The 62201-nt window shown below is 42.3% G+C and overlaps 1 protein-coding gene across 1 annotated transcript; it reads left to right on the top strand.

Annotated features, from left to right (window-relative positions):
• Positions 1–9046: 9046 nt before the first annotated feature.
• c9orf72 (C9orf72-SMCR8 complex subunit) lies at positions 9047–39814 on the top strand. Its single transcript, XM_038804012.1, has 6 exons — positions 9047–9115; positions 24712–24828; positions 28267–28502; positions 34906–34963; positions 35258–35367; positions 39405–39814. The coding sequence occupies exons 2-6, from the start codon at positions 24712–24714 to the stop codon at positions 39589–39591; spliced, it is 708 nt and encodes a 235-aa protein (XP_038659940.1). The 5' UTR covers positions 9047–9115; the 3' UTR covers positions 39592–39814.
• Positions 39815–62201: the final 22387 nt, after the last annotated feature.

Genomic DNA, 62201 nt, shown 5'->3' with positions numbered 1-62201 from the left:
ATTAGTCTCCTGGAGTCTCTTTTTCTCACTGGAATGTATCTTTGATCATCATTATGAAAGAACTCTTTAAATGCCTGTCACCGTATTTCTGCTGACCTACCCCTTAACCAATTTTCCCAGTTCACTTTAGCTAGCTCTGTCTTCATATCCTGTCTTTATTCTCCATCAAGGGCCATTGCTTTTAAATAATAGTCTTAGACCTACTCTTCCTCAAACTGAATGCAAAATTCAGCCATGTTATGATCACTGCTATCTAGAGACTCCTTTACTGTGAGGTTATTAATTAACCCTGCTACATTTCACACTACCAGGTCTAGAATAGCCTCTAGAACGTGTTGCTCTAACAAACTGTCCCTAAAACACACTATGAACTAATCATTAAGGCTACCTTTGCTGATCTGATTTGGCTAATCTATATGATTAAATTCACCCATGATAATTGCAGTGACTTTCTTAGAAGCCCCCATTATTTGTTTATTTTATTTATTTTATTATTTTTGGTCTGTGGACCCATAATTGGAATGTGCCTTTAAACAGTGAAATTAATCTGAGGCAGCCTGCTCTTCAGGACAGTGTGTTCCAGAGGATTTATTTTTTGTTTTTGGAGAGGAGAAAACAAACTCGTTGGTGCCGAATCAGCTTTGGAGAAAGTTGGTTCAATTGGCTGGCTGGCAAGTCTGTTGGCCAGGGACAATGTTCTGGCTGACAACAGTCAGTGATTGGTTCTTGCATGTTGCTACTGAGAGAACTGGGCAGAATGAAGGAAGAGAAACAACTCTCTGTCTCACTGCTGAAGGAAGGAAAACCTCTGTGGGTATGTGTGTGCGTACGCGAGCGTGTGTAAAACGAGGCGGAAGAAGTAGTAATAGGACACAAAGGAATGACGGAGGAACAGAATAGTTATTTTAAACCAAATAGCTGAGGAGATTGAGGAATCATTGGTGGTGATCTTTCAGGAATCACTAGAGGCAGGGAGGGTCTCAGAGGATTGGAAAATGGTTAATGTAACAGTCTTGTCTAAGAAGGAAGTGGGGGAGGCGGAAGACAGAAATTATAGACCGGTTAACCTGACTTCGGTCATTGGTAAGATTTTAAAGTCCATTATTAAAGATGAGAGTTCATGATAACATAGGATTGAGTCAGCATGGCTTCGTCAAGGGGAGGTCTGACAAATCTGTTAGAATTCTTATCATAGAATCCCTACAGTGCAGAAGGAGGCAATTCGGTCCATCGAGCCTGCTCCATCCCCATAACCCCGTTAACCTGCATATCCCTGAACTCTAAGGGGCAATTTAGCATGGCAAATTCACCTAGCCTGCACATCTTTGGACTGTGGGAGGAAACCGGAGCACCCAGAGGAAACCCATATCGACACGGGGAGAATGTACAAACTCCACACAGACAGTGACCCAAGGCCGGAATTGAACCCGGGTCCCTGGCGCGGTAAGGTAACAGTGCCAACCACTAAGCTACCGTGCCACCCTCCTCCTTTCAGGAGGTAACAAGGAAGTTAGACAAAGGAGAACCAGTGGATGTGGACTATTTAGATTTCCAGAAGGCCTTTGACAAGGTGCCGTATTGGAGGCTGTTAAATAATGTTTAGAGCCCATGGTAAAAAGCGTAAGATATTGGCATGGATAGAGGATTGGCTGACTGGCAGAGGGCAGAGAGTGGTGATAAAGGGGCCTTTTTCAGGATGGCAGCCAGTGACTAGGGGTATGCCTCAGAGGTCGGTGTTGGGACCACAGCATTTCACAATATACATTATGGATCTGAAAGAAGGAACTGGGGACACTGTTGCTAAGTTTGCAGATGATACAAAGATATGCAGAGGGACAGGTAGTATTGAGGAAGCAAGATGCTGCAGAAGGACTTGGACAGGCTAGGAGAGTGGGCAATGAAGTGGCAGATGGAATACGATGTGGAAATGTGTGAGGTTATGCGCTTTGGTAGGAAGAATGGAGGCATTGACTAATTTCTAATTGGGAACGTCTTCAGAAATCAGAAGCACAAAGAGACCTAGGGGTCATAGTTCAAGATTCACTTAAGGTTAACGTGCGGGTTCAGTCGGCAGTTAGGAAGCCAAATGCAGTGTTTACATTCATGTCGAGAGAGCTAGAATACAAGAGCAGGGATGTACTTCTGAGGCTGTATAAGGCTCTGGTCAGACCCCATTTGGAGTATTGTGAGCAGTTTTGAGCCCTGTATCTAAGGAAGGATGTGCAGGCCTTGGAAAGGGTCGAGAGGAGGTTCACAAGAATGATCCCTGGGATGGAGAGCTTGTCGTATGAGGAGCAGTTGAGGACTCTGGGTCTGTACTTGTTTCAGTTTAGAAGGATGAGGGGGGGATCTTATTTAAACTTACAGGATACTGAAAGGCCCGGATAGAGTGGACGTGGAGAGGATGTTCCACTTGTAGAAAAAACTAGAGGCAGAGGGCACAGCCTCAAACTGAAATGAGGAATTTCTTCAATTAGAGGGTGGTGAATCTGTAGGACTCACTGACGCAGAAGACTGTGGAGGCCAAATCACTGAGTGTCTTTAAGACAGAGATAGATAGGTTCTTGATTAATAAGGGGATCAGGGTTATGGGGAGATGGCAGGAGAATGGGGATGAGAAACATATCAGCCATGATTGAATGGCGGAGCAGAATCGATGGGCAGAATGGCCTAATTCTGGTCCTATCATGTGGTCATGTAGTTGAGGTGATTGAGGTGTACAAAATTATGAGGGGTATGATGGGGTTGATTGGAAGGAACTTTTTCCCTGAGTAGGGGCAGCAGGGTAGCATGGTGGTTAGCATAAATGCTTCACAGCTCCAGGGTCCCAGGTTCAATTCCCGGCTGGGTCACTGTCTGTGTGGAGTCTGCACGTCCTCCCCCTGTGTGCGTGGGTTTCCTCCGGGTGCTCCGGTTTCCTCCCACAGTCCAAAGATGTGCAGGTTAGGTGGATTGGCCATGCTAAATTGCCCGTAGTGTCCTAATAAAAGTAAGGTTAGGGGGGGGGGTTGGGTTATGGGTATAGGGTGGATACGTGGGTTTGAGTAGGGTGATCATGGCTCGGCACAACATTGAGGGCCGAAGGGCCTGTTCTGTGCTGTACTGTTCTATGTTCTAGAGTGGTCAATAATCAGGGGGCATAGATTTAAGGTCAAGGCAGGAGATTATGAGTGGATTTGAGGAAGAACCCAGAGGGTGGGTAAGAATTTTAAACTCACTGCCTGAGAGGGTGGTAGAGGCGGAAACCCTCAACATTTAAGAAATATTTGGATGAACACTTGAAATGCGGACCAAGTGCTGGAAAATAGGATTAGAATAGATAGGTGTTTGATGGCCAGCGCAGACATGATGGACCGAAGGGCCTCTCTCCGTGCTGTAAAATTCTATGACTATGACACATATGAGTGCATGATAAAACAATGTGCCAAAATATAAAAGAATAAAAGTTCTTTGTTGGATTCCTGGGCACATTACAAATTGACCTAGATACCCAGGCCAGCAAAAAAACACTTTAGGATGTGAGGAGCAATGGTTCAGCAACATTCTCCTGCCCTTGACCTGAAATCTATGCCCCCTGATTATTGACCACTCTACTCAGGGAAATGATGCTGAAACAATTCTATAGTTAGAATCAGAAAATTGAGAAGGATCCCATTAATCCCAATAGTTCTTGCAGTTGAAAGTATGTGCAGACCTGCTGTGAACCCTCTGTCAATACTATTATTCGTTCAGTTGCCAGAAGTAGAAGATAATACTTTTGGCTCTGTCCCTTCTCCTATGCCTGTCTCTAAGCTACAAACTGTACTCAGCTCCACCCCATAGAGGGTTGACTAAGACTGGAAACTCACAAGAACGAGGAGGGTGCACAAAGTGCCCTCCATTTTGTTAATATTGAATTGTACTTTTCTCATAACTGCTTTATAGAGTCATAGATATTTACAGCATGGAAACAGGCCCTTCGGCCCAGCTTGTCCATGCTGCCCAGTTTCTATCAACTAAGCTAGTCCCACTTCCAGCATTTGGCCCATATCCCTCTATATCCACCCTGCCCATGTAACTGTCTAACTGCTTTTTAAAAGGCAAAATTGTACCCACCTCTACCACTGCATCTGGCAGCTCGTTCCAGATGCTCATCACCCTCTATATGAAGAAATTTCCCCTCTGGTCTCTTTTGTATCTCTCCTCTCTCACCTTAAACCTATGCCCTGTAGTTCCAGACTCCTCTATCTTTGGGAAAAGATGTCGACTATCTATAAGCTCCTCATTACTTTATAGACCTCCAGGTTGCCCTTAGTGTTCAAAAAGGTTGGGTGGGGTTAATGGGTTATGGGGATAGTATGGAGGTGTAATCCTACTTGGGATGCTCTTTATAAGGCGGTGCAGACGCGATGGGACGAATGGCCTCCTTCTGCATTGTAAATTCTATGATTCTATATAAGATCACCCCTAAGCCTCCTATGCTCCAGGGGAAAGTCCCAGCCTCTCCTTATAACTCAGACCATCAAGTCCTGGTAGCATCCTCGTAAATCTCTTCTGCACTCTTTCTAGTTTAACAATATACTTCCTATAATAGGGTGACCAGAACTGAACACAGTGTTCCATGTGTGGTCTTACCAATGTCTTGTATAATTTCCACAAGACGTCCCAACTCTTATATTCGGTATTCTGACCAATAAAACCCAGCATGCTGAATGCTTTCTTCACCACCCTGTCCACCTGCCACTCCACCTTCAAGGAGCTATGAACCTGTACTCCTAGATCTCTTTGTTCTGTAACTCTTCCCAACTCCCTACCATTAACTGACTAGGTCATGCCCTGATTTGATCGACCAAAATGCACCACATCACATTTATCCAAATTAAACTCCATCTGCCATTCATCGGCCCACTGGTCCAATTGGTCAAGATACTGATGCAATCTTCTATAACCTTCTTCACTGTCCACTATGCCACCAATCTTGGTGTCATTTACAAACTTATGAACCATGCCTCTTACATTCTCATCCAAATGTGTGTGTGTGTGTGTGTGTGTAACAAATAACTGTGGACCCAGCACCGATCCCTGAGGCACACTAGTTTGAAAAACAACCCTCCACAACCACCCTTCGGCTTCGGTCGCCAAGCCAATTTTGTATCCAATTGGCTACGTCACCCTGGATTCCGTGAGATTGAACTTTTTGCAATAACCTACCATGCGGTACCTTGTCAAAGGCCTTGCTAAAGTCCATGTAGTCAACGTCAACCGCACTGCCCTCATCTACCTTCAAAAAGCTCAATCTAATTCGTGAGACATGACTTTCCCCTTACAAAGCCATGCTGACTTTCCCTAATTTGCCCTTGCCTGTAGACCCTGTCCCACAGAATACCCTCTAACAACTTATCCACTATAGATGTAAGGCTCATCGGTCTGTAGTTCCCAGGCTTATGCCTACAGCTCCTCTTAAACAAGAGCAGAACATTTGCTACCCTCCAATCTTCAGGCCCCTCTCCTGTGGCTGTCGATGATTCAAATACCTCAGCTAGAGGGCCGGCAATTTCCTCCCTAGCTTCCCACAACGTCCTGGGGTATGTTTCATCAGGCCCCGGGTTATCTATCTTAATGCGCTTTAATAACTCCAGTACCTCCTTCTCTGTAATATGTACACTCCTCAAGACATCACTTTTTATTTCCCTAACATTCGTAAATACTGATGAGAAGTATTCATTTAGGACCTCTTCCATCCCTTGTGGATCTGCATATAGATGACCTTGTTTATCCTTAAGAGGCCCTACCCTCTCCCTGATCATTCTGTTGCCCTTTATGTATCTGTAAAAGCTCTTTGGATTTTTCCTTTGCCTTATCTGCCAAGACAATCTCATGTCCCCTTTTTGGCCTCCTGATTTCTCTCTTAACTCTACTCCAACCAGCGCTATACTCTCCAAGGGATCCACTTGATCCCAGCTGCCTATGCATATCATATGCTACCTCTTTCGTTTTGACCATGGCCTCAATATCCCGAGTCATCCAGGGTTCGCTACTTACTACCAGCCTTACCTGCACTCTAAGAGGAATATGCTCACCCTGAATCCTAGTTAACACCCTTTTGAAAGACTCCCACTTTCCAGCTGTCCCCTTGCCTGTAAACAGGCTCCCTCGATCAACTTTTGAAAGTTCCCACCTGATAACCTCAAAATTGGCCTTGCCCCAATTTAGAATTTTAACTTTTGGCCCAGAACTATCATTCTCCATAGCTATCTTAAAACTAATGGAATATAAAATATTTAACATTGAACTATCAAATATTTTACAGCAGTTTTATTACCCTCATGTTTAAAATCTGCCCACCCCCGCCCCGCCAGAACATTCCGAAAATCCTGGATTCCTTGTGCAAGGTCAGTGGTCCCAAAGTGATCCCTCACTAACACTTCTGTCACCTGCCCTTCCTTATTCCCCAAGAGGAGGTCCGGTTTTGCTCCCTCGCCAGTCGGGCCATTCACGTATTGAATGAGGAATTCTTCCTGAATACACTTGACAAATGTTTCTCCATCCAAACCCCTATGCTAAGGCTTTCTCAGTGATGTTGGGAAAGTTAAAGTCCCCTACTATTACCACCCTATTTTTCTGGCAGCTATCTGTAATCTCCTTACATATTTGCTTCTCGATTTCCTGCTGGCTATTTGAGGGCTGATACTACAGTCCTATCAAAGTGATCTGACCCTTCTTATTTTTGTTTTGTCTTTTGTATGTTTTTCTTTGCTATTTATGTACGGCTTATGCACTTTCTCAGGATTTGATTTGCTGTACTACAAATTTCAAAATATATCCAGGCTGATCTAGTGAAGATGAGCTGTATTTCAGCAATGTACACATTAGAGAAAAGGTACATGGTGACAATCTTTTCCAGTCCATTTGATATGTCCCTTACACTAGCACCTGGGAGGTATCAAAGTATCTGGGTCTGGGGTCCAAAAGGCCAACCAGCCCATTCTAGCTATATTGCTAATCTGACACAAGATGGTATGGCAACATTATTATTTATTTTTGGCCCTGCCAAAGCCATCCTTTTTCATTAGGAAAATTGAATTTTAAGTCTGTTTTAGAGCATAACTTGCTCCTGTTCTTTTTCTTTTTCTCTTTTTTTATAAATTTGGAGTACCCAATTCATTTTTTCTAATTAAGGGGCAATTTAGAGTGGCCAATCTACCTAGCCTACACATCTTTGGGTTGTGGGGGCAAGACCCACGCAAACACGGGGAGAATGAGCAAACTCCACACGGATAGTGACCCAGAGCCGGGATCGAACCTTGGACCTCGGCGCCGTGAGGCAGCAGGGCTAATCCACTGCGCCACCGTGCTGCCCTAATTGCTCCTGTTCTTTACTTTCCTTCTTTATGTTCCCTGCCTTTTGGATAGTTATCCAAAGCACCACGTGCTTCATATCTTTCATTGGTATGACTATTCTCTCAAACTCTTGCTCCAAAAACTATGGACCCCGTCTGGAGTGTTGATGTTTTTCATTTGGATGCCATTTAGCATGGTTATTTTACCTGGTGGCTCAATGTTACAGCTAGAGGTTAAATGTCTATTATTTTAAACAACAAAGCAGCACATGGACTTGGGCTAAACTCAGTGAATTTATAAATTGGGCGTGTGTTGCGAAGGTGAAGGTGACCCGCTATTGGGTAGTGGCAGACTATTCTGGGCACCGTCAACTCCGGGGTTTCCTGTTGTTTGCCATCGGTGGGACCAGAAGATCCGGCTGGTGGGAATGGCTGGAAAATCCCACCCATTGATTGCAGTGGACAGTTTCTCTAAACAGAAATCTGCAGTTGCTATTGTGTTATACACTATATTTAAAAAATAATCATTGTGATTGAGATGCTTTAGGTAATCCTGTGGCAGATTTTCCATTCTCAGGTCACAGGTTTATGTTGCCACGTAAATTGGTCTGAAGACACTGCAGAATTGCAGGGCTCTTATGATGGAGACTGTTTTGTGATTTTTGGAAAGTTTATGGGGATCACATGAGTAATGAATGATGCATGGTGATCCAGTTGCATAAATTTCAAATTTAATAGCACGGCTGCCCTCAGCGCCGAGGCCCCAGGTTCGATCCCGACTCTGGGTCACTGTCTGTGTGGAGTTCGCTCATTCTCCCCGTGTTTGCGTGGGTTTCGCCCCCACAATCCAAAGATGTGCAGGGTAGGTGGATTAGCCACGCTAAATTACCCCTTAATTGGAAAACATGAATTGGGTACTCTAAATTTTAAAAAAATGTCAAATGTAATTGTTGGAATACTTTGGGCGCGATTCTCCGCTCCCCACGCCGGGTGGGAGAATTGCAGGAGGGCCGGGCGAATCATAACACGCCGCCCTGGCACCCCCAGCAATTCTCTCTCCCCCCCCCCCCCCCCCCCCGGCTGGTCGCTGCCGGCGTGAACATAGCGCGAAAGGTAAGTTTGGGGCCTGTGGGGGTGGAGAGGGGATTGAGCACCACAGCTGTGCTCGGGAGGGGACTGGCTCGCAATCGGTGCCCACCGACCGTTGGGCCAGCGTCTCCAAGAGACGCACTCTTTCCCCTCCGCCACCCCTCAAGATCAAGCCGCCACATCTTGCGGGGCAGCGGAGGGGAAGACGGCAACCGCGCATGCGCGGGTTGGACCCAGCCAACCTGCGCATGTGCGACTGACGTCACTTAGGCGCCGCCGTCGCATCATTCTCGGCGTGCCGCTTTGACGCAAGTGTCAAGGCCCGGTGATCGAGTTTCTCACAACGCCGCTCCTAGCCCCCTGTGGGGGGGGGGGGTCAATAGTGTGCGAGGAGCGGACTCCGACGCCGTCGTGAAACTCGGCTGAGTTCACGACGGCCTTCCCGATGCGGCGCGGGAGCGGAGAATCGCGCCCTTTGTGTTAAATTGGAATATGATTTTCTTGAAGTAAGAATTTTCCAAGTTGGAGGATGAATTCTAAAATATTTCACCCACTTTTCATGTCAAGCTCAGCATTAAATCCTGTGGAAAACGTATTCCCTTCCAATAATGGGAACATTCTGTTTGATTTGCAGGGCTATTAGTTCTCACCTGCAGACATGTGGATGTTCTGTTGTTGTAGGAAGCAATCCAGATAAAGTAAACAAGGTATTTCTTTCTTCTCGAATGCAGACCTGGTTTAACAATCTTGTATTGCGTTAATGGATTTTTGTTCTGTAAAATGGACTTTTTCTTGTCTGTTTTTTTCTCCTGATGAACAGTATATTTTGAGTTGAAAGCAAATTTCTATGGATGCTGGAATCTGAAACAGAAAATGCTTGACAATCTCAGCACATCTGCCAGCATTTGTGGGGAGAGAACGGAGCTAACATTTCAAGTTTGTTAATCCTTGTCAAAGCTAGAGAAAACTGGCAGTAGGATCAAACTTATTGTGGGGGTGGCGGGAGCAGTGGGACTGGATAGAAGGGCCAGCGATTGGTGGAGACTGACAAAGATGTTGTGGACAAAGTGAATATAAATGTCCACCATCCACCACCCTTCCCTCGTCAATCATTTTTGTCACCTCCTCAAAAAATTAAATCAAATTAGTTAGACATGACCTCCCTCGTACAAAACCATGCTGCCTGTCGCTAATAAGACCATTCACTTCCAAATGTGCATAGATCCTATCTCTGAGAATCTTTTCCAATAATTTCACCATCACTGAAGTCAAGCTCACTGGCCTATAATTACCAGGATTATCCTTGAAACCCTGCTTAAATAACAGTGCAACATTGGTTATCATCCAATCCTCTGGGATCTCACCTGTGGCCAACGAGGACACAAAAATTTCTGTTGGAGGCCCAGTGATTTAATCTCTCGTCTCCCTCATTAATCTGGGACAGATATCACCTGGCTTTGGGGATTTTTCCCCCATTAATGCTTTTTAACACACCTAACATAAGAACTAGGAGCAGGAGTAGGCCATCTGGCCCCTCGAGCCTGCTCCGCCCAAACACCATAATCCTTTATTCTTCAAAAAACTATCTTTGTCTTGAAAACATTTAATGAAGGAGCCTCAACTGCTTCACTGGCCAGGGAATTCCATAGATTCACAACCCTTTGGGGTGAAGAGGTTCCTCCTAAACTCAGTCCTAATCTACTTCCCCTTATTTTGATGCTATGCCCCCTAGTTCTGCTTTCATCTGCCAGTGGAAACAACCTGTCCGCATCTATCCTATCTATTCCCTTCACAATTTTATATGTTTCTATAAGATTCCCCTGCATCCTTCTAAATTCCAACGAGTACAGTCCCAGTCTACTCAACCTCTCCTCGTAATCCAACCCCCTCAACTCTGGGATTAACCTAGTGAATCTCCTCTGCACACCCTCCAGTGCCAGTACGTCCGTTCTCAGGTAAGGAGACGAAAACTGAACACACTACTCCAGGTGTGGCCTCACTAACACCTTATACAATTGCAGCATAACCTCCCTAGTCTTAAACTCCATCCCTCTAGCAATGAAGGACAAAATTCCATTTGCCTTCTTAGTCACCTGTTGCACCTGTAAACCAACTTTTCGTGACTCATTCACTGGGACACCCAGGTCCCTCTGCACAGCAGCATGTTTTAATATTTTATCATTTAAATAATAATCCCTTTTGCTGTTATTCCTACCAAAATGGATAAACTCACATTTGTCAAAGTTGTATTCCATCTGCCAGACCCTAGCCCATTCACTTAACCTATCCAAATCCCTCTGCAGACTTCCAGTATCCTCTGCACTTTTTACTTCACCACTCATCTTAATGTCGACTGCAAATTTGGATAGATTGCAATTGGTTCCCAACTCCAAATCGCCTATGTAAATTGTGAATAATTGTGTGCCCAACACTGATCCCTGAGGGACACCACTAGCTACTGATTGCCAACCAGAGAAACACCCATTAATCCCCACTCTTTGCTTTCTATTAATTAACCAATCCTCCATCCATGCTCCTACTTTACCCTTAATGTCACGCATCATTATCTTATGCAGCAACCTTTTGTGTAGCACCTTGTCAAAAGCTTTCTGGAAATCCAGATATACCACATCTATTGGCTCCCCGTTGTCTACTGCACTGTTATGTCCTCAAACAATTCCACTAAATTAGTTAGGCATGACCTGTCCTGTATGAACCCATGCTGCGTCTGCTCCCTGTATTTGTGTTTGTGGCTGATAGATGACTGACTTTAGTTGCTTGATACCCAAACTACGAATTATACCCTGAAAATTTTTAGACATAAAGTTAGAACCCTGGTCAGATTGCACTTCTAAGGGAAGGCCATAGCGTGGTAAGAACAGCGTCAGTTTCTCCGCTACTACCGTAGCCGTAATTGTTCTTAAAGATAAAGCTTCTGGAAATCGGGTGGTCATATTCATGACTGTACGAATGTACTGATACCTTGCCTTAGCCATAGGCAATGATCCTAACCTTGCATACCTCCCATCTACCTCATTTGCCACACCTCCCACAGAAGTGTACCTCAGGTCTCCTAGTTCCACCTAGAGCTTTAGTCTGCCCTGTAATATTTCCATCTTCATCCCCTTTTCCAAATCCTCCTTATGAACCCAAAAAGTCCTATGGGCTTTCCTTGCAACTCCCAACATGCTGACCGAACGTGTCCCACCTTATCGCAATGGTAATACCTAGGCCTTTGAGTCACACCTCCAATCTCAGTACCTTCCTTCCTGGTCTGAGGAGGAGATGTTGGAGAATTCCCAGCTATCCATTCCTTATCTTGGCTACCTGCCTTACTTTCACTCTCCCACTTCCTATCCTGTTCAAAATTATGGTGATGATGGAACAAAGGTTCAAATTTATGAATCGGCTCATAATTATCAGCCATTATTGCTGCTTATCTAGGGGTTATGACCCTTTGGTCTTAAACATGGATTCTTATCACAGAAGGTCGTGAATTCTTAAATTATTCCAAGAGAATGATTTCTCCCAGAGCCTCAGAGGAGTTTCAACTCCCAATGCGTGTACCCACCTATTAAAATTGTTCTGCTTAACCTTTTCAAATTCAGCATTAATCTGTCCTGGTTGTTTCCTTAAATTCCAAAACTCTTGCCTATATGCCTCCAGAACTAATTCATGTGTACCCAAAATAGTCTTTTTTACCTTGCTGTAATCCTTAGACATCCCATCTGACAGGGAAGCATAAACATCCTGCGTTGTCCAAATTGTCTCCAGATCAGTTAAGTGCTTCTGATGCTACACTACCTGGACTACTTACTCATGTGCCCTCCTCTGTTTTTCACAGACTTAAACACTCAACGAATGCATCATCTATCTCTGCCTTCTTAGCTTTAACTGGTACCCCTACTTTTAATTCACTTGCCGATTAAATCTTGTGAATATTTTGTCTAATTTTTCAATGGTCTGCTCAACCACCATTGACTTCATTATCGTGACTTCTGGCCATTTCAAGTGTGGGTCCACAATCACTAAGAATTGTCACCCTCCAGTGGATCAGCATAATCAATGTGTGTTCTCTGCCATGGCTGAGTTGGCCATCCCCACAGATGTCATAGTTGTAATGTGCAGTATTCCTTAGTTTTTCACAAGATTGACGTTGCCCAACTTTCTCTTCAATTTGAGCATCTAATCCCGGCCACCAAAAATAACTGCGTCAATTCCTTCATCCCCATCACATCAGGATGTCCCTCATGTAATGGGTCAAGGACTCTACTGTGCAAGCACTGAGGAATAATCTCATGGATTCCCCATAAAAGAACTCCATTCTGCACTGTCAACTCGAGTCTTTCTGTGATTTAGAGCTTGAGGTCTGAATTTGTCCTACGAACGTCTGACGGCGTTCCTTTTTGGACCAGGTCCATCACCTTCCCCATCACCGGATCGGTTCTTGTGTATCCTTGAACTTGAGATGAAGTCACAGGTGCACCATCCACGGGCGAGGAATACAAAATATTGATTAAATATTCTTCAAAGACATGCTTGACTTGTAACGGCAGTGGTGATAAAGATCAGCATTTGCATGCTGCTATGACTTGTGATGTCGGATATCATAAGTGTGTGCCGACAATATCAATGACCATCTTTGCAACCTAATAATAATAATCTTTCTTAGTTTCACAAGTAGGCTTACATTAACATTGCAATTAAGTTACTGTGAAAAGCCCCTAGTCGCCACATTCCGGCGCCTGTTCGGATACACTGAGGGAGAATTCAGAATTTAAGCACATCTTTCGGGACTTTGTGGGAGGAAACCGGAGCACCCGGAGGAACCCCACACAGACACGGGGAGAACGAGCAGACTCTGCACAGACAGTGACCCAAACCGGGAATCCAACCCGGGTCACTGGCTCTGTGAAGCAACGATGCTAACCACTATGCCACCGTGCCGCCCAAATCTACGAGCTGCCAAAGAAGGTATACCTTTATACAACCCAAAAATTGTAATCCAGGGTCGATGATCCGGCAAAAGAGTAAAATGCCGTCCATCCAGGTAATAGTGGAACCTTCTTACCCGAAAATGATGCTCAGCGTTTCTTATTCCAGCTGAGTGTAATTCATTTCCCCTGCTAGTAAGAGTTTGTGAAGCACTCCTAAAGGCATAATGTGCGAGACGACTGCATCAACGGCATATGGTCAGGTACCGTAAGCAGATTGTAACTTCACCTTGGGATTATAATGAACCAACAGTTCTGACTCCTGTAAAGCTTATTTCACTTCATTGTTTGCATTCTCACATCCTCCTAACCAGTGCTATGCCTGTCTGACATATAGAAAAGTGTGTAAAGGCTTAAATCGTAATGCTAAATTCGGCACAAATTTACCATAATATTTGATCAATCCTAAAAACGGCTTTAATTGTGTCATATTTTGAGGATGTGGTGCTTCCAAGATTGCTGACATTTTCTTCAGCTCCTTGTGTAAGCTATCTTTGTCAATAATATAACCAAGGTTATGACTTTAAAAAGTCGCACTTTTAACTCTCAGATTGTGGCTGTGTAACCGCTTCAGAGTAGCTTCCAAATTCTCCAAGTGTTCCTGTTTGCTTGAACCGGTGAGGAATATGTCATCAAAATAACATTGCACTCCATTCAACCCCCTTAGAATTTGATTCATGGATCTATGAAAAAGAGCAGGCGCAGCTGTTATTCCAAAAGGAAGTCTTCTGGAATGAAACAGATCATTGTGCTTCACTATGGTGAACAGTGGCTGCGTTTTGGCAGCCAGAATCATCTGCAGATATGCCTGTGAGAGATCAATTTTATTGAATTTCTGACTTCCAGAAAGTCCAGCAAATAAGTCTTCAATCAGTGGCAGTGGATAATGATCTGCATAAAATACTCTGTTAATAATAGTTTGAAATCTCCACAAATTCTCACCTGAGCTATTCTGTTTTAATACAGCAACGATTGGTGTTGCCCAATCACTTGAAGCAACAGGTTCAAGACTCCTGTTCACAAGAACTAGGAGCAGGAGTAGGCCATATGGCCCCTCGAGCCTGCTCCGCCATTCAATGAGATCATGGCTGATCTTTTGTGGACTCAGCTCCACTTTCCAGCCCGAACACCATAAGCCTTAATCCCTTTATTCTTCAAAAAACTATCTATCTTTATCTTAAAAACATTTAATGAAGGAGCCTCAACTGCTTCACTGGGCAAGGAATTCCATAGATTCACAACCCTTTGGGTGAAGAAGTTCCTCCTAAACTCAGTCCTAAATCTACTTCTCCTTATTTTGAGGCTATGCCCCCTAGTTCTGCTTTCACCCACCAGTGGAAACAACCTGCCCGCATCTATCCTATCTATTCCCTTCATAATTTTATATGTTTCTATAAGATCCCCCCTCATCCTTCTAAATTCCAACGAGTACAGTTCCAGTCTACTCAACCTCTCCTCGTAATCCAATCCCTTCAGCTCTGGGATTAACCTAGTGAATCTCCTCTGCACACCCTCCAGCGCCAGTACGTCCTTTCTCAGTTAAGGAGACTAAAGCTGAACACAAGACTCCAGGTGTGGCCTCACTATCACCTTATACAATTGCAGCATAATCTCCCTAGTCTTAAACTCCATCCCTCTAGCAATGAAGGACAAAATTCCATTTGCCTTCTTAATCACCTGTTGCACCTGTAAACCAACTTTTTGCGACTCATGCACGAGCACACCCAGGTCTCTCTGCACAGCAGCATGTTTTAATATTTTATCATTTAAATAACAATCCCTTCTGCTGTTATTCCTACCAAAATGGATAACCTCACATTTGTCAACATTGTATTCCATCTGCCAGATTCTAGCACATTCACTTAACCTCTCCAAATCCCTCTGCAGACTTCCGATATCCTCTGCACTTTTTGCTTTACCACTCATCTTAGTGTCATCTGCAAACTTGGACACATTGCCCTTGGTCCCCAACTCCAAATCATCTATGTAAATTGTGAACAATTGTGGGCCCAACACTGACCCCTGAGGGACACCACTAGCTACTGATTGCCAACCAGAGAAACACCCATTAATCCCCACTCTTTGCTTTATATTAATTAACCAATCCTCTATCCATGCTACTACTTTACCCTTAATGCCATGCATCTCTATCTTATGCAGCAACCTTTTGTGTGGCACCTTCTCAAAAGCTTTCTAGAAATCCAGATATACCACATCCATTGGCTCCCCATTATCTACCGCACTGGTAATGTCCTCAAAAAATTCCACTAAATTAGTTAGGCAGGACCTGTCCTTTATGAACCCATGCTGCGTCTGCCCAATGGGACAATTTCCATCCTGATGCCTCGCTATTTCTTCTTTGATGATAGATTCCAGCATCTTTCCTACTCCTGAAGTTAAGCTCACTGGCCTATAATTACCCGCTTTCTGCCTACCTCCTTTTTTAAACAATGGTGTCACGTTTCCTAATTTCCAATCCACCGGGACCACCCCAGAGTCTAGTGCATTTTGGTAAATTATCACTAGTGCATTTGCAATTTCCTAGGCCATCTCTTTTAGCACTCTAGGATGCATTCCATCAGGGCCAGGAGACTTGTCTACCTTTAGCCCCATTAGCTTGCCCATCACTACCTCCTTAGTGAGAGCAATCATCTCAAGGTCCTCACCTGTCATAGCCTCATTTCTATCAGTCACTGGCATGTTATTTGTGTCTTCCACTGTGAAGACCGACAGTATTAACAATACTGCTGCGTCTGTATCCACTTCCATTTTAGTTTTATGACCATCAAGTTCATTCTAATCTTTCTAGTTCTTCTTCAACCTTGGGCCTGATGGCATATGGTACAGTTCTAACTTTGAGACATTTGGGTGTGCTGTCTGATTTTTAGGTGCACCTCAACTCCAGTCATGGACCCCAGTGAATCGTCGAACACCTTCTCGTACTTCTTCAGAAGTTGTTGCAAGTTACCCTTTGAATCACTAATTGATTGACCGTTTCCCAATTAAGCCTACTCTTAGCCAACCATGCGCTGCCAAATAGAGCAGCAAAGTTTCCACGGACAATGTGAAGAGGCAACTTTGCCGTCTGTCCATTTGATTCTCCTTCCACCATAATGAATTCTTTTAATGGATAACCTCTTCAGTGTATGTCCTCAAGATGACATTTAATGGTTTTAAAGGCTTCAGATTTTGATGCTAAATTGTCTCCAGTATTAACAATACAGCTGCGTCTGTATCCACTTCCATTTTAATTTTATGTCCATCAAGTTTTGGGTATTTCCAAAAACGTTGATTGCTCTGCATTGACAAGGCACCTAGCTTTAGCTCATTCAGTAGCTCGGTTGTACTGTCTTTTGAGTGATCTTGAGCTTCATCCATGAATTGGTAGACATGGCTCGATTGTTTAACTGTGTTTTTCTTCTTGCATCATCTTGTTGTAGGAAACGTTTTCTTGAGCCAAACATACCTTGGCAATGTGGCCTTTCGCGCCACAGTTGTTGCATTTATTCTATTTACTCCAGCAGTCCCCCACTGAGTGTCCAACCTGTGTACAATGGTGACATGGTTGCACCTTTGCAGCCTTGTTCCTTGAGGTATCCATTTGTGGGTCCTTGCTCCGTTCCTATCTGTGAACTTCTCTTGTTGCTGGCTGCATAAATGTGACAACTTGCACAGCAGCCTTTAGAGTTAAATCACGTACAGTAAGCAGCTTCCTCTGAATAGCTTCACTGTGGAGTCCACAAACCAGTCTGTCTCGAAGAGTATTATCAAGTGTTGCACCAAATTCACAATATTTAGATTACCTTAAAGCTGCTATGAACTGTAAAATGCTTTCACCTTCCTGACTACAGGGGTGGAACCGAAACCTTTCTGTAATCAATTTCGGAGAGAAATGTGCCTCCAAGATTTTCATTGATTCACTGAAGGACTTGTCTCTTGGTTTTGCCAGGTGAACGAGATTGAGTTGCAGCAAAAATGTTTTATGGCCAACTGAGCTGAGAAATGTTGTGACCTTTAGGTCCTTGGGTATCCGATTTGCTGTAAGAAAAAATTTGAATCTTTCCTCATATGAATTCCATATCTCATAATCTTCATCCAACGCTCCCATGGCACCTGTTTATCCCGCCATATTTGGATCCTGGTTCCTTGGATCTACATTTCCTCCCTTCTGATTTTTAATGGAAAGTATGGCACAAACATTCCCTTGCACAAGCAAGCAGGAACAATTTTTCTGTTTTCCTGACGGCGGTTCGACTTTTTCCCTAAGTAGTGGCACTTGTGGAGCCGGCAGGCTTCAGTTCCCTGCAGCCCATTAAGCGCTGCCACGTGTGCCGTCCCTGCAACCTAGACCCCTCTCACTTCAACGCAAGCATGTTTTCCCTGACTGTCGGTCTTCTTAATCATAGTTGTAGTTGTTAGGTGAAAATATTCACAAGTAGACCTTAACGTGAGCAAAAGAAGCAATTTATTGTTGTAGACCTCTGGGAAAAAGGTCCGAGAGCCCGCAGTCTTGACGGCACACTTTCTCGCTGAGCTGTGGCTTAAACTGGCTTAATATACACTTTCAAAAGCAGAATTAGTTTGCATTCTCATTTACATACAGCCAATCAATTCTCTTAGTATCGCAGTTCATTCCATATATAGTTATCAATTCTTCACACAGTATGTTACATTCTTCCAATCAATATGTTGCGCGCGTGATTACATAAGGTCATGAGTTGCCAGTTGGAGATGTGGATTTTAGAGGCCACCCTTCCTCTTGCAGCTGTCTTCACAGCTTAGAATACCAGCTCCTGCAGTCCGTGGAGCACTGGTCCTCACTTGACCCATTTTCTGTCAGAGTCACTCTTAGTCCAAAGTTCACTGTCTCAGCAGAAAATTTGCACCAGCAGTAGTCGAAAAATTTGTTTAAACCTTCACATCGGCGGCAGTGCATCGCCCGACGTTGAGTCCAATCCGAGAATCTTCTGTTGCTCCTGATGCCATCCCACCGTTGGTCAATGAAAGATTTTTTCAGCGATTTTTCTGCCTCAGTCCTCGTCACTTTTGTTATTTTTTTGTTGCCACAAAGAGAAAAGGTGTGGAGGTGCCTACACTCTGGATTCTGGTAAAACATGATGAGAGGTTTATTTAGAGGTGCTGCTCATCCAATCAAGGTGGTGACCTGCCGCAAGCCTGGACAAACACTGCTGACATCACTACACATCATGTGATGCACAGCCAGCAGGAATGCATTCTCTCACATTCTCCCCGTGTTTGCGTGGGTTTCACCCCCACAACCCAAAAGATGTGCAGGATAGGTGGATTGGCCATGCTAAATTGCCCCTTAATTGGAAAAAATTGGGCACTCTAAATTTATTTTTAAAAAAGGAATGCATTCTCTGAGAGGGAACAGACTGAAAACTATCTTATTCTCACATGCGCGAATTTGTTTCCAGATTAAAATTCCCACATTATTTTCAAAAATATCCTGGAATTACGATTCTGGCTAGTAAGCATGAATCCAGGTACATAACCTGAAAAATAAACTATTAATTACGCTTCCCTTTTGTTAGCTGTTTAATTCAAATCACTGAACCTACTGTCACAAAATCACAATGCCAGACAGAAAAGCATTAAACCTTGAAGCACACAATCATCATCCACACACAAGTAGCAAAATACAGCATTTGCTTGCTTTAAACTTTTGAAATGTCTGTAATTAAAACTCAAGACAAGGTTAACTTAATAAAACGTTAACATATATAGCCCAAACCAGTAATAAAACAAACCTATGAACATCCATGTAAAAGAAAAGCAACACACAGATTCTCAGTTTATGAATTTCAAACAGCTTATTCTCAGCATAATCTCACAGCTATCGGTTCTTAGAGACAGACTACTGCAAACTCACAATCCCTTACTAACCATTTAGGCACACGCAGTAACCATATTCATACCGTCATAATTCCATGCACTCCTAGAAATAGGAGATACACACATTAAACAAGCAAGGAAAAAAAACCCACAGGGGGTTTACAAGCCATTAGTTCTCTGACATAAAAACTGCACTTACAGACACACAAGGAATCGCATTCTGACAGGAAAAGTATTTATACTTCAGATAATACACAGATCTTCACAAGTTATTTCTTTCTTCTTGTTGCCATTCCACACAGTATCTGAACTATACTCTGCTATCAGTTAACTTGCTTTTTCTGAATTATCTTAACTTTACTTGTGACTACTGGGGCTGGTTTAGCACAGGGCTAAATTGCTGGCTTTGAAAGCAGACCAAGGCAGGCCAGGAACACGGTTCAATTCCCGTACCAGCCTCCCCGAACAGGCGTCGGAATATGGTGACTAGGGGCTTTTCACAGTAACTTCATTTGAAGCCTACTTGTGACAATAAGCGATTTTCATTTCATTTTCATTCAGATGGGATTTAGAGAAACAGATTGTTTTATGTTTTGGTCAGACACACAAGTAGGTGGTGTGCCATCTTGCTTAAAAGGGAGCTTGCCTCCTGTAACTACCGTGACCAACGACTATTTTAACTGCTTTTGACTGCACTATCTGAAACATACACATGGAGTGACTAGCTTCTCTGTGAGGCTGTTTAACTGCACCCCTTAATGCTCCTCTGGCATCACACAGCTCCTGTGAACACCTCCCATTTGTCCTGTTATTTTCTGTGAGCTCCTGCCTGAGTTGCTGTAGTTCAACCAAGGCAGCTCTTGCATGCAAACTGGATATACGATGCTGTTGCAATATTGTAGCTGACTGCTCAGCTCCTAACCCACAAGTATGAAGCTACCTCTCTAAACCATCTATCTCCTTATCTTTCTGCTGGAATTACTTTCTCAAATTGCCCATCTCCTAAGTTATTTATTTATATTTCAAAATCTTGTCAACTTTCTGAGCATGGTAATATGCTCCAAAAGCCAAAAGACCCATTGCTTTTTCAGCTCTTAACTTCTCTGTTCTATCTGTCTCTTACTACAAACCAATCCACCGGCTTCCTGTTTCAGATGCTTACTTCTCTATCTAATGGGTGGTAAATCAGCAGATGCACCTGTCCTCTGCTGTCAGCATTCAATTCGATTCCATTGTGAGGATCCTGCTGACTACACCAAATTGCTGTGATCAAAAAACAAAACCACTCAAGTCTGTAAGTTGCAGTGACTGAGACTTCATTCAGAAACAAATAACGCTGCTCCTACAAAATGTCTGACTGGTACCAAGGCTGTGTAACATATTTATATCTTTTGGTTATAGAAAACAGGAGGTCTCACACATAATGTTTCCTTCTTCCTCGACCATGATTTCCCACCAACAGTTGTGGACAGGGCCCTCAACAGTGTGTGGTCCATCTCGCTCGCCCCTCCATTCCCTCCCAGAACCAGCCTCCATATGCAAAGCATAATCCTCCGCCATTTTCGCCAACTCCAGCATGATGCCACCACCAAACACATCTTCCCTTCACTCCCTCTGTCAGCATTCCGCAAAGACCATTCCCTCCGAGACAATTTAGTCCACTCCTCCACCATACCCAGTACCTCTCCCATCACCCATGGCACCTTCCCATGCAATCACAGAAGGTATAACACCTGCCCCTTTACCTCTTCCATGCTTAACATTCCAGGCCCAAAACTCTCATTCCAGGTTAAGCAGCATTTCACTTGCATCTCTTCCAATTTGGTCTACTGCATTCGCTGCTCCCAATGTGGTCTCCTCTATATCGGAGAGACCAAACGCAGACTGGGTGATCGCTTTGCTGAGCATCTTCGGTCTGTGCGCATTCAGGATCCTGACCTTCCTGTTGCTTGCCATTTTAACAAAAGACCCTGCTCCCATGCCCACATGTCTGTTCTTGGCCTGCTGCAATGTTCCAGTGAAGCTCAACGCAAACTGGAGGAACAACATCTCATCTTCCGGTTAGGCAGCTACAGCCTTCCGGCCTGAACATCAAATTCAACAACTTCAGATGATCAGCCCCACCTCGACCCATTTGTTTTCATTTCATTTTAACTGTCTTTTACCATTTCTTTCTTTCTTAATATACATTTAATTTCACACCTACAGTTCATTCTCTGATGTTAGTTTCTCTGCTGTTTGACCTTTCACATCTTTTGTCCTCTCTGGGGACTACCATTAACACTCTTTCCCCTTGGTATCTGTGGCCATTAGCACCCGGTTTCCCTGGGGGTTCTGTGGCTGTGACTTATCTTTCATTCTCACTCCACAGTATAAATATTTCCCACTTTCTCTGTCTGTTAGCTTTGACAAAGAGTCATTGGACTCGAAACGTTAGCTCTTTTCTCTCCCTACAGATGCTGTCAGACTTGCTGAGATTTTCCAGCATTTTCCCTTTGGTCTCACATATACATCAATAAGCTAGAGTGGACTGTACTGTGTCCTTCTTGACTCACAGCCGGGATAACCCCCTTCTGTTTTACTATTTCCTTAATGCCTTGCTTTGGCTAGATTTCCCATCATATCTGAAAGGCCCCATAGCCCACTTTAAATTACTAGTGTTCAAACTACAATCGCCCATTTCCAAAGCTGCAAAATGCACATCTAAATATGAGTTTTAATATCAAATCGATTCACTCCCCACATCACCTGCCTTAAGTAAGGAGACCAAAACTGTACATAGTACTCCAGATGTAGTCTCACCAATAACCTTTGTGGCCCGAGCAAGACTTCCCCTCTTTTATGCTCCATACCCCTTTCAATAAATGCCTGCATTCCATTTGCCTTCCTAATTACTTGCTGTACCTGCATGCTCATTGTTTGTGATCCATGTGCGAGGACACTCCGATCCCTCTGAATTGTGGCATTCGGCTCGCTCCATTTAACTAATATTCTGCTTTTCTCTTCTTCTTGCCAAAATGGACAACCTCACTTTTACCCCCATCAGGCTCCATCTGCCAATTTTTTGCCCGCTCGCATAACCTGGCTGTATCCCTTTGCAATCTCCTTCTCGCAACTTACTTTTCTACCTATCTTTGTATTATCAATAAATTTGGCTACAGTACATTTGGTCCCTTCATCCACTCATTAATATAGATCATAAATAGTTGAGGCCCCTGGAATTGATCTGTGTAACACTCCACTAGTTCCAGTTTGCCAACCTGAACATTACCCATTTATCCTGACCCTCTGTTCCCTGATAGTTAGCCAATCCTCTCTCCATGCTAAAATGTCATCCCCATTGGGTTAGTTACACTGTTGTTTTCTTATTAATGTTTATGGCTAAGGAGTGACATCAGTAGGTAAGGAGTGACATCAGTAGGTAAGGAGTGACATCAGTAGGTAAGGAGTGACATCAGTAGGTAAGGAGTGACATCAGTATGTAATAAAATAAAGATTTGGCCATTAATACCATAAACCAGGGGTCATAACATAGCTTGGAGGGGTAAAAATATTTGCAGTTTTTATAATAAATAAAGTTATAGAGTATATTGAAATACACAGACTTATTTATTCAAAGTTTTAAAGAAAAATATATTTTCCTGTAGATTGAATTAAGCAGTTTTAATAATTGAAGCCTTCTTGCATGATTTCAATGATCGGCATGAGTTAAGCAACTTAGAATTCAGGAGATAACTATAAATGCTGGCTCGCTTGCTGCATTATGCATTATGATATAAAATGTGCAATAATTTTTGTCTTCATGCAATATAGCATACAATATCCAATATCTACAGCCCTTTGAATAATAGTTCATTTGCAATAAATGTGTGTGTATATTACATAAAATATCATTCATACAGTGCAGAAGGAGGCCATTCAGCCCATTGAGTCTGCACCGACACTCTAAAAGAGCACCTTATCTAGGCCCATTTCCACACCCTAACCATAACTCCACCTAACCTGCACACGTGGGAGGAAATCCACACAGACACGGGGAGAAAGTGCAGACTCCACACAGGCAATCACCCAAAGCTGGAATTGAACCCGGGTCCCTGGTACTGTGAGGCAGCAGCGCTAAGCACTGTGCCACCCTTATTGTTCATAATCTGGTGAATATTTTTGTTTAAATGGTATGTTGCGTTGAGTTCTTATTTCAAATGTTTTCATCGCATCTATAGTTTTCTTTTGATGGCCGGAGTTCAATACTATAGATGTAGACATTTCATAGCACTAGAAAACAATGACTAGTTTTGCTGTGACAATATATGTGATACCAAAGGAGACTAGGATTTAAGAATGTAATCACTGTAGTGCAGTATAGACTGGATTTTGATCTCAGCAGTTTACAAGCTGCAGTAGCTATTCATTACAATTATAGGTGCCCACAGACATGCTATGGGGTTTTACACTGTAGCTTACTGACCTAGAAAGTCACAGTGCAGAGACTGGGATCTGCGTATGAAAGGGCAAGAAACTATCCTCACTTAATGAATCAGACTGAAGAATCATTAATGAATAGTGCAAATGTAAGTTAGAATATTTAATTCAATGTTAAACCATATACAAAAGACAAAATAAAGAGAGGGATTGAAAGACAAATAAAAGAAACAAAATTTTAGAAATTGCGTTTTAAAAAATCTTCATCAATAATGAAAATCTGAAGACTCAGGCTGCATATTTTTAAGTTCATTTTCAGTGTCAGAGAGTTTGGCAGCATCTACGACTTATCACACGATTAAAAAGTTACTTTCACTGGAATAAGCAATCCCTAACTTTTCCTCATGAGTTTAGAGACTTCAGAAAATGCAAGTCCAGTAACTTCAGGTGGGGCAGCATGGTAGCACAGTGGTTAGCACCGTTGCTTCACAGCTCCAGGGTCCGAGGTTCGATTCCCGGCTTGGGTCACTGTGCAGAGTCTACACATTCTCCCCGTGTCTGCGTGGGTTTCCTCCGGGTGCTCCGGTTTCCTCCCACAGTCCAAAAATGTGCAGGTTAGGTGGATTGGCCATGCTAAATTGTCCAAAAAGGTTAGGTGGGGTTACTGGGTTATGGGGATAGGGTGGATGGTGCTCTTTTCAAAGGCCGGTGCAAAGAATTGATTGGCCAAATAGCCTCCTTCTGCACTGTAAATTCTATGGTTAAATCCTATGTACTTCAATGCTAATTTTTTTGATGAATAAACGTCTGGAGGAATAGGGCAACTCAGGAGCAGCTTCTCGGTTTCCACATTTGGCTGCACATATAGTCACTCGACGTTGTTTGATTTACATCTAATAACGATGAGTGCTTTTCATTTCACTAGTATTTCTACAACAAAAGTCAGGCCCATCAGTATATTTCCAGACTTTATGTATATTGCCTTGTGCGTAACTTATTACGTGATCTGTTAACATATCTCTCTGCATTGATAGATGGTTCACACTCTTTGCCTTTTCTTGACTCCAACCGAACGAAAATGCTCACGACTTGCTAATGCCAGTGATTCTTTCAAATATGATTCAGGTCTCTTTGTTCAAGGCCTTTTAAAGGTAAGAATATATCCATGCAAAATAATAAAGTGTATTTCTTTACTCCTGCAATTAAGTTGATGCTTTTCATTCTTTAATCACCTTCCTTGTATTAGCAAGAACCATCCTCCGGCCTATAGGACGGCAGACCTGTTTTGAACGTATTTGGACTGATTTGTTCTCAGTTTTTTCCTCTCTTGAGGGCTCACCTTAGATTGCTGATCAAATTTGTGTTCTATTACTCAGTGAACCTTTGCTGCATGAATGAAGGACATCTGGTATTCTGGCAGAGCTGTAACCAGTAGTCATTGGCATGTATCCTTGGCATCTCTTGGCAGGACAAGGTCACCAACTCAGATCCTGGAGCATTTGAATTCCTTCAGCATATGCTCATTGCTAAGCCAATGATATCTGCACTGACTCAACCATGTTTATCCCATTAGTGATAACTTGCTATATGGTGAATTGGCGACTGGATCGCAATCTCCTGGGCTTTCGTACATCCACTACATGGATACCTGTAAATCATGATATGAATATGGTGAACATTGACACTGGCAGCTGGAAGATAGTCACTGGCGTGACCTCTGGAGTTTGACCGTTTGTAAGGGCCTTGGAAGAGGAGAGCAAAAACAATAAAAACTCATCGAGCCCAGAGAAAACAGAAGCCAGTGAATTGTGTGTCTTCTCTGCCCATTGCCTTCCTCTGCAGCAAATGCGACAGAATGGGGCTGCTGAACCACAACAGGCAATGTTTAACAGAGAATTGACGACCATTGTTCCAACCATTGTTGTATGGGACAGACAGCTGCCATCAATGTGGTGTGTCAATGCACCATTTTAGATTCTTCTACTTTATATCTGTAGCATTATGCTGGTAATAAATTATAATAGAAGCTTGTTCTCCACTGGGGACAGAAAATGGATGTGTATTAGTCTGTGTTCTTACCTTGAATAGATATAATTGAGGATAAAAAGTTGTTTACACACTTTTCTCTAATCTCTACACTGACTAAATGCAGTTCTTGAACATTTGTAGACCCAGAGGCCAGTGAGAAGGAGCTAAATTGGGAGGGGAGTTCAGGGATTAGGAGCTAATTTGGGAGGGCAGTCAGGAATTAGGAGTTCAGTCTCAGCCTTGCACCGCCGATAGTGGAATTCCCGATGCAGCGGAGAATTCAGCAGCGGGGAGAAAACAGGATCGTTAATACAGATTTACACCTAATTACCGGGCCGAGCACCATATTCTCCAGGCCCACGTGAATCTGCGGTCCTCTGGACTGGGAATCATGTAGGTGAGAATTGGTCCTGGCCCTGACAAGCATATACCTGATGCAGTGGACCTCAGGTAGGGCCAAGGGGGTAACTCTTTAAAGGAGTTGCCTCCAAAGTCCATCAGAGGACCACCCCCCTTCCCCATGCAGGACCTACCCACCCTACCACTACCGGACCCCACCCCCTCCACCAGACACCCCCTAGTCACAGAGGCCCCCTAAATAAAGAACCCCCCGATAGAGACCCGCTGAATAAATTGCATCCCAGTGACCCCCTAAACAAATTGACCTCTTCCCCCCCCCCCCCCCCCCCCCCCCGAGACCCCCTAAATAGTGAGATGTCCCCACAGACCCCCCAAAAGAGTCACCCCTGTCAGGAAATGCCCCAGAAGAGAGACCCCTATCTGGAAGCTGGAAAGCAGTCCAGACAGTGGCAATGAGAAAAACTCACTGCTTTAATACTCACCTGGACAATACGACTGCTGGCTCTGACACAGGAAGCAGCACCTGTCAGTTCCTAGAGAAAGAAAACCAGTCAGCTGGGTTTTAACCCCCCCCACACCTTAATCTGCAAGCCATTCATTCATTTCTCTTTGATATTAATTTTACTAGGCTGTGATTGACAGCTTCCACACACCCTCAGCTCTCAACATTTATCCATTCATCTCCTTTCAATGGTTGAGTGACTTTGAAGTGGTCAGCTGTGAAAAAGCAATATTTTTATACATCAAGCTTTGATTGACAGCATCTAGACCCCTTCAGAGTTAAGTAAGTAACTTTGGAGTAGTCAGCTGTGTAATTAGCCCTGAGTTTATAGACGTCAAGCTTTGATTGACAGCTCCTGGACCACTTCAGAGTGAAGTGCTGTTAGTTTCATAGCTGATCACTTCAGAGTCACTCAACCATGAAGGGAGATGATTGGAAAACATTTAATTCTGTTGGAATTGACAGGTGATATTTCCTCTGCCTGAGCCAACAGGTGTATTGCACAGGTGAGTATTAAAGCAGCGAATTGTTTTTTCACTGCCTGTGTCTGGAATGCTCCCTAGCTTCGGGGGGGGGGGCTTTCAAACAAGGGTCTCTCTTCTGGGGGGCTTCCTGACAGGGGTCTGCCTTCTGTGAGGTGTCTCTTTATTTTGAGGGTCTCTTTATTTAGGGGGTCTCTGGGATGGCTGCTTTATTTGGGGCTCTCTGTTGGGGGGTCTCTTTATTGTCATGGCAGTGTCACTTTAAGAAATGTTTGGCTGCTCATGTTACTGCAGTGATGTCAGAGTGTGGGTGGAGCTGAGCTCTGGCTCTGCTTTTTAGTTTCACTTTGAGAAAAGCTTGGGTGTGTCTGTTTTTTTGGTTTTGTTTCAGTGTTGGAGCTGAAGCCAGACAAAGCAGGCGTGCTGTTGTTCTCTCTGCCATGAAAAGACTCTCTTGATCATTTGCTGAATTCAGAATTATAAATGTTCTCAGTAGTGAATTTAAACTTGATGTGCTTCTGTTAAAAGGTATTTCTTTTGTCTTCTGGATGTTGTTTGGGAAGTTATTAAGGATTACTTAATGTTGTATTCTTTGGGAGTTGTATTTGAATTAATGGTTGCTAAGATGTTCACTGGATATTTTAAAAAGGTTAACTTGAGTTCATAGAATAAACATCGTTTTGCTTTTAAAAATACTTTACCATTTCTGCTGTACCACACCTGTAGAGTGGGCCGTGTGCTCCCCATACCACAATCTATTAAAAGTTGTGGGTCAGGTGAACTCCATGAGACACTTTGGGGTTCTCTAAACCCTGGCCCATAACATTATTTACAGATCTCTGTGGGGCAGTCCCTTTATTTAGGGGGCCTCTGGTGTGGGGGGTTACACCCAGAAAATCGCAGGGAGGGGTTGGGGGGTGGGGGGAAGCGCAGCCTCAGGTCCTCGCTATTAGGCCACTGCTCAAACTGGCGGCCCGATAGCGCGCTCACCACGCAAAAATCTGTATGGCTAAGGATTGGGAATCTGGAGCGCAAATCAGGTGCAATTCAGCTCTGGGAAATCCTGACCTATGTTTGCAATTTTGACAAAAAAGATGATATGGAGTTGTGAAGTTAAGAACTCAGTAAATTCAAAATGTATCTTCAATCGTTACTGAAAGCAATTATTTAGAATTGATGCTTCTGATTACAACCAATGTGAATTTTTACTTTCTTAGGATGCTACTGGTAGCTTTGTGCTGCCTTTCCGTCAGATTATGTATGCTCCATACCCAACCACACACATTGATGTTGATGTGAATACAGTGAAACAGATGGCACCATGTCATGAACACATTTATAACCAGCAGAGTTACATGAACCAGGAACTTTACACACTTCAGAAGACTGCATCAGAAGAAGATATGATTCCTGAGACTGTAATTCATATGGATGAAAGTTTTACCCCTGATCTGTAAGCATTTTAAAACAAGTAGTTGGTAATACAGAACTAGTGTATTGCTGAAAAAAGAGGCCTTGTAACTCTGGATTGTTTACCAGATGTTGTCCAATCACATCTAATCTTGGACACTTTTTTGGCTTTTGCAAGCACAGGCTGGTTGGGTACAGTCAGCTCTCTGCCTATTGCGAACAGCCAAAGAGACATGCTGTTTGATATGATCCACCAATCATCGAGATGTATGACCTAGATGCCTGGCATCACACCGGCACTGAAGTTTATATACCACATTGCTCATTTGTGTGATCGGCACAACATCTTTGTGGCTGAGAATGGTAGAATTCTGTTTGTGGAGAATACCCCTCGTATTGCCACTGCGTACTAACAGAATGCAACGGTTAGCTTCACCTGTTGCTTAAAGTTTTGTGATATCTTACCCTTCCATGGTAAGCTGAGATAGACTGGACACTTCACAACTGAAAGTGGCAGCCTTAAGGCCATTCATGAGTTGCATGATATGCAGTGAGTGATGATCTGATCAGGGTAGACATTGTACTGTAGGATGGCTTTGTGCCTTACTTCAGCACCAAGCTTGCACGGTGAGCAAATGGTTTGGACCCTATTTACACTGTTGCCAATAAGGCCAATGTTATAGTGCATGGAACTGTAGGAATCCTAACATGTATATTAACTAAGTGAAATGAAAATGAAAATCGCTTATTGTCACGAGTAGGCTTCAAATGAAGTTACTGTGAAAAGCCCCTAGTCGCCACATTCCGGCGCCTGTTCGGGGAGACTGTTACGGGAATCGAACCGTGCTGCTGGCTTGCCTTGGTCTGCTTTCAAAGCCAGCGATTTAGCCCAGTGAGCTAAACAGCCCCTTCTAGTGAAGGTAGGCTACACTTGTAGAGAACCCATTGGCAAATTTTTCAACTAGCTGTTCAAGGAAAGAGAGCTCTTTTGACCGCTCCATTTTAAAGGTCAATTTGAGAGGAGGATCAAGCCCATTAAGGTGTGTAAGGAAGTTCTTCCATACAGTGGCAGATTCAAATAGTGAACATATCATCTGTATGTCGGAAAAGTGCAAGGGATAGGAGGTTAGGTGTCATTTAATCAAAAATACATTTTTAAAAAAATATAAATTTAGAGTACCCAATTATTTTTTTCCAATTCAGGAGCAAAAATACATTTCTAATGGAAACTGTTAGGATATTGGATAAGTCCCCAACTTTTGTTAGGATACCGGACGCGCACCCCTAACATTGAAACTGTGAGGAAAGATACTTCACCCCACGAATGATGATGCTGACCAATCGGAATCTTTTATGTTAAAACAAACTTTAATTTAAACATAGAATTAACCACATTGACATCAAAGAAATAGCTTCACAATTAACAGTTAAACAATTCTAAATAAAAGGAAAGAAAGGAAAAAACTTGAACTTATATCTACACCTGCCACTAATTCCAAGTAAGCAACCCAATACAGTTTAAATGCCACTTATAACTAAAGTAAATCAAGTAGGATACTTGCTTATCTATATCGATCCTTTAAGCCAGATCCAGTATACTTCTGCTCACCTTAACAATATTTGGCAAAATTGCTGTTCAATTTAAAATCCTATAACAGGCTGCAAAACTACAGACAGACCTTGCTCCTCCCATTAATTGTATCATCTGTATACACAAAGTTCCATGACCTGTTCAGGTAGGAATAAATGCAACCTGTCGTAAATTATCTAAAATAAAAATAACATTCCATTAGCCCTACATCTGCAACAAGTGGTTGGAATGAATGATTATCTCACCTTTTACAACTCTTTAATTACAGCTTTAGCAGAAATACTGGCTGTGCGAAATTTAAACCAGAGTCTTTTATAGCATTACTGCCACAAATATGAAATATAATATATATTGATTTCTTGCATTCATTACAAAACCGACAAATATGCTTGAGAGAGCTTGTTCTAGAGGGAATCCTATTGCAACAACATCTATTTGGGCATACATGATGTCGTTAAAACTGAACTCCACTGCTTGAGTTGCTGAATTCCTAAGTCGAATGAATACTGCGTCACACAATGGTGGCAGGTCTAGATCACCATGATATATACTGCTGCAGGCAAAGTACTGACCATACACAAACAGCCCCTACTGGTACAAATCAAAATCTGGTGTACAAAAGTAGATGTGATTCCGTGAGTGGACAACATCCGACAAATAATCCTGATTATGCTGAGAATTAGACTGAAACCAAACTTAAAATTGTTAGTCAGGCTTGCAATATGGCTCACTTATGCACGGATACACACACAGGGCTCTGCCCTCTGCAGACAAAAGGAACATGTCCACACATTGCACCTTTTTCAACTAAATAGAAGCTTAGGGAACAGTCATTCCCTGGTTCATTCCCCAGAGCAATGCCTTGATCAATCAGAGTCGGCGTGCCCAGTTTGAACTTGAACAAACCTGGGCAGTTAACTGTTCCATGTCGCATTTTCTATGGCAACACCTCCGTCAATCAGAGGCCATTTGGTAACCAATCAGCACTCTCCTCTCATGCAGTATAAATTGTCCCCCCCCCAAGTTATCCTTGTGACGACAAGATGAAAAGCTTTGATCGCATGTCTCTGCTTTCAGAATTTAAAAAAAAAATTAATTTCTGTAACAGAATAGAGTCACACACATTGTGTTCACTTGTATGAAATATATATGCTTGTAGAGATACTAACAGGTCGAGGTGTTGGAGTCATACCACTGTCTGATGCGCACACTTTATAAAGCTAGGCATTTTTTGTTATATGTTACATGTAGAAATTGTATTTTCCAGCAAGATATGTAACAATTTAATTTTCTCAATATTAGTCTGAAATTTTAACATTTTTGTAAGCGTTTTAAAATGCCACTTGGAAGTAATTTCAGGGGAAGGTAAATTGTAATTATTGTTAATATAGTTATCAAAGGTAAAATCCATCTGCACTCTTCAATCATGTCTTTATGTCACCTTGTCAGATCAAATACTGAAAGTGAAGCAAGATTCTGTTACTGTTCAAAAAGGCATGTAGCTGTGGGCTGGTCCAGGAAATATGCTGTACATTTTTTGCTGAGACCTTAACTTACTTTATCATAACCTTTTTCTGTGGTCTTCATGATGATGGAAAGTAGAAATTTGCTTGTCATTTCCTGATGAGATCAGGCCCTACGTCAGATACAGTAGATTCTGGTACAGCAGTTCTAGGTCAGGTACAGTAGATTCTGATACAGTAGTTCTAGGTCAGATACAGTAGTTCTAGGTCAGATACAGTAGTTCTAGGTCAGATGCAGTAGATCCTGGTACAGTAGTTCTAGGTCAGTTACAGTAGATTCTGGTACAGTAGTTCTAGGTCAGATGCAGTAGATCCTGGTACAGTAGTTCTAGGTCAGTTACAGTAGATTCTGGTACAGTAGTTCTAGCTCAGGTACAGTAGATTTTGGTACAGTAGATTCTGGTTCAGTAGTTCGAGGTCAGATACAGTAGATTCTGGTACAGTAGTTCTAGGTCTGGTACAGTAGTTCTAGGTCAGGTACAGTAGATTCCGGTACAGTAGTTCTAGGTCAGGTACAGTAGTTTCTGATACAGTAGTTCTAGTTCAGGTACAGTAGATTCTGGTACAGTATTTCTAGGTCTGGTACAGTAGTTCTAGGTCAGGTACAGTAGATTCTGGTCCAGTAGTTTTAGGTCAGATACAGTAGATTCTGGTACAGTAGTTCTAGGTCTGGTACAGTAGATTCTGGTACAGTAGTTCTAGGTCAGGTACAGTCGTTTCTGATACAGTAGTTCTAGGTCAAGTACAGTAGATTCTGGTACAATAGTACTAGGTCAGGTACAGTAGTTTCTGGTACAGTAGTTCTAGGCCAGGTACAGTAGTTTCTGGTTCAGTAGTTTGAGGTCAGGTACAGTAGATTCTGGTACAGTAGTTCTAGGTCAGGTACAGTAGATTCTGGTACAGTAGTTCTAGGTCAGGTACAGTAGTTTCTGATACAGTAATTCTAGGTCAGATACAGTAGATTCTGGTTCAGTAGTTTGAGGTCAGGTACAGTAGATTCTGGTACAGTAGTTCTAGGTCAGGTACAGTAGATTCTGGTACAGTAGTTCTAGGTCAGGTACAGTAATTTCTGGTTCTAGTTCTAGGTCAGATACAGTAGATTCTGGTACAGTAGTTCGAGGTCAGATACAGTAGATTCTGGTACAGTAGTTCTAGGTAAGGTACAGTAATTTCTGGTTCAGTAGTTCTAGATCAGGTACAGTAGAGTCTGGTACAGTAGTTCTAGGTCAGGTATAGTAGATTCAGGTTCAGTAGTTCTACGTCAGGTACAGTAGATTCTGGTACAGTAGTTCTAGGTCAGGTACAGTAGTTTCTGGTACAGTAGTTCTAGGTCAGGTACAGTAGATTCTGGTACAGTAGTTCTAGGTCAGATACAGTAGATTCTGGTACAGTAGTTCTAGGTAAGGTACAGTAATTTCTGGTTCAGTAGTTCTAGATCAGGTACAGTAGAGTCTGGTACAGTAGTTCTAGGTCAGGTATAGTAGATTCAGGTTCAGTAGTTCTACGTCAGGTACAGTAGATTCTGGTACAGTAGTACTAGGTCAGGTACAGTGGATTCTGGTACAGTAGTTTGAGGTCAGGTACAGTCGTTTCTGATACAGTAGTTCTAGGTCAGTTACAGTAGTTTATGGTACAGTAGTTCTAGGTCAGGTACAGTAGATTCTGGTTCAGTAGTTCTAGGTCAGGTACAGTAGTTTCTGGTACAGTAGTTCTAGGTCAGGTACAGTAGATTCTGGTTCAGTAGTTCTAGGTCAGGTACAGTGGATTCTGGTACAGTAGTTCTAGGTCATGTACAGTAGGTTCTGGTACAGTAGTTCGAGTCAGGTACAGTAGATTCTGGTCCAGTAGTTCTAGGCCAGGTACAGTAGATTCTGGTACAGTAGTTCTAGGTCTGGTACAGTAGATTCTGGTACAGTAGTTCTAGGTCAGGTATAGTAGTTCTAGGTCAGGTACAGTAATTTCTAGTACAGTATTTCGAGGTCAGGTACAGCAGATTCTATTATCTGGACACCTTGGGAAGAAAGATTTCCAATAATTTTTGTATGGTCATGTTTTAGAACTCTCAATACATTGGGGTTTATACAAGTACTGTAACTTACATGTTTTGGTTTTATTTGTACTGTACAGTTTGGGAATCAAACCCATTTCTTTTATGTTCATTTTCCAAGTTGCTAGTCAAATCTGGGTGAAAAGGTTTAATTTCTGGAATGCAATCTTGCAACATTACAGAAATTGAGTCATTGGGATGTATCCTGATGACACGGGCCAATCCCGCTCCTGAAATCAAAGTTTCTATGTGCATCGAGTTCACGCACGATGCAGAATCCCCTTCACATCAACCTGACTGCACTGATAACCCATAGTTTCTGATGTATTGTAATGTGTGAATGAAATCTATTATGGAGACTTGCCTAGTTAGGAGTGATTTACGCTGCAACCTTTTAAAGTGAAACAAAGAGGGTCAAACCTCAGTGTAGAAGATCTTTAGATTTCAAACCTGTCATCACCAATCTTTTTAAGAAGGTATGAAACTAAAATTTTAAAACACTTCATCATTCCTTGGCTGAGGAATTCTTTTGCAGCCTGCCCATGGCTCCGTGTCAATGCTGCTCTTTAGCTGGTTATTTAAAATTCTTAAAAGCAGTCCTGCTTCTGTTTGCTGTCTCCCACTTATATTGGTCAATATAGGAACATGTGTGGAGAAATGTGGGCATAATTCACTCGTTTAGAATTTTGCTGTATTCTGGGTCAAAGCAAGTTGTTCCTCCACATCATCCTTTTAATACTTGTTATTAAATACCTCTCCAAGTCATTCTGACTTGGAAAAAAACTGACACTTCCTCCTCTTAATTAAGTGCAAGAACAGTACCCCAGAAGTGTTTTTACAACACATTCTACTAAACATCTCACATTTCTACAGTTCTCACTCCACAGTATTTTCCCATGAGTAGTATAAATATAGTAGTGTTGGAACATACTGTTGAGCAGTCAGCCATCCTTATGGATCGGACTAGCATGGTGGGCTCTATTATAGTTTATGACTACCTCTTACCCTCCTGGTTGTTTGATGAATATAAATGTCAACAATCTTTTCCATTCCTAAATTACATTTTAAGGTTTCCCAGTGTATTTCTTGGCATACTTGTGGAATACTGCAACTTCATGTAATTTAATCCCAGGTTAGATTCAGATTCAAGTTTCAGATGTGTAAGGTCAATATTGTAATCCATTGCATGAACCAGATGATTTTATAAATATAATTTTCTACTGTAATTTTGTTTCCTTAACTTGTTTATGTTTGAATTAAATTACATTTCAATCAACTCTCTCAGGAATATCTTCCAGGATGTGATGCATCGAGACACATTGGTGAAGTCGTTTTTAGATCAGGTATGAGATATTAGAGCTAAGATGTCGCTTGTGAGCAGTATTTACTGATATTTTGGTATAGTTTCTTCTCCTATTTGGTAATGGAACTATATTGGTACAGTATGAGGCCTCTTTCTGTGCTGAAAAGCTCTATGATTCCAGCATCTTGATTTACAATGTAGTTTGAAATATTTATTGGAAAAGAATAAACTTTGTCGAAATAACATTTTCAAAGTATTTATGTAAATCTGTTACCTTGCTGTAAAATTTAACAACAGTTTAGTAAAATTGTGAATGAAAACTTCTCTTTTGCAGATTTTTCAACTCCAATCTGGTTTGTCCCTCAGGAGCATTTTCCTAGCACAGTTTCTACTCATCCTCCACAGAAAAGCCCAAACCGTGATAAAATACATCGAGGATGAAACGTATGCAGGATTTATTTTCTATTTTCAATGTTATTTTAAAATTGCAGTATCCCACAGGTTTATATAAATACATCTACTTTTTAATCTTATTTGCTACATCATTACTTTATTGTGACCATGACATCATAGATTATCATAGAATTTACAGTGCAGAAGGAGGCCATTCGGCCCATCGAGTCTGCACCGGCTCTTGGAAAGAACACCCTACCCAAAGTCAACACCTCCACCATATCCCAGTAACCCCACCCAACACTAAGGGCAATTTTGGACACTAAGGGCAATTTAGCATGGCCAATCCACCTAACCTGCACATCTTTGGACTGTGGGAGGAAACCGGAGCACCCGGAGGAAACCCACGCAGACACGTTGAGAACGTGCAGACTCCGCACAGACAGTGACCCAAGCCGGAATCGAACCTGGGACCCTGGAGCTGTGAAGCAATTGTGCTATCCACAATGCTACCGTGCAGTTTGAAAGAGTTATAGTTCATTCTGAAGCAAGGGTCCTAAATCTGGATAAAATAAATTATAATGGTGTGAGGGGCAAGTTGGCTATTGTGATTTGGGAAAAGAAATGAAAAAATTTGAGAGTGGACAGGCAATGGCTAGTATTTAAAGAAGTATTACATGGTTCACAACAACTAGACATTCCTGTAAGACACAAAAGCCCAATAGGAAAGGTCAATCAACCGTGGTTAACAAAAGAAGTTAAAGATTGCATGAGATTAAAGGAAGTGATTTATAAATTTGTCAGAGAAAGTGGTGAACCCAAGGATTGGAAGAAATTTAGAATCCAACAAAGGAGAAGGAGGATGTAGGTACAGAATTCAGGGATAGGGACCCTGAGGTTCTTGAACAGTTTGACATAGGGAGTGAGGAGGTATGGAGGTTTTTGTGGACTTAAAAGTGGACAAATTCTCATGTCCGGGTGAGTTGTATCCCAGGCTGCTGTGGGAGGCAAGGGAGGAAATGACCCAAATGTGTAATTCCTCTCAGGCCACAGGAGACTTGCCGGAGGCTTGGAGGACAGCTAATGTGGTTCTACTTTTCAAGAAGGGTGATAGCGATAAACCAGGGAATTACAGACCAGTGAGTGTCTCATCAGTGGTAAGGCAGCTATTGGAGAAAATGTATCTCCTCTAGAGGCAAGTTTTAATCAGGGATAGTGTCACGAACCACACTGATGGAATCTGTGAGAGTATCCTAACTTGAAATACAGTTCATAAGGGGGTATAGTTTTATTTTTGGAATGGCGTGAGAAATCCGGTCAATTCAAAATTATGCATAAATAATACTTGCATATCTTGTTCTATTGTTTAATCAGGAAAACAGCATGGAAAATGTTTTTTTTAAATTTAGAGTACCCAATTATTTTTTCCACTTAAGGGGCAATTTAGCGTGGTCAATCCACATACTCTGCACATTTTTGGGTTGTGAGGGTGAAACCCACGCAGACACGGGGAGAATGTGCAAACTCCACACAGACAGTGACCCGGAGTCGGGATCGAACCTGGGACCTCGGCGCCGTGAGACAGCAGTGCTAACCACTAGGCCACCGTGCTGCCCTCCTGCATAAAAAATATTAATAGAAAATTGTATATTTGAGTGAATGGTGTGTTTGATTTTGGGGCTAACCAGATGGACCGCAGTCTTTATATGCTGCTCCTTCCATTGTTCTAAACTTAAAATGGTTAAGTTAATTTTTTGGGTCCATAAGTAATAATGATGAACAGTGGGTTTAATTGACTATGTTAAACACTAGTCTATCATAAATGTCCACAGTTAGGGCAGCACGGTGGCGCAGTTGGTTAGCCCTGCTGCCTCACGCCGCCGAGATCCCGGCTCTGGGATACTGTTCATATGGAGTTTGCACATTCTCCCCGTTTTTACGTGGGTTTCGCCCTCACAACCTAAAAGATGTGCAGGCTAGGTGGATTGGCCACGCTAAATTGCCCCTTAATTCGAAAAAATTAATTGGATACTCTAAATTTATGAATAAATAAATGTCCACAGTTTAAATGATGACAATACTTAACATTTGATTTTATTGCAGTTGTATTGTGTAACAATTATCTCCAGCAGGTGTCCCCATTCAGCAACCATTGCCAAAAATCAAATCTTAAATCAGTAAACGTATACTTAGCAGATAAGTGTTTATTGATGTCCTTGAGATTATATCTCTGTATCGCTATCTTGAATCATCTTTGGCTTATTGGTGCTTTCCTGGAATTTTCTATATTTGAATAATTAGATAATAAACCAATTTGAACTGTCTCAGATAGTGATATTAGAAGTACATCAGGTTATTACCATTAAAACTGCTTTTCTGTTGGTTGTAGTGACTACACGCATACTGATTGAAATATTGTTGAGTATCACTAAAATTCCCATGTGCAATTGAATTTTGCTGTTCCACTTTTAAATCAAGAATTTAAAATTGTACCATTGAGTATCTGGTACCTTCATTGTGCAGGCAGTCATTTACTTTTAAATTGAGAGTGTATTTGGATACTCATTAAGAATGCCCTTGATAAAGATAAATAACTTTTAATCACAGGTGACGTATATCTTAGAATTTTCTGTGGAAGTTAATAAACAGATGCTGAACATAGAACATAGAATGATACAGCGCAGTACAGGCCCTTCGGCCCTCGATGTTGCACCGACATGGAAAAAAACTAAAGGCCATCTAACCTACACTATGCCCTTATCATCCATATGCTTATCCAATAAACTTTTAAATGCCCTCAATGTTGGCGAGTTCACTACTGTTGCAGGTAGGGCATTCCACGGCCTCACCACTCTTTGCGTAGAAAACCCACCTCTGACCTCTGTCCTATATCTATTACCCCTCAATTTAGGGCTATGTCCCCTCGTGCTAGCCACCTCCATCCGCGGGAGAAGGCTCTCGCTGTCCACCCTATCTAACCCGCTGATAATTTTGTATGCCTCTATTAAGTCAGCTCTTAACCTTCTCTCTAACGAAAACAACCTCAAGTCCATCAGCCTTTCCTCATAAGATTTTCCCTCCATACCAGGCAACATCCTGGTAAATCTCCTCTGCACCCGTTCCAAAGCTTCCACGTCCTTCCTATAATGAGGCGACCAGAACTGTACGCAATATTCCAAATACGGCCGTACTAGAGTTTTGTACAACTGCAACATGACCTCATGGCTCCAGAACTCAATCCCTCTACCAATAAAGGCCAACACACCATAGGCCTTCTTCACAACCCTATCAACCTGGGTGGCAACTTTCAGGGATCTATGTACATGGACACCTAGATCCCTCTGCTCATCCACACTACCAAGAATTTTACCATTAGCCAAATATTCCGCATTCCTGTTATTCTTTCCAAAGTGAATCACCTCACACTGCTCCACATTAAACTCCATTTGCCACCTCTCAGCCCAGCTCTGCAGCTTATCTATGTCCCTCTGTAACCTGCAACATCCAGCAGCTTCCTAAGATGTTACACAGAGAATAATGAGAGGAGATATATGCCAAATCGTAAAACTTTAAAAGCAGGAAAAGAGCAGAGATAGTTAATAATGGAGACATTCAGATCTTTAAAAGCTGGTGGATAAAGCCAGCATGGTACTGTGGCTTTATGAACAAAGGCACAGAGTACAACACAAATATTTCTATGCCAGTGCAACAAATTAATTAGACTAAAACTACATTTGTTTTCATTAAAGTAATAGTCAAAAGTAGATCAGTTAGTAGTCCTTGAAATTATTGGGGTTGTGATAAGGTATTTCGGCAACATATATTTCCGCTTGGTGACCAGAAGGTATAAATTTGCAGTTGTTGCTTAGAAAATGAAGGGGGTGCTGGGTCCAAATTTTATTTTAGAAGTGGGTTGTCAGGACTTGAATTGACCTTCCAGAAACATTAGTGAAGGCATAATAAATTATACAATAGAATGTAAAAAATATTTACAAAATATACATTTAACGGGCATGGAATTGCCACCTATAAAAATCAGATTCTGTTCATTTTAATGCTAACTCCGTGTTTTCTTTACTTTTCTTTAGCCAGAAGGGAAAGAAGATTTTCAAATCCTTACGCAATCTGAAGACTGACCTTGACCTTACCGTGGAAGGTGACTTGAGTATTGTCATGGCTATGGCTGAGAAATTGAAGCCTGGCCTACATTCATTTATTTTTGGGAAATCTTTCTACACAAGCGTACAAGAACGTGATGTATTAATGTCACTTTAGAAACAAATTATTTGAATTGTATTTTACATTAATGTGAATAATTGTGTGCTTGCTTATTACAAATAGCTAATTAAAATGAAGGTGCATGTGTTGAAATCCGTGACGCAACAGCAAATGGGGTACACAATTTGTACTTCACACAACCATGAACAAGCAAGTCAGTAAATAGATTTGTTGATTCATTGCTAACAATACAAATAAAACCTACTACCATTGAATCTTGTAATATTGTTGTTCTTGTTTTTCACAAAGATTGCTTTCTCACAAAACATTCTTTCAGGTTTTGCTTTCAATAACACTTCAAAAAATCCATTTGGCTCAAAGCAGCTACCATACTTAAAGGGTTTTTATTGCAAGTCGAGGATGGAACTGCAATAATCCTATGTTGACCGAGATCGTTGCTCCAGTCAATTGATAGACAAAACAACATTATCTTTAAATCAAATCACGTCTTTATTCGGAAAATATAAGAAAACTTAAATATTTATGACTGCTACAAGAATGATTCTCTTACACTGTATCACACACCTAAATGCTTCTATTCTCCTTGAAGTCTACCACTATAAATTTACAGTAAGAAGTCTTACAACACCGGGTTAAAGTCCAACATGTTTGTTTCAAACACTAGCTTTCGGAGCGCTGCTCCTTCCTCAGGACCTCACCCCAGTCCAACGCCGGCATCTCCACATTATAAATTTACAAGCATAGATTCCAACTTCTAATACTTATCTAATGGACTTGTAGGGGTGTCATTACCCACTCTCGCTGGCCAGGCTTGGAGAATGATCAGACTTCGTCAAGCTCAGAGATTGAGGTTTCTTCCTTCTGCACTGTTGTTCATTGAAGTTATGCTGATGAAGTCGCTTTGTCTCTGTTTCTTATACAGATCTTGCTGGCACAGATCTCGTGCTTTTAGTCACGTGCTCATACAGCAGCACTAATCAATCAACATCTTTCACAGGTCATGAATGTTCAAAGAATCGTGACTCACTCAGGGGTCGTATTTCTTCTCAGCACAACACACAGGGGTCTGTGTTCGAATTTGTTTGTTACAGGATTCCTGACCTTGGGGTCAGTTTTCCTTATTTATTTTAATACCTCCTTTATGGTGTCACTTCCACATTTGTATGAGATGATTTGGATACATGTCAATGTGAAATTTGGCAATATAACGTGTCCTGATCTTTCTCTCCAGTACATTAAAGCTATGCAATCCCATCTATAACACCACCTTACAGCAATTTGAATTTATACCTAGCTCAGTATAACACCAACCCAATCGAATAATATAACACCAGGAAGTTATTGGACATTTTATACATGTATTTTTCCATATTTTTAGAGCATAACATGCAAAAAGGAGTAGACGACATAGCCCACTGAGCCTGGTCTGTTCAAAACCATCATGGCTGAAATTATAGATCTTGCCCTATCCCTATTTCTCTTGACCGCCTCTCAGCACCTACCCTGCCAAGCCCCTGAAGAATTGTGTTTCAATTAGATCATCCCTCATTCTTTTAACTCCATTTACTGTAGACCCACTGTACTCAATTAGCTCCTCATAGAATAAGCCTCTTTTCCCATGAAGCGTTGTTGCATAACCTGTAAAGGCAGTATATCCTTCCTTCAATAAGGAAACCAAAAATATTACTCCGGGCATGGTCTCACCAAAACCCTGTATGTTGCAGCAGGATTTCCTTTATCTTGTATTACAAACCCCTTGCAATAAATGCTACATAGACTTGTTTTCCTAGTTCTTTGCTGTACCTGCAGGTTAGCTTTGTAATTTATGTAGAAGGAGCCGACCCTCACAAAATCCCTCTGAATCCCAACATTTATTAGTTACGCTTTTTTAAAATGTGCTTTTCCAGTCTTCCTACCAAAGTGGTAATTTCACATTTCCCCACATTATATTCCACCTGCCACCTCTTTCCCAATCACTTAACTGACCTAATAATAATAAGCTTTACTATTGTCACAAGTAGACTTACATTAACACTGCAATGAAGTTACTGTGAAAATTCCCTAGTCACCACACTCCGGCGCCTGTTCCGGTACAGAAAGGGAGAATTAAGAATGTCCAATTCGCCTAACAGCACGTTTTCTGGACTTGAGGGAGGAAACCGGAGCAGCCGGATGAAACCCACGCAGACACGGGGAGAACATGCAGGCCCCGCACAAAAGGAGTGATGTGCCTGCCATTTGTAGCCAAAGGTCTCTCAGCCATAGATTCCTTGTCCGAGAGGTGTGGTACCTCGCCATCATAAATCATCCTGGGGCCATCAGTGTGTCTGGTTGTGTTAGCTTTGCATGACTTTTTGAAGTGCCCGACTTGGTTGCTATTAAAACACTGCTGAGATTGCTGAACATTGATCACGTTTGTGGGGTTGCTGGACTCCACAGTACTGACGTGGCTGCCCACCCAATAGTGGTCGGTTAGGGTATTGCTTCCCTTGGCATGGAGTGTCCCTGCTCCTCTGCTGTTTCAATAGCTAAACTGTGGGGGCTGCTCTGTACCATGGCCTGCCTTCGCCCCTTCAGATGAACCTGTGCTGTAAATGGATTTTGAGTTGCCTGAAAATCTGAATGGCTCTTGTAAGGGTCAGATCTTCCTTAGCTTGAAGCATGTCTGAGAGTTTATTTAAGGTAATAAAACACAAACTTTACGAACAATATAACATACAAACCTCACTATTTGCACAATACACTACCTGTCTCTAGCATGTAATTGAAAATATGAAAAGATATGTCATTTGAAACATGGAAGTCTGGCAATACCTGATTTAAGAAACATGGGGAAATGGAGGGGAAAATCCCACGCAGGGTTAACAGCAGCTGCAGGAGAGGATTGTAAAACGCAGATAGCCTTGGTCAAATAGGCTTAGAAAACAAAACAGGCAGGTCTTTCAAGTCAAAATCAAGTGAATTTTAGTATACAGCTAAAAGCAATGTTTTGCACCTTCTTGAAGTTAGCTATCTAAGTAACCAGATGGAAAAGAATGGATGAGGTTCAGTTGAATTAGGTGACAAATGTACAGGTGTGAAGTTCTGCTGACATCAGGTAAATTAAAGAAAGCTGGAGGCAATATGTCTACGAGAACACAAATCAAAGTCAAAATTATGAGCTGGGGACACAATTTGATAATAAAACTATAGAAATGACAGGAATCAAAAGTCACACCACTTTGAAATCAAAGCATCTTTGAACATCACAAAGGAAATAATGTGATCAGAGATCTATGAGCTGAGGTCATGCTCAAAATGAATACTTCGGCGTGTTAGAAAAATTTAGATTAAAGATATTTAAAATGTTTTTATTCCAGATTTTTCAATAATATTTACAAAACACTACAAAAAAGAAAATAATGCAAAGAGAGCAAAGCAATATATCAACAAAAACCACTTAACCCTCCATCCAGCTAAAAATTTAACAAACAAAACAAAACAAAATGGGGCATCCGCCCCTAACAAATAACGTGAAATCAACCCACCCATTCCCCCATCCCCCCTCTGGGTTGCTGCTGCTGACCTCCACCTATCGTTCCGCGAGAAAGTCAAGGAATGTTTGCCACCGCTTGGAGAACCCCTGCAAAGACCCTCGCAAGGCAAACTTTATCTTCTCCAACCTGAGAAACCCCGCCATGTCACTGACCCAAGCCTCCATGCTTGGGGGATTCGCGTCCCTCCACATTAACAAGTACCTTCTTCGGGCTACCAAGGAGGAAAAGGCCAGAACTCCGGCCTCTTTCGACTCCTGCACTCCCGGATCGTCCGGTACCCCCAATATCGCTATTCCCCCAGCTCGGTTTTACCCGAGTGACCAAGACCTTGGACATCGCCTTTGCAAAGCCCTTCCAGAATTCCGTAAGTGCCGGGCATGCCCGGAACATATGGGCATGATTTGGAGGGCTCCCTGAACACCTCACACACCTAGATTAAAGATTTAAATAATTACTATTAAGCTATTTTGTTGGTAGGGACAGCTGGTTTTCAAACAATCGTGCCAGATTGGCTTCAGCAGTCACAGGATGTGGAATTTTATGCTCCTTGAAGAGACTGGAGAGGTCACTCTCAATCTTGCTTTTTGACTTGAACAGTTTTTCATTGAAGAGCCTCGTCAGCTTCGTCAACCAATCCAAGTGAAATAAAAGTTACTTTACAATAAAGTCATAAAAACATAATAGCTGCTAGAAGGGGGATATATACGCTCAGATAGGGGACAGCCAGCAGAGTCAACTCAGAGTCAGCTCTCATTGCTCGGTCATGGGAAAGGGACAGAGCAAAGCAGCCGAGCTAAAACAGCTAATACATCTAAGGAAGACCAGAATTTAAAGAAGAGTGATTGTCAAGGTGGACCTGAAGGTCCCTTCAACCAACCAGAAGGACCCAGAAGCAAGATCTTTTTACTTTTCTGTAAAGGTAGTGATTGCATCTTTTAAAAGAAAAAATATAATAATAAAATAACTTTAACGTTTTAACCTGAAACAGTGGTTATTACAAAGTCTACTTACTTAGCCATGCAGGACCCAGGATCGATGCTACTAAGCGGTATGTAGATGAAATCTTCTGTGAAGGTATTAGTTATACCAGGGGATAACTTGAAAATATAGTTTGACCCGAATAGCACCCACCTAAGCCTGCATCGGAGTCAGGGAGTGAGAATCCCTGTTCACCATTTAGAATGTCAGCCATTTTTGGTATAGGGGGAATTCTAAGAATAGTGGTGCGTTTTTAACTTTAAGCAAGGTGATCAATCTTAGACTACGGGCGTTCTCTCTGGGTCCCTGACTCAAGACTCTTGCATACCAACTGGGGTATTGGTCCCGAGTTCTCATTACCAAGCACTCGGAGAGCTCAATTTTTATACCCTTTGCCTACATGATTAACTGCATACTCCTCAGACTAGCCTCAACTGATTGATTCTATTATAATCTTGTCTCAACTAGTCTATTCCATTATAACCTTATATCTCTTGAATCAACCGCCTTTGTGTTTTTTTCTGCTGTTACCTTCTATGCTATTTCCCACTTCTACCTCTTTCTATAGTCACATATCTCACTGAGTTGACCAATTTCCCATCATCGTCACGCAGACCTGCTGAGATTGTCCAGTATTTTATTTTTTTGTTACAGATTCCAGTATCCACAGGAATTTGCTTTGATCTTCATGTTTAATCCATCACACGAGCTTGGCTCTGGTGAACTATTAACTAACAGGCTCCTGGCCAGTATCCTACACATGTTACTGATCAAATTAAAATGTGTCAAATGATTTTAATGCTTCATCAACTTTGACAGAGGATTTCTTATTTAGTTACTATATCATCGGCTACTGGACCTACTAAATAAAGCAGTGTTTTAATCTGTCCAGCTTCCATCTTTTTGTCTAAACCTGAAGCAATCTATCTAAGGAATCTCTTCAACATCCACAATTTTGCGAATGGTCTGGGGCTTGGCTGAGTCCAAACAGGTCTCGTCAGGTAGGTTTTTGATCCATTTAAAATCAAAAACGTGTATCGCTATAAATGCTGTTAGGAAATCTAAGAGGGTGCTGCAGTATGCTTATTCACGAGGCTTCTTGCTTATCAGTTTTGGCAGGCTCCCGCAGTAATAGTGTTCACAGTTTCTGTGTTTGAAAATTTTCAGCAGCGATTATGTGGATCAACATTTCTGAGTCCTCAGCGTCCAAGGTAGTGAAACTGTCAATTCCTGACTTTTGCTGTGTTTTTAAACTGCTGATTAAATTTTTTTTTTAAAGTCCAAGTTAGCTGAGCCACCATGTGATTAGGCTCTGATTCGAGTTGTTCATGATGCATTTTAAGACTGTGCTGGCCTAAAAGCTTTTTATAAACTCGTTCTAGCTAAGGACATACGTTTTTAAAACTACCTTTGCTACATCTTGGAATGCTGCTCTTTTCAATCTTCCATGTTTTAGATTTCTTCTCCGGCTCCTGTGAGGTTCTGGGTTGTTCTCATCACTGCCACCATGTTGTAAGATGTGTGTGGTTTGGTAGGTCTCAAAAAGAGGTTCTGAGTCTTGTATAGTTTAACAGTAAGTGTTTATTAACTATTCATAACTATGTACATATATACAGAATACGGTCTACAGCTAAGGATCTCCATCCTTGCCTCGACACTTGTCTGTGTCCAGTACAGGACCATTCTTTAGACTTGGGTCATGTTGTCCTTTACATCCCAGTGTCGGTGGAACTGTACCCAGTCCCATGTTCACCCTTTCTATGCCAGATCCTTGTACTACACCTTTGTTACCTCCAGACTTGACTATTCTAACACACTTTTAGCTTGTTTCCCCCATTCTACCCTTCGTCATCTTGAAGCTATCTAAAATTCTGATACGAACAACTTCGACCAAAGCCCTAATATCTCCTTATGTGGCTTGGTGTTATAGAACAAAGAACAATGCAGCACAGGAACAGGTCCTTCGGCCCTCCAAGCCTGCGCCGATCACGTGTCCTATCTAGACCAACCGCCTGTATCCTTCTATACCCTGTCTGTTCATGTGCCTATCCAGATAAGTCTTAAAGGTCGCTAACATATCTGTAAAGTGCCTTGGGATATTTTCTTATATAAAAGGCACTGTATAAATACTGTTATTTTAGTAGCTCCTCACTAAATCCTGGAGACTGGTGCCAAATTATCAGTTGTCCCGATATGCCAGTCAAGCAACAGTCTGATAGAATCATAGAATGTACAGTGCAGAAGGAGGCCATTCGGCCCATCAAGTCTGCACCGGCCCTTGGAAAGAGCACCCGACCTAAGCCCACACCTCCACCCCATCCCCGTAACTCCCATCTAACCTTTTTGGACACTAAGGGCAATTTATCACAGCCAATCCACCTAACCTGCACATTTCTGGAGTGTGGGAGGAAACCGGAGCACTCGGAGGAAACCCACACAGGCACGGGGAGAATGTGCAGACTCCGCACATGCAGTGACCCAGCGGGAATCGAACCTGGGACCCTGGAGCTGTGAAGCAACTGTGCTAACCACTGTGCTACCGTGCCACCCTGTGTGATATAGCCATACAAGTCATATCTATCAAGTCGAATTCTAGAGTCCTCCATCGCCTTCCCTGGGTATACCCTGCCCACAAACAAGACAGGTTATACAGTGGGGGAGGTCTTGGGAGTATAGAACATTGATTTGAGACACCATGAAGTATGATTCCAGGTCAAACATGGGCAAGGAAGCTTGCTGATTAAAACCTATTGCCCTCCCTCTGCTATGTAATCAGCACACCTCCATGTTGAACAACAAGTGACACACCATCCTGTCTTGGACACATGTTTCATTTCTTCATTGGTGTTAGGTCAAAATTCTTACCTAGAGCGCTGTGGGAGTACATTCATAATATAGATTGCGGAGGTTCAAAAGGCATCCCATTGCTACTTTCTCAGCGGCAATTCAGGATGGGTAACAAATTCTGACCAAGCCAGAAATGCCCACATCCCAAGAATAAATGTCGTAAAAAGATTGCAAAAATCAGGGAGTAAGCAATTGATAGAATGGGGATAAAAACTAACCACTCCTATGATGTGGGTGGACTCTATTCCAGCTTTTGTTAAACACGCCACATAAAGAGGTCAGACAGCTCCCTTTGAAACAACATCTATATTCTAGCCAGGCATATGGCACTTCTCATCCCTGACTGCACATCAAACTACAGGGACAATGGCTTCCCCTAGGAAATAGTTGGAAATATCTTTTAGAAAACACCAAAGTGTTGAGGTAGTTAAAAATTAATTTTAAAATATATAATATCGCAGTGTCTTAAGATCTGGAACTGGTTAGATCTCAGATCTGTCATGAATGGGAATTCTGTTTGGTACATGAATAAGATATCTGGGCTTTTTGCTTTAAAAATCCTAAGATTACTTTACAGAAATGAGTTAAGGTGAATATTATTGATGTATTCCATCCATCTCCCCCTTCCAACGTAAAGAGAGCAAGACTGTCCACATCTAAAATTAATGAGATTTGTCTTTTACATGGCTGATCTCAGTGACATTTCATCTGCGTAAACTTCAAGTTGGTCTGTATTCTTCATAAGTAGTATGCTCAGAGGTTGCTATCTTTGAACACATTTTAGGCATTGTTCACTGCCCGAAATAGTCGTGAAGCCAAGTTTGTTGCCGTGAGGAATTCTATCAGTATTACCCAACTGGTGTCCTAATTCTGTATTTACCAAGCGTGTCTTTCTAATTCTATGCGAATTTTAAATCTGTTAGCAGGTGTTGATTGTCGTAGTTCCAGTTTTCTTAATTTTTCTTGCGTACCCCCAGCCTTTTTTAATGTTTTCAATGTTAGTTTGTGGTATTTTTTTCTTTTTCTTTTGATGTTTCATTTTCAAAAAAAAGCCATTCCTTTTAATTTTCCCATTTCATTTTCTTTCTCTATTTTTCCATGTTGTGGGTTCCAATCTCTCGAGACCCCACTCAGTTAGCCCATGGCTGATTGTACCTCAACTCCAGTTACCTGCTTTGTCGCAAATCCCTGAATATTCCTACCGTACAAAATCCAGCAATCTCATTCTTGGAAGCTTCAGCTAACTCATATCCATAACTTTATAGAGGGAAGATGGTTTGGGATTTCCCTTTACCTGAAGAGGTGGTTCCTGATATCAGCTGTCAGTGGCCTAGATGTACATTGAAGGTTGTGCTCCCTTGTTTTGAATTACACGGTCGAAAGCAAAAACATTCTATCTTCCCTATCCAATCGTTGGTGGGCGGCACGGTCGCACAGTGGTTAGCACTGTTGCTTCGCAGCTCCAGGCTCCCAGGTTCGATTCCCCGCTGGGTCATTGTCTGTGCGGAGTCTGCACGTTCTCCCTGTGTCTGCATGGGTTTCCTCCGGGTGCTCCAGTTTCCTCCCACAAGTCCTGAAAGACGTGCTGTTGGGTAATTTGGACATTCTGAATTCTCCCTCAGTGTACTCAAACAGGTGCCGGAATCTGGCGACTAGGAGATTTTCACAGTAACTTCATTGCAGTGTTAATGTAAGCCTACTTGTGACAATAAAGATTATTATTGTTGTTATTTAAAACACCCGATCAGATCATCCCCGTAACTTGAAGAAATCCAAGTCACATTTAGGCAACATTGCCTTATGATTTAACCCTTTTAGCCCCAGTATCACTCTGGTGAATCTGTGCTGTACTCCTTCCAAAACCAATATACTTCCCGAGGTACCCAAGCAGAATGCATAATTTGTCCAGATGGATGTCTGACAAAGGTTGTGTACAACTGAAGCATAACTAAAACTAAAAAATAATTTGCAGAAAAAATTAATCATCTGTTTAACTAAATATTACATCAGGTCTTTTTAATGCAAAGAGTATGTTTTTTTTCTATGGAATCGTCTTACCATTGCGGATACACTGAGATTAAACATATTTTAAAAACAAGTGTATCAATACTTGATAGTATCTTTTAAACATTTGGGAATAAAAGAAAGTTCTGAAGAGAAAAATAAAAATGTATTTGAAATAAATAATGTAACTGAAATGACTCTTTAGTTTCCACCTGAAACAACTGACTCAATCCCGGGACTATCCCTGCCTAACTAGCAGAGACCTTGTCTGCTGTCTGTTGTTCCTTCAGCTTACAGCTACCGTTTGCTCAGAAACCCTCTTTTCTAAATGGGATACACAGCTCTCATTTTTCTAAGTTTTGTCATTTCCCTCTGTAGGATTCCCCGGGCAATATTATGTTTAATTTAAGATTAATTTCCTATGTTCCCACTGTAGATGGCAGGGGCGTGCAAGTCTCAGTGGTGACTGCCCTGTAGGTCTACTGCACTTTCACCCTCTCCACCCTGATGAGGCGGCTCCTGGTCTCCACTCAGCATATCCTCATTAAAGGTAAAGAAGCCATAGACCCAGATGACCATAGGCTGCTTTCCCCATCGAGGGAGAGAGCTGACTAGTGGTGATTTAACCTGAGGATCGCCACACCTCAGGCATGGAGCAAGGTTGAGAAGGCGGAGCCTTCATAAATAATCTCATTAATTGAATGCACAATCCATAACTCTTGGTCTTGACAATTAAATGTGTCATTCTGCAAACTACTTATTGGTTTTAAAGCTGTTGAAACATTGGAACTAAAATTAAGAGTAAAAAATGTCATCCATATATGTGCCACAGACATACCAAATTCATATAAATTTATTACTTATAGTATCAACTTACAATGGGTAGCACAGTGGTTAGCACTGTTGCTTCACAGTTCCAGGGTCCCAGGTTCGATTTCCGGCTTGGGTCACTGTCTGTGTGGAATCTGCACGTTCTCCTCTAGTCTGCGTGGGTTTCCTCCGGTTGCTCCGGTTTCCTCCCACAAGTCCCGAAAGACGTGTTGTTAGGTGAATTGGACATTCTGAATTCTCCCTCTGTGTACCCGAACAGGCGCCGGAATGTGGAGACTAGGGGGTTTTCACAGTAACTTCATTGCAGTGTTAATGTAAACCTATTTGTGACACTAAAGATTATTATATTATTACACTCCTGTGATGTGCCTTGGAATGTTGAAGTGCTATATAATTGAACATTTTTGTTGTAACATGTTAAGTCTGGAGAAAGATGAGGTCTTGCCCACTTTTGTTTTGCTTAAAGCTCAGGGTTTTTGTTCCATTAAAGTAACATATCACAAAATGGTAAATTATGCTAGTTGACCATTCGTTTAGCACTGGGCTAAATTGCTGGCTTTGAAAGCAGACCAAGGCAGGCCAGCAGTACGGTTCAATTCCCATACCAGCCTCTCCGAACAGGCGCCGGAATGTGGTGACTAGGGGCTTTTCACAGTAACTTCATTTGAAGCCTACTTGTGACAATAAGCGATTTTCATTTCATTTCATTTAGAAAATAACGTATGTGGCCTTTCATATTTTTAATTCAATTTTCCAAATTTTTGTTGATATTTTAATATATTTCAAAATGTATTTTGTATAAACTTTCTGACCTTTTCCAGTGAAAGCTTTTCTCATTTAACATCCTGCAGAATTATTTTGTTGTGCATTTCTAATGCCCAGCAATGTCAAGCAGATGAGGAGACATGAATAAAATCAAGGATGTCTCACATGGTGAACTTTTAAAAAGATATTTAGAGTACCCAATTATTTTGTTTGCAATTAAGGGGCAATTTAGCGTGGCCAATCCACCGACCCTGCACATCTTTAGGTTGTGGGGGTGAGACCCACGCAGACACGGGGAGAATGTGCAAACTCCACTAGGACAGTGACCTGGGGCCGGGATCGAACCCGAGTCCTCAGCACTGTGAGGCAGCAGTGCTAACTACCGTGCTGCCCCCCAAAACGTTTTAAGTTAATTTAAAATAAGATAGCTAATGCTGGTTGCTGAAGTACTCCTGCAATTCAAGAATGATATTGCATTCTAGCTACAGTTAGTAAATGGAGACTTTGAGGGTTACTCTGCGTTGGAAGACACAATGCAGTGGGACATTTTAAAAGTCAAATACTCTTTCACGTTGCTTTGAATTTGGCAGTGGTATTATTTAAATAGGAAATTGGAGTGAAGCTCTTAACCAACCATGCAGAATGTTGTGTATAATGCAGGGTTTTGCACAGTACAACTGCATTGTCAGATATCTTGTAGGGTTGCGTACCTGAAGCCTACAGTCAAAGATAAGTCCATTGCCACACAAGTTAGCTGACAAATATTTTAAAGTGGTCATGGTCTCACCGTACATCAGAAGTATCACACAAGCTGACTTTAAGTCCGACTGCATGGAGAAAAGAGTACATTAAAATGTTTATATGCTCGAAAGACATTTTACTGAGTGTAGCAAACTCTCATTGTGGAAACTTGCTACTGTGAAGATATAGTGACATGAAATACATGCTGATTTATTTAATATATGTAAATGCTGCAAATCACTGTCTCTTAAGGACTAACTGTAATTTTCATTTTTTTTTTCTGCAGGAGTACTTTATTGTTTACTCCATCCCAAAGCGCACTGATCACAAAAATGTAGACAACTGATTCTTTTTTATGTCTATAAAAGAGTGGAGATGAAGCATTAACTGCCCCCTCAAAAGAGTACTCGGTTACAATTATACCATTTATGGCTAGCTCCTTACCTCTAAACTTTAGATTATACACTCTGGGTATTTCTACGATGGTAGTTACACGTGAAAAAAATCTTTACTTTTTTATGCCATAGTCACTTCATCTCTCCACGTATGGCTGCAATGCCAAACTGTTGGGGCCTGTGCAGACTTATTTTAAATTAATTCCTTATTAGTATTCCTATCTGTGACTCACCTGCTGTGAACAGTTTCATCCCCTGCGAATAACATTCAGGAAATGGTATGAATAATGTGGTGTTCATTTGTGATAAACATACAGTAATCAGTATGTGTCTTACAGAACTCTGTTTGATGTGATTATTATGTTCCGTAGCAAAAATATATCAATATTTTATGTTAATTATATAGCCTAACCAATGGGGAAATCAGCAAATACATTGTGATTCACACAGAAAACAAACTGCAAATCACTGTATGGGGCCAGGATAGTCTGCAAAGTGTCCCAACAGTTGACCACATGCTTAATTAATCCTTTTGTTTTAGTTCCAGTTTGAATTGGTGATGTGGCTTTTGGTACAATATGTCCTCACTCTCAGCCCGACATGTTGGATAATGGCAGGGTGATGTGCTTTAAGATCTCTTGCACTTTGCATCCATGAATGTTGTGATGTCACTTCTCACGTCTTGAAAATGGAATGAACAATACTAATAGTGAGTACACTGATACATTCAACAATACTAATAGTGAGTACACTGATACATTCAACAATACTCATAGTGAGTACACTGATACATTCAACAATACTAATAGTGAGTACACTGATACATTCAACAATACTAATAGTGAGTACACTGATACATTCAACAATACTAATAGTGAGTACACTGATACATTCAACAATACTAATAGTGAGTACACTGATACATTCAACAATACTAATAGTGAGTACACTGATACATTCAGCTAAATGTTACTTTCCTTGCAGTAAACTTTAAACTATACTAACTGGTACAAAGTTATATCAGTAATCAATATTCTACTATGTGTAAAACTCTACAGCCACAGACAATTCAGAGGTTAGTAAATGATCACATAATCCACAGTAAAGGTAGAGTTTAAAGTGTCTGCAGAGCATAAAAGTATCAACAAAATAACCCGACAACGTTACAAAATACAGCACCCAAAGCAAGAAAGAGAAAGTCAGAAACAGCTTAACCCACATGAACACAGTATGGAACCGGAGAACCACACAATTGGCTCAATACCATCATTAGACAAAACTAGATACTCACATTGCCCCACCAGAGATGGAGAGAGAAACAGGATAGGATCATGAGGATATTACAGCGTTACAAAATGGCGCACCCCCCCCTCCCCCACAGCCCCATAATCATCACTGGGATCAGGGTAAACTGATCCCCAGGGCGGCACAGTGGTTAGCACTACTGCCTCACTGCACCAGGGACCCCGGGTTCGATTCTGACCTCGGGTGACTGTGCGGAGTCTGCACGTTTTCCCTGTGTGTGCGTGGGTTTCCTCCGGGTGCTCCAGTTTACTCCCACAGTCCAAAGATGTGCAGGTTAGATGGATTGGCCATGATAAGTTGCCCCTTAGTGTCCAAAAGCTGGGAGGCGCTACAGGGATAGGGTGGGGGATTGGGCAAAGGTACGGTGCTCTTTCGAAGGGTTGGTGTGGACTCAATGGGCCAAATGGCCTCCTTCTGCCTGTAAGGATTCTATGATTCTGTGATTCTCACTCCATGACTGGGTGTGCACCAATATACATTCCCCTGAATTCCAGCAGCTCTAATGTCATTGATGACCCCAACATAGCCTTCCCTTCCAGGATTCTAGACCGCCTGCATCCATAAAAGGAACAGTAAGAAGTCTGACAACATCAGGTTAAAGTCCAACAGGTTTGCTTTGAACCACTATCTTTCGAAGCACTGCTCCTTCCTCAGGTGAATGAAGAGGTATGTTCCAGAACATATATATAGACACAGTCTATATATAGATAAAGACAGTGCTCCGAAAGCTAGTGATTTGAAACAAACTTGTTGGACTTTAACCTGGTGTTTGTAAGACTTCTTACTGTGCCCACCCCAGTCCAACGCCGGCATCGCCACATCATATAGGAACAAGGAATGGATTAGTCATAAATCCATTTTGACAAGCTTTGGCAAAGAGTCATCCAGACTCGAAACGTTCGCACCCTTCTCTCTCCACAGACGCTGTCAGACCGGCTGAGATTGTCCAGTATTTTCTGTTTTTGTTTCAGATCTTACAAAAACAAGAGAAAATGCACGGAAACCCCGGATCCACGGGGAGTTACAGGCAAACTGGACAATGCCCGGGCCAAGGCAGAACCACAGTTATAACAAAAGAAGAGGCAGAGAGGGCCAGCAACAGTAGTATGTTTACACTATGGACAGGCCCATCGGGCTTCCCAAGGTAGAAAAGGGAGGGGGCGGGGCTCTCGCCCAAGAAGAAGAGGAGTCGTCATGGCAACCAATAATCTGGCACCCTGGGAGGGAGGGCCGACTTGTTCCTCCCCGGCACAAACACAGAAACCACCCCCATCCCCTGGGCCCGATCAGGGTAAGAAAACCATCACTATGCCCTCCCGAATGAAGAGAAATTAACTCCCAGAAAGGGGCCACCCCGCCTCATTCAAAATGACCACTGTCGCAGGAAGGATATGCGGAGCAACCTCCCACCTCAACTGCCCGACCACCACAGAGGGAGGAACACAAAGAGGGACTAAATCAAGGCAAAAGGAAAACTCAACCTCAAAAAGGAGGCAGAAGGGACGCAGCCCTCCCCAGGGTACAAACTCTGCCCAGGCCAAAGTAAGATGAGGACATGGATTCTTAATTCACAAATGTACAGATCTAAAAGGAAAACTCAAAATGGATTAGCTGAAACTAGGGTACTATTCTCAATCTCAGTGAGGACTGAACCAACCATATCCACACATATCCCTGCCCCAGCTCCACTCGTCTTGATAAACGAGACGAGGATGTCAAAAGTCATTCCACTCCCTCAATGATAAGGATTATAAGACACAATTACAAAAAGGAATAAAACTATGCACAAATTACACTTCCCATAATTAACTCAAAATGATGTTACTAATTCTTGAACTTAAATCGGGAATTAATCTCCCATTTCTTGCCAGTAACTGGGCTGATGGGTACATCTCTCCTGGCCCTCACCTTCCGGACCAGCCAGGATACCCGGAACATCCTGCAATAGGATTTCAATGTCACAAAGGCGGCCCCTGACCGGGGCAGCGCACTTTCGAGGGCAAGAACCCTCGTGCGCCTCCACCGTTCTTCAAAACGCGACGCCCAATCCCTCAAAGTGACGGTCTGCGCCGCAAAGCCCAAAACCTCGAAGCACCATCTTCGACGGCAGCCACCACCTGATGCTCACAGCACCGCCAGAGTGAGGGTCCGCTCAGAGCAACTGCGCCACGTCCAGCAAGGCCCCACCCCAGCTGACATTAAAAAAATGAAGTGAAAATTGCTTATTGTCACAAGAAGGCTTCAAATGAAGTTACTGTGAAAAGCTCCTAGTCGCCACATTCCGGCGCCTGTTCAGGGAGGCTGGTACGGGAGTTGAACCCGTGCTGCTGGCCTGCCTTGGTCTGCTTTAAAAGCCAGCGATTTAGCCCAGTGTGCTATCTCTGCCCTGTCTCACAAAAAGACCTACCAGGAACTTCCAGGGACATGGCTCAAGCCAAGCAAAAGCAGGTAAGGAATGTGCATCAGGATGAAAAGACAGATTAAAAGATGAGCAGAGTTGGAGCGTGCGAAAACGCAGCTGCTCCTGCACTCACATCGCGTGACCCCCGCCCCAGGTTTTTAAATGTGGCATCCCACTCATGTCTCACACACTCACAAAGACTATATATGGGTGAATGTAAAACAATACGGTTGCAACTTGTCCCAGTCTCTCTCATGGCAACCCAGTAATTTCTTAGCTGGAGGTGATGCTTGAAATTTGAAGTGAAAGTCTGGTAAAGTGAAGTTTTATTGTAGTCAAATTTCCAGGAGGTTAATTCTCAAGTGAATTTAAAGTTAAAACAATTTAGGGAAGGGGTGGCACGGTGGTTAGCACTGCTGCCTCACAGCGCCCAGGTCTCAGGTTCAATCCCAGCTCTGGGTCACTGTCTGTGTGGAGTCTGCACATTCTCCCCGTGTCTGCGTGGGTTTCCTCCCCACAACCCAAAGATGTGCAGGATAGGTGGGTTGGCCACGCTAAATTGCCCCTTAATTGGAAAAAATGAATTAGGCACTCTAAATTGGAAGAAAAGAAAATTTGGGGAGAGTCCTTCTCCTGCATTCAATGTATTGCTCTCCCATCACCATGGCTGCTTGGGTGACTGGCAGCTGGTTTGATGGCTTTCTGTGGCATTTTTCTCTCCCTCTCTGCAAGCAGCTTTTCTGCTTTTAAGAGGAGACAGTCAAATTACTTTTCATGATCATGTGACTTCCACAAGTGCAAAGTCCTTTTCCCAAATAAAGGTTGGCAGTTATGCTGAATACACATCCTCTGTTGTGAGTTTTAACACCTTGAATGTATGAGGCAGCCAGTGTCTTTGTGTTTGAATGACCCATTCAATTTGAAGTTACTCTTCTGAATTAGTTTCAGGAAAGGCCATTGGTGCAACAACAGTCGATAATGTTTCTTTTGTTCCCTATTGAAACAGAGGAGTGCTTTAACTCCACAATGAAGTCAGATGTCCCTCAGGCAGCCATCTTTTTGCAGTTCAGCTTTTAGCAATGTAGAGCATTGACTGTAAGTTTATATTAAATTGGAACATTACACCATGCATATGACTATAAAATCTTTATAACACTCATAAAATATTAAGGGAAAACCACCAATCTCTGCAAACTGATATATGTTACAACCATAGCAGATGTTATTGCTGAGCAAACCAGAACAAAGTCTATCTCGCTTATTGTAAACATTTTTTAAAGTGTGAAAACGAGGAGGAAGAACTACTGACCCCAAAAGCATAGAATTTCAGTAACACCTCGAGAACTGGAAAAATTAAAAGATTTATTAAAAAGAATAAAAAAACTTTAATCTTCAATGTTTTCTATTTTACCTCTATGTTTGGGTCACTAAAAAGTAATTTTTTGGTTATGGTACCCAAACCAGACGCCAATTATATTCGGAAACTAGACTCCAACAATTTTTCAATATGTAAACTGCGAGGAAAGGATACTTTGCTCCACGGGTGATTCCACTGACAACTAGGGATTTTTAAATATTCAAACAAACTATTATTAACACAGGATTCATTCCATTAACATCCAAGGGAAAATAGTTTTGCAAGTAACAGTTGAATATTTTTGACAGAAATGTCTTTAAGCTTAATTTCCCATCTACTTCTAAACTTTAAATTAAGCAAAAATCCACGTGCCCAGGTCACATGCCAGTTATTAGAGCACAAAACATAGAACATACAGTGCAGAAGGAGGCCATTTGGCCCATCGAGTTTGTACCGGCCCACTGAAGCCCTCACTTCCACACTATTCCCGTAACCCAATAACCACTTTGAACCTTTTTGGACACTAAGGGCAATTTAGCATGGCCATTCCACTTATCTCCATCAAGGCATCACTTAGAGGGATTTCCTGCTAACAAGCTTCAACTCGTCAGCAGGAAAGGCTCCTCGAAGATTAGGGCACCATTTTGGAAGGTTGGCCCGATCCTCCCCCCCCCCCCCCCCCCCATTCAGGCCTCAATGCTCTTTTGACCTCCACCCTCACACCCCCCCCCCCCAAACTTGAGGAAGCCCCCCAGTACCTCCCTCTACTTGGCAAGGACCCCCTGTGCCCAACCGCTGGCAGTGCTGCCCGGGTGCCAGTGCCAGGGTGCCTGGGTATCAGGGTAGTGCCAGAATGCCACTCTGCTCTGCCCCCGACCACCGAAGGGTCTACAATGGCTTGGGACACCCCCTCTGGTGCCTTTACACCTGGTCCATGTTTGTGCAGACCAGTACTAAATGACACCACAGCCCCTAAATGACCTTATTAGTAGAAGTTTTTAGCGGTAACGGTGCCTTCTCTCAATTCCTGAAATGTTCATTGATCTATGATTTTATTTACCTGGCTCAGCTGGTGAGGTTCATTTAAATATAATTGTCTGGATCACGCCCAGCGAGGATGAGATCCAGATCATGCCGGGCAGAGCTAGTCGGGTGACTCACATGAAGTTTTGTGCCCGACGCGGAGTCTGATTGTAACTCACTCATCGTCGCCTCTCATAATAAATCATCACCCTAACAACTTTAACCTTTCATCTCTTAGACCTCACAGATAACCTGTCTTTAGTAATCTTAATTAATGCCAGACACACAACCCGCTCAGCTTTCTTTGCTTACACAGAATACCAACGTAATCCCCCAAATTATAAAAACAATACATCTCTTATCACACCTAACAGCAGCTGATGCGTCATTTACAACAATAAAAATCAGAATCCCGGATCAGTAACTCAATCCTATGCAACATGTATGGAACTGAGGCTGTCACTGTCACAAGATTAAAAAGTTTTTTAAAAACCTGAGTAGCAATGGATTGAAGTATACTCTGAGCTTTCCATCCTTCCATTAGTCAGTTTTGGGAATCCAAAACAAGACAAGTGGCCAACTTCAGAAAGTAGTTTGCAAGTGTTGACCTCTTTTTCATTTCATTTTTTCATTTCTTTGAGTACTTTACAGTACAGTCCCAAACACTGGACTTAACTAGGACTCACCTTTTCACACATAATTAAAGAACCTTACTTTAGTTAAAAGTAAGCAGCAACTCTGTGGAACTTTTCTCTATCCAATAGTCTTTCTAGGATGGGTGGGCTTGCTGGTAGTAAGGCAAATACAAGTATAATTCTGCAAGTCTCTTTGGCGCATACAAGTTAGTTACAAAGAAGAAATATACAGTAGTACTTTTCATTCAACATTCCACTGAAGAAATTTCGATGGTTTGAAAAATGACCCCACATGAAAACCTTTGTTACTCCCTCAAAAAACCATAATGGCATTGAAGACTTTAACTAATATCCAGCTTTTTAATTGCGGTGGAGTGCAATTCAACGTGGATCAACTGCATTCACTAACTGAGCAGATCTTTCCTGATGAATGATGTGCAAGTCTCCAACAAGCTGTGAGCTAAGTTGGAATATCTTCCTCTCAGGAAAAGTGCTTGCATATTAGAATCATCCTATTCCACAGTCTGAGGGGTACTGTGGACATATGGCCTCGTTAGATTTCTAGAGGGTAATTTAAGGGAGATTAAATTAATCTGCAGATGTTAAAACTTCCAAAGCGATGAGGCTGATGATGTTTTAAAAGCAGCTGGAGTAACATGGGTATTCAGCAAAAAGCCCTCAGGAAATCTGCAACACAAATTTATGGCTTGTATGCACATTTAAAAAGTTTAAAATATTTCTATATTATGCCAAGTGTGTTGAAACAGATGGTGACTATTCAGTATATACCTCTGTGCTGAGGTACAGAGTGCCTTCAATCATCTACTTTGCGAGTTTACATTTGTGACTTTATTTTGGATGAAGTGTGCCAAAGGCATATGAAGATGCTGAGTCTATCATTCCTAGAAATACAGCTGGTTCAACTTTGAAGAAGTCTACTCTTCATCTTAGAAATGAGTTGCGAAACTAGACCAACCACTCAGCTCTGGAGAAGAGTTATACAGACTCAAAATGTTCAGTCTGTTTCTCTCTCCACAGATGCTGCTGTGCCTGTTGTGTTTTTCAAGCATTTTCAGTTACCATTTCAGATTTGCAATGTTCACAGTATTTTGCTTTTGTATCAGACAAACCATTCATTCCTTTGTGGTCTGCTCAAAGGAAGATCCTTGGCTCATTATCTGCTGATGATTCATCTGAGCCATATTCTCGGCCGTTTTTATCAGTGGTTGTTTACTTCCATTCTCCGAGGCAGGGCAAGGAGGCAGGTCCTGAGTCTACCTCAGCCAGAATGGGAGTCGAACCCGCCATATTGCCATAATTCGGAACCACGTGGTAGCCACCTAGTCAACTCAGCTAATCAATACTTAACTCTCACAAATGCTTCAGATTGGAAATCTGAAATTAAAGCAGGCTTTTAAAAAAAAATAATCATCAGGTCAGGACGCCTCTGTGGAGAGAGAAACTAAGTTAATGTTCTGTGAAGCATACAGGAGTTTATATATATTGGGTTATAAACATTTGGAAATTAAGGGCTAAGAGCCTGGGTTAGAGTGTGTTTAACTGTAGTGACTCATGGGTTTTGCAATTCCAGAAAGAACATCAGAACTAGGAGCAGGAGTCGGCTATCTGGCCCCTCGAGCCTGCTCCGCCAATCAATGAGATTATGGCTGATCTTTTGTGGACTCAGCTTCACTTTCCCGCCTGGACACCATAACCCTTTATACCTTTACTCTACAAAAAACTATCATTATCTTGAAAACATTTAATGAAGGAGCCTCAACTGCTTCACTGGGCAAGGAATTCCATAGATTCACAACCCTTTGGGTGAAGAAGTTCCTCCTAAACTCAGTTCTAAATCTACTTCCCCTTATTTTGAGGCTATGCCCCCAAGTTCTGGTTTCACCTGCCAGTGGAAACAACCTGCCCGCATCTTTCCTATCTATTCCCTTCATAATTTTATGTTTCTATAAGATCCCCCCGCTTCCTTCTAAATTCCAACGTGTACAGTCCCAGTCTACTCAACCTCTCCTCGTAATCCAATGCCCTCAGATCTGGGATTAACCTAGTGAATCTCCTCTGCACACTCTCCAGCGCCAGTACGTCCTTTCTCAGGTAAGGAGACCAAAACTGAACACAATACTCCAGGTGTGGCCTCACTAACACTGTATACAGTTGCAGTGTAACCTTTTAGGAGTCAGAGGTGAAATTGACCAGAGTACTAAGCCTGGGCTAATGCACTGTTCATTGACAAGGGATAGTCTCTGGAGAGTTAATGTGTTTTCAGCCTGGGGAGTTCATTTGTTTACAGCTTGGGAAGATGCTGTCATTGCTGGAGGCAGTGAAGGTATTCAGAGAAAGCTTTTGAGTTGTGTCTGTATCTCGCTACCCTTTGGACCACAAGCAAAGTATTTTTCTCTCACGGTAGGATAGTTAAAGCAAAGATGAATAGTATTGAAAGCAATGCAGACTTCTCTGAGGACGAGGAAGAAGCTGAAACAAGCCAGTTGAAACAACTTTTTTGAAAACATCTAGCCAGAGTCTGCAGGGGTTCTAACAGGAGCCAAATCTGTTCTGGAAAGCAAGTATTCCTCTGTGCCATTGGGTTGTAGGATGGATTGAGAACTGTATGTTTTCCTTTCTTGTTGTTTAATTGGGAATTGATCGGTATTGTTTAAGGGGTAATGTAAGTTTTTTTGGGTGTGATGTTAAAGAGTTTAATATTGCGTTAATAATTAATTTTTAAAAAAAAATACCAAATCCCTATTTCTTTGTGCAATCAGTTCTGGAGTGAAGTATTCTTTCCACACAGTCTTACAAATTAAACTAGTATGTTAGGGTTCCAGTTCAGTATCCTAGCCACTGTTGGGGTCTGTCTGGTCTGGGATCATTAACTAATTCATGAACTATTGATCTGAAACATTTGTCCGTAACTTCCCAGTATCGGCGGGAAGCTATAGCCCGCTGATACTGAGAGAGAAAAGTGCGCATTTACCTTTGTTCAAAAGGGGTAGCAGCCATGGGGCTTTGGTGGGGCGTGAATCCAGGATGGCGCAGTTTGAATGTAGCCACGCCCCCTTGTGATGCAGAAGCTATGGGAACGCCCATTAACGTCAAGCATTTAAACTGCAGATTTGTATTGACGACAACAGGCAACAGGAGAATTGTCCACCCGATCGCAATTCGTGTTTCCGGCATTGCGAAGCGGAGAATTCAGCCCAATATATTTTTTGCCTTGAACACTACAGTTTTGTTGTCTTTCTGTAAATAGGGATGGGGGTGGGGCACTGCCTGTGTGCCTGGGTAGCAATGCAAGAGTGTCAGGGTGGCACTACCAATGGCCAGGGGGCGAGGGGGACCATGCCCATATAATGAAGGTGGAGGTAAGTAGGAGCCTCTGGGAGGTTGGGGGGCTGATGGATGGGAGTCCTAGAAGGAATGGGGTGCTGTAAGGGGTGGTCTGAAGAGGGTGGACCCCCAGAGACCCCATAGCGGGGTGTCCTCACTTGGGAGATGTGGAGTAGTGTCCATGTGTGTGGGGGGTGACATTGCCATTGGGTGGGGGGTGTGTGGGGGGTGACATTGCCATTGGGTGGAGGTGTGTGGCACACAAAAGCTCACTAAGAGAAAGGGGACCCTTTCAAAATGGCAGCCCAATCTCTGAGTTCAGCTCCCCAGTGCTAAAAAAAATTCTAAGTGTGGCCTAAATCGGTGAGAAACTCTCCCAGGACCCAAAAAAGTGACTAAGTGGCATTGAATAGCGGTGGGGAACTCGGCAACAGAGCCGGCAGGAAACACCCTGAGAAACCCACCACAAACTAAGTTGGAGAT

Source organism: Scyliorhinus canicula, chromosome 8 (assembly GCF_902713615.1).
Source record: "Scyliorhinus canicula chromosome 8, sScyCan1.1, whole genome shotgun sequence".
Taxonomy (NCBI): Eukaryota; Metazoa; Chordata; class Chondrichthyes; order Carcharhiniformes; family Scyliorhinidae; genus Scyliorhinus; species Scyliorhinus canicula.
This window is presented reverse-complemented; position numbering and strand designations above follow the sequence as displayed.

What these genes read in the sequence shown, in the direction of transcription:
- c9orf72 (XM_038804012.1), top strand. Translation starts at nt 24,712, where the DNA reads ATGGTTCACACTCTTTGCCTTTTCTTGACTCCAACCGAACGAAAATGC. An exon ending in TGAAGTCGTTTTTAGATCAG is followed by an intron (nt 34,964 to 35,257) that starts GTATGAGATATT and finishes TCTCTTTTGCAG; the next exon opens with ATTTTTCAACTCCAATCTGG. An exon ending in AAATACATCGAGGATGAAAC is followed by an intron (nt 35,368 to 39,404) that starts GTATGCAGGATT and finishes ACTTTTCTTTAG; the next exon opens with CCAGAAGGGAAAGAAGATTT.